We start from the raw sequence: 53,806 nt of genomic DNA, 5'->3' as shown, positions 1-53,806 counted from the left end.
TTACATCAACAGTCAGTATGTGTTCACACAGTGAAAAAGCGTCGTACAAAAACCTCCCTCAGTCAAACTGAACAGATTCTGAACTGACTGCTGCAGCTGGAAGCTACTGCAGAGACTGATACACTTCACTGAAGACACACTCACACTCACACACACACACACACACACACACACACACACACACACACACACACACACTTTCATGAAGAGGATTAGATATTTCACTATTGTTGCTGTAACCATGAAGGAACATTTATCACAAGAAGTTCAATAACAAAAAAATCATCTTGGTGTTTATCAAATTACTCGTTCCACCACAGCTTTTCACCATCCATTCATATCCTGTTATAGTCACATGTTCTTATCTGATTCACCAAAGAATCAAGAAAAGCCAACATGAAAACATTAATATTATCTTCTTATCTGGATGTACATAAAGCATATGCAAAAACACATTTTCCCTTACATGCAACTCAAAAACCCAACAAATACATTGAGATTAAAAGTTAATTCTTCACCTTGAAAACATCAAAACAATCTCTTCTCAATGTTCATCCACTAACTGTTGTTGAGCCTTCAGTCACATCCTCAGCAGATGGAGTCGCCCAGTTGTCATTGAAATGTAGATTTTCAAATTCCCAACAGGAAAACTACTGAATGGACCTTGTGGTGAAATAGTTTTAATTGTAAAGCTTCGACTTTCAACCTCAACTTTTCAGTCAATGTGGACGAGAAGTTGTTAAAGTGCAGCATGAAGATCTTCAGAGAACTCACATCTACATGAACTTGAGTGAAACAAATCTGTCCAACTGAAATAGACGGTGCTGAACGTGTTCTTTGTGTTGGAGATTGATCTCCATTGATAAAGTAAACTATATTCATGTTTGATATTAAATTATTCCATGAAGTCCAATAAAATGTGTTGGAAGATCTGGTTTGATCAAATCATTTTTAATTGTCAGTCTGCTCAGGAAGATCACGGGACAGCTCTAGATGCTGAATCAATCATTTTGTTGTTTTTAACGTTATTAAAATTACCAAAAAATAGACTAAGGCTTTATTAGGACGTAGAATGGGTCATTTAAAAACTTAAAGCAGAGAGGAGCCTTCGGTCCACCGTCTAGAACTGAAGATGACTTCCATGTTTTCTGTTTCTGTCCACACGTCCAAAACTTCTTCTGTAGTTTCTCAAACAAACTATCTGAGGTCATCAACCTCAGCCTTCCTTAAAGCCTCATCACAGCTTTACTTGGTGAAATCTCATCATTACAAACACATAAACATGTCAAACCCACATTAATATTGATATCAGTCATAACTGGATCAGTTCACTACCAGACCATTCAATGTCCTCCACATGTAAATATGTAAATGTGTAGATCAAAGCTGTCAGCAGTGAGGAGGAAACATGATGATGTGTTGAGGACAGCTACACTTCACTGACTCTGAGTGTTTGCATATGTGTCCTGCCTCTCTGCTCCCAGCCGTTAAGAGGCCAGTGTTGATCAGTGGCTGTCCAGGCCTTTCAGAGACACTGACACGCCGGCAGCACAATGATGATGTCACTGACTCTACTGCTGACCACCCTGGGGCTCCTTGTTCAGGGTGAGACTCTCTTCTGAAAACTTTGCTTCACCACAATGATGTTCTGCTGTGATGGAGAAACAGTGAAACAAGCAGCATTTACCTTCTTCCATCTGTTCTCCATGTTGAAGAAATGAGACTCTTCTGTTTGGATGTTGATCATCTTTCTCCAAACTGGATTTGTCTCAATAACCCTTCTGCTCTTTTTCATGTTTTCCAGATTCATCAGGAGAAATCATCCTGACTCAGTCTCCTGGATCTCAGTCTGTTGTTCCAGGACAGACTGTCTCCATCAGATGTAAAACCAGTTCAAGTGTTAGTAGCAGCCTTCACTGGTACCTTCAGAAATCAGGAGAATCTCCTAAACTACTGATATATTCCGCTACAACTCGTCAGTCTGGGATTTCAGATCGTTTCAGTGGAAGTGGATCTGGAACTGACTTCACTTTGACCATCAGTGGAGTTCAGACTGAAGATGCAGGAGATTATTATTGTCAGCAGAGTAACAGCTGGCCGTTCACACAGTGATACACCGTCGTACAAAAACCTCCTCAGCTGAAGAGGAACTGATCTGAATCAACAGCTGCACAGAAATACAGACACTTTAAGTTAGAACAACAATGAATATAATATAACAGAATAATGTCAAGAAATATTATTTATACTATAGTAAGTTTTAATGGTAATCTTGTTGAAATAGGTTATTTATCAAAATAATTAAAGTCTCATCAAAGATAAGTCAAAAAGTACATAAGTTAATACAAGTAACATAAACAATAGATATTTGACAAACATTTAACTTTTCCAACAAAAATAAACACAATGAGTTTGTTTATATGATCTTGTGTTTATAGTAAAACACATCTTATGTTATTTTTGAAACTTCTAAATATGTTTCCACATGAGTTTCTACCAATGACAAACTTAATTTGTGATATACATGAAGTATATCTAATTTTCTTTAAACTATATAAGATTCAGTTTTTATAGAAAAAAAATACAATTCCATTCAGAGTAATGAAGCAGATTCAAGTCATACAATATTTAAGGAATCTGGAATAAATGGTGGATTTAATTATATTATGTCAGGGTCACAATAACCTCATAGTAATGATTATCAAATTAGTTTATTTAAAATATGAAACAAATATTAAACACAACAGTATAGTATTATTACATTATTTTTAAAGAAATGTCCAAACCATTTTAAAACATGAGACTCAGTTGGGTTGAATGTTTCCAAAATTAATGGAACTATAAAAAAAGCAACATCTGTTTCTTTTTCAATAACGTATGTGAAAACAACTAATTTGATAAAAAGTTCTTTATTGTGGTAAATATAAAAGAACATTCAACACGGCATTATATTAAATTGAAGTTGTTTTCTTCAAAAATTGCCAGGATTTCTTTAAATTTTAAGACTGAATCTTTCTCTTTAACTTTTAAAACAGCAACATCTGTTTATTTAATAAAAATATACATGAAAACAATTCTCTTCATGAAAAGTTCTTTATTGTTTTAAATCAACCTGAATTACAACAACAAAATGTTATCAATGCAACATGTACTGAGACAGTGAGTGAGTGAAAGAAAGAGATAAACAGACATAAAGAGTTACAGAGTACAGACTGAGAGTATCAGAGTGAAACCAGTATCAGAGTCCAGTGAGTCAGGTCAGGACTGGGAACACTGGTCTCTCCTCAGTGTCTCTGAGAGAGGAGTCTGGGAGCCCTGGGTGGCCTCACAGGTCACAGAGCCCACCTTCCTCCACTGGTCTGCAGGGAGCCTCAGGGTGCTGCTCCAGCTGTAGCGGCCGTCCTTCTCCAGCACCCCGGGGCTCCTGCTCTCCTCCCAGCTGCTGCTGCTGCTGTCGTCCACCTTCCAGGCCAGACTCCAGTCTGAGGGGAAGCCCTTGTTGGCCAGGCACATGAGCGTGGCCTTCCCCTGCTGCAGCTCCTCACTGGAGGGGGGCAGCACCGTCAGGGTGGGACGGACATCACCTAGGAGACACCAATCAGCTTAGAGGACAGGGACCACACAGCTGTCAATCAAACACCAGACACTTGGACACCTTTACTGTGAGAGAGTTGATTTTCTCCTTTAAGGAGTTTCTGTCAGATGTTCTTTCTGCTCCACCAGTCACTCACTCACACATTGTTTCACTTCCCTTTAAGAAGCCTCTCATGCATATCAGCACAGAGAGAATCATCATACAGAATGAGCTGAAAAATATCAAACTACACTGGAGATAAAACAACAATATGTGGTCAAATATTAAAGCTTTATCATCAAAAACATGAATTAAACATGACTTTAAAATATTTAGTGGAAACATTTACAAGTACAGAAAATGAAGTGACTACAATCAAACGTTCTTCATGTGGATGTCAGTCATCATTAAAAACTGTTCAAAGATTTTAAAATTTTAAAACAATATTTGACACAATGAAGAGGTTTTACACATTTTCAATTACCTATCTTCATCTTCACTCTGTTCATTTCTATTTTACTCATTCTGATTCAGAATTTGTTTTAAAACAGTTTTAATTGAGGTCGAAATGAACCCAAACTTTTAAAAAAAATTTGTAGAAGTTTTATCTTTTTTACATTTCAAGCTGTTTGAGTTTCAGTAGGAGAGGAATGAGTAAATACATGTTTAGTAAAGCTGCTCTGAGTTAGTCTCCATGATAAAGGAGGAGAAATAAAAACATGAATCCTAAAAGTGAACGATTAAAACAAGATATATTCATCTGCCTCAAACATCCAAAAACTACATTTAAAACATTACTTTAGAATAATTAATTTAGTATATTTGTGCAAAAACTTACTTCCAACATCCAGTCTGGTTCCTCCACCAAAAGTCAACCACAGTGATACAAAGTCATTGAGCCGCCGTACAAAAACCTCTCACTGTAGAGAGACACGGCTCTCTGACTTTGACACACTGAACTAAAACTACAAACCCTCAAGATGAAACTTCACCATTTCAACTGGAACTAATGATTATCCTGTAATTTAATGTTTTACTTTCTTAAATATGAGTATTTTAATATAAGTTGCTAAAGTGAACTTTGTCTTTTAGTGCAAAATATTTGTTGAGAAAGTCGTTCATGATGGTGGAAAGAAAACTACTTTTCTGAGTCTGTTGAATATAAAAGAATACAAAGACAAATTACTCCTGAAATAATAAAAAATGGAAATATTTGACTTACTTCCAACATCCAGTCTGGTTCCTCCACCGAACGTGTACCACAGTGATACAAAGTCATTGAGCCGCCGTACAAAAACCTCTCACTGTAGAGAGACACGGCTCTCTGACTTTGACACAAACAAACTCAACAAACACATTCACAGTTTACCCAGTTTATGTAATCACTAGTTAGAATGTTTAAAACTGATTCACAAAGGACACATATATATTTAACAACTTATTTGTGAAATGTTGAACATCTATGGGCAATATTTACTTGTCTCTTTGTAAAACAAATTGATATAAGATATTAGTAAAGAAAAACTCTTCAATAAATACTGCTAAATGTAGATAATTATCATAAATACATTTTATTTTAGATAATGGCAAATGACAAATTATAACTTTGTTTAAGTTTGTACAACAGTGATGATGGTTGATGTGGTAGTGAATTTGGGGAAAATCTAAAAAATAATCTGGATTTCAGTTTTTCCATCAAACTCAAACCAAAGACTCTAATAAATGAGCACTGACACATTCCTGATCAATACTCTGATAAAGTGATGGATCCATTGATAAACAGCATCATCACAGTAATCCAAGTCCCTGTTGGAGTCAGTCAGAGCATTTCCATAGAGAGCCACTTTGCATCAGCAGCACCATGCTCCAGTGCTCTGGGAGAGTTTATAGTCCTGAGAGTTGAACACTGGATGACTGACAGCTGTCCTTCATCACAACAGAAGACACAGAAATCGTCCTCATCAAAAACATGACTTTGATCTCCGTCCTCATCTGGACTCTCCTCTGCTGCTGCTTCACAGGTAAAGTCCAGAGAATCAAACTCCTCTCCTCTGTGAACATCCGTCCCTCTGAAATGAAGCCGACTAAACCGTGACTCTGCTTTATGTTTTTGTCTCTGTGTCCTCAGAGTCCAGAGGACAGGTCACAGTGACTCAGCCTGGAGCAGTGAGCTCTGCTCTGGGAGGCTCCGTCTCCATCACATGTAGGACCAGTCAGGATGTTTATAACTCTAACTATTTAGCCTGGTACCAACAGAGAGATGGAGAAACTCCTAAACTGCTCATTTACTATGCTAGCACTCGACAATCAGGGATTCCAGGTCGTTTTACAGGCAGTGGATCAAACTCTGACTTCACTCTGACCATCAGTGGAGTTCAGACTGAAGATGCAGGAGATTATTATTGTCAGCAGAGTAACAGCTGGCCGTTCACACAGTGATACACCGTCGTACAAAAACCTCCTCAGCTGAAGAGGAACTGATCTGAATCAACAGCTGCACAGAAATACAGACACTTTAAGTTTGACTGACAATGAATATAATATAACAGAATAATGTCAAGAAATATTTTTTATACTATAGTAAGTTTTAATGGTAATCTTGTTGAAATAGGTTACTTATCAAAATAATTAATAAAGTCTCATCAAAGATAAGTCGAAAAGTAGATAAGTTAATACAGGTAACATAAACAATAGATATTTGACTCTGAAATATAATATTTACTTCCATGTGTTCTAAAGATTATTTTTCAAGCAATTCAAAAATATTTTTTAATATATTTGATATACGTTCAAGTCAAACATTTAACTTTTCCAACAAAAATAAACAAGTTGAGTTTGTTTATATGATCTTGTGTTTATAGTAAGTTTATAGTAAATATTTAGAAGTTTTGAAACTTCTAAATATGTTTCCACATGAGAGTTTCTACCAATGACAAATTTAATTTATGATATACATGAAGTATATCTAATTTTCTTTAAACTATATAAGATTCAGTTTTTATAGAAAAAACTACAATTCCATTCAGAGTAATGAAGCAGATTCAAGTCATACAATATTTAAGGAATCTGGAATAAATGATGGATTTAATTATATTATGTCAGGGTCACAATAACCTCAAAGTAATGATTATCAAATTAGTTTCTTTAAAAATATGAAAAAAATATTAAACACAACAGTATAGTATTATTACATTATTTTTAGAGAAATGTCCAAACCATTTTAAAACATTGGACTCAGTTGGGTTGAATGTTTCCAAAATTAATGGAACTATAAAAAAGCACCACCTATTTCTTTTTTAATAACGTATGTGAAAACAACTAATTTGATGAAAAGTTCTTTATTGTAGTAAATATAAAACAACATTCAACATGGCATTATAATAACTTGAAGTTGTTTTTTTCCAAAATTGCCAGAAATGTTTTAATTTTAAGACTGAATGTTTCTCTTTAACTTTTAAAACAGCAACATCTGTTTATTGAATAAAATTATACATGAAAACAATTCTCTTCATGAAAAGTACTTTATTGTTTTAAATCAACCTGAATTACAACAACAAAACGTTATCAATGCAACATGAACTGAGACAGTGAGTGAGTGAAAGAAAGAGATAAACAGACATAAAGAGTTACAGAGTACAGACTGAGAGTATCAGAGTGAAACCAGTATCAGAGTCCAGTGAGTCAGGTCAGGACTGGGAACACTGGTCTCTCCTCAGTGTCTCTGAGAGAGGAGTCTGGGAGCCCTGGGTGGCCTCACAGGTCACAGAGCCCACCTTCCTCCACTGGTCTGCAGGGAGCCTCAGGGTGCTGCTCCAGCTGTAGCGACCGTCCTTCTCCAGCACCCCGGGGCTCCTGCTCTCCTCCCAGCTGCTGCTGCTGTCGTCCACCTTCCAGGCCAGACTCCAGTCTGAGGGGAAGCCCTTGTTGGCCAGGCACATGAGCGTGGCCTTCCCCTGCTGCAGCTCCTCACTGGAGGGGGGCAGCACCGTCAGGGTGGGACGGACATCACCTAGGAGACACCAATCAGCTTAGAGGACAGGGACCACACAGCTGTCAATCAAACACCAGACACTTGGACACCTTTACTGTGAGAGAGTTGATTTTCTCCTTTAAGGAGTTTCTGTCAGATGTTCTTTCTGCTCCACCAGTCACTCACTCACACATTGTTTCACTTCCCTTTAAGAAGCCTCTCATGCATATCAGCACAGAGAGAATCATCATACAGAATGAGCTGAAATATATCAAACTACACTGGAGATAAAACATCAATATGTGGACAAATATTAACTCTTTATCATCAAAAACATTAACTAAACATTACTTTAAAATATTTAGTGGAAACATTTACAAGTACAGAAAATGAAGTGACTACAATCAAACGTTCTTCATGTGGATGTCAGTCATCATTAAAAACTGTTCAAAGATTTAAACATTTTAAAACAATATTTGACACAATGAAGAGGTTTTACACGTTTTCAAATACCTATCTTCATCTTCACTCTGTTCATTTCTATTTTACTCATTCTGATTCAGAATTTATTTTAAAACAGTTTTAATTGAGGTCGATATTAACCCAAACTTTTAAAACATTTGTAGAAGTTTTATCTTTTTTACATTTCAAGCTGTTTAATTTTCAGTTGGAGAGGAATGAGTAAATACATGTTTAGTAAAGCTGCTCTGAGTTAGTCTCCATGATAAAGGAGGAGAAATAAAAACATGAATACTAAAAGTGTACGATTAAAACAAGATATATTCATCTGACTCAAACATCCAAAAACTACATTTAAAACATTACTTTAGAATAATTAATTTAGTATATTTGTCTAAAAACTTACTTCCAACATCCAGTCTGGTTCCTCCACCAAAAGTCAACCACAGTGATACAAAGTCATTGAGCCGCCGTACAAAAACCTCTCACTGTAGAGAGACACGGCTCTCTGACTTTGACACAAACAAACTCAACAAACACATTCACAGTTTACCCAGTTTATGTAATAACTGGTCAAACTGTTTAAAACTGATTCAGAAATGATACATATATATTTAACAACTTATTTGTGAAATGTTGAACATCTATGTGCAATATTTACTTGTCTCTTTGTAAAACAAATTGATATAAGATATTCGTAAAAAAAACCCTCTTCAATAAATATTGCTAAATGTAGATAATTATCATCAATACATATTGTAGATTATGGAAGATTACAAATAATAGCTTTGTTTAAGTTTGTACAACAGTGATGATGGTTGATGTGGTAGTGAATTCGGGGAAAATCCAGAAAATATTTTGGATTTCAGTTTTTCCATCAAACCAAAGACTCTTATAAAGAGCACTGACACATTCCTGATCAATACTCTGATAAAGTGATGGATCCATTGATAAACAGCATCATCACAGTAATCCAAGTCCCTGTTGGAGTCAGTCAGAGCATTTCCATAGAGAGCCACTTTGCATCAGCAGCACCATGCTCCAGTGCTCTGGGAGAGTTTATAGTCCTGAGAGTTGAACACTGGATGACTGGCAGCTGTCCTTCATCACAACAGAAGACACAGAAATCGTCCTCATCAAAAACATGACTTTGATCTCCGTCCTCATCTGGACTCTCCTCTGCTGCTGCTTCACAGGTAAAGTCCAGAGAATCAAACTCCTCTCCTCTGTGAACATCCGTCCCTCTGAAATGAAGCCGACTAAACCGTGACTCTGCTTTATGTTTTTGTCTCTGTGTCCTCAGAGTCCAGAGGACAGGTCACAGTGACTCAGTCTGGAGCAGTGAGCTCTGCTCTGGGAGGCTCCGTCTCCATCACATGTAGGACCAGTCAGGATGTTTATTATAGCAGCTCATATCACTATTTAGCCTGGTACCAACAGAGAGATGGAGAAGCTCCTAAACTGCTCATTTACTTTGCTAGCACTCGACAATCAGGGATTCCAGGTCGTTTTACAGGCAGTGGATCAAACTCTGACTTCACTCTGACCATCAGTGGAGTCCAGACTGAAGATGCAGCAGTTTACTACTGTCAGAGTTATCATGAGATCAACAGTCAGTGGGTGTTCACACAGTGAAAAAGCGTCGTACAAAAACCTCCCTCAGTCAAACTGAACAGAAACTGAACTGACTGCTGCAGCTGGAAGCTACTGCAGAGACTGATACACTTCACTGAAGACACACACACACACACACACACACACACACACACACACACACACACACACACACACACACATACACATCATGTTCATTTTCATCAAGACGATTGAGTATATTACAATTCTTTCTGTAACCACTAATGAACATTTATTACAAGAAGTTCAATGACAAAAAAACACATTTTGTTAATGAAATTATTCTTTCCACCACAGCTTTTCACCATCCATTCACATCCTGTTATAGTCTTATGTTCTAATCTGATTTTCCAAAGAAGTAAAGAAAAGCCAAACTGAAAACATTAGTATTTTCTTTCTATATCGTTATGTATATAAAGCGTAAGCAAAAGCACATTTTCTCTTACATGCGACTCAAAAACCTAATAAATTCATTGAGATTAATAGTTCATTCTTCACCTTGAAATCAATAAAACAATCTCTTCTCAATGTCCATCCACTAACTGTTGTTGAGCCTTCAGTCACATCCTCAGCAGATGGAGTCGCCCATTTGTCATTGAAATGTTGATTTTCAAATTCCCAACAGGAAAACTACTGAATGGACCTTGTGGTGAAATAGTTTTAATATTTAAGCTTCAACTCTCAACCTCAACTTTTCAGTCAACGTGGACGAGAAGTTGTTAAAGTGCAGCATGAAGATCTTCAGAGAACTCACATCTACATGAACTTGAGTGAAACAAATCTGTCCAACTAGAATAGACGGTGCTGAACGTGTTCTTAGTGTTGGAGATTGATCTCCATTGATAGAGTAAACTATATCAATGTTTGATATAAAATTATTCCATGAAGTCCAATAAAATGTGTTGGCAGATCTGGTTTGATCAAATAATTTGTAATTGTCAGTCTGCTCAGGAAGATCACGGGACAGCTCTAGATGCTGAATCAATCATTTGGTTCTTTTTAACGTTATTAAAATTACCAAAAAATAAAGTAAGACTTTAATAGGAAGTAGAATGGGTCATTTATCAAACTTAGTCCACCGTCTAAACCTGATGATGACTTCCATGTTTTCTGCTTTTGTCCACACGTCCAAAACTTCTGGTTGAGATTCTCAAACAAACGATCTGAGATCCTCAACCTCAGCCTTCATTAAAGCCTCATCACAGCTTTACTTGGTGAAATCTCCACATTACAAACATAAACATGTCAAACCCACATTGATATTGATATCATTCATCACTGTCCAAAGAGAACATATTACCAAACTGGAAAGACGGAACAAAACTGTCCTCAAGTCACTGGATCAGTTCACTACCAGACCATTCAATGTCCTCCACATGTAAATATGTAAATGTGTAGATCAAAGCTGTCATCAGTGAGGAGGAAACATGATGATGTGTTGAGGACAGCTACACTTCACTGACTCTGAGTGTTTGCATATGTGTCCTGCCTCTCTGCTCCCAGCCGTTAAGAGGCCAGTGTTGATCAGTGGCTGTCCAGGCCTTTCAGAGACACTGACACGCCGGCAGCACAATGATGATGTCACTGACTCTACTGCTGACCACCCTGGGGCTCCTTGTTCAGGGTGAGACTCTCTTCTGAAAACTTTGCTCCACCACAATGATGTTCTGCTGTGATGGAGAAACAGTGAAACAAGCAGCATTTACCTTCTTCCATCTGTTCTCCATGTTGAAGAAATGAGACTCTTCTGTTTGGATGTTGATCATCTTTCTCCAAACTGGATTTGTCTCAATAACCCTTCTGCTCTTTTTCATGTTTTCCAGATTCATCAGGAGAAATCATCCTGACTCAGTCTCCTGGATCTCAGTCTGTTGTTCCAGGACAGACTGTCTCCATCAGATGTAAAACCAGTTCAAGTGTTAGTAGCTACCTTCACTAGTACCTTCAGAAATCAGGAGAATCTCCCAAACTTTTGATTTATGACGCTACAAATCGTCATACTGGAGTTTCAGATCGTTTCAGTGGAAGTGGATCTGGAACTGACTTCACTTTGACCATCAGTGGAGTTCAGGCTGAAGATGCAGGAGATTATTATTGTCAGCAGCGTCAAAGCTTACCGTTCACACAGTGATACACCATCGTACAAAAACCTCCTCAGCTGAAGAGGAACTGATCTGAATCAACAGCTGCACAGAAATACAGACACTTTAACTTTGACTGACAATGAAGATAATATAACAGAATAATGTCAGGAAACACTTTTGATACTATAGTAAATAATATTGGTAATCTTGTTGAAATAAGGTGTTAATATATTTAAAGTCAAAACTGATCAAACTACATTTATTGCAGGTGAGTGGGAAAAGTACATAAGTTAATACAGGTAACATAAACAATAGATATTTGGCTCTGAAATTCAAGATTTACTTAATTTTCGAGTAATTCAAATGTAGTTTTAAGTTTATTTGATTCATGTTGAAGTCAAACAGTTAATTTTACAACAAACCTAAACACATTGTGTGTGTTTTGATCGTCTTATGTACATAAGAAAACATTTAAGATATGCTATACTTTGATACATAAAACTTTCTGGACACTTTTAAAACCATTTCCACATGAAGGTTTCTACCAGTGACACACTTGATTTATGAGATACACACAGTATATCTGATTTTCTATCATATTTAAACAATCACTTTGCGACAAAAAGGATAATTTACTTAATTAGTGTAATGAAGCAGATTCCGAGGTCACAAAAGCTTTAATAAGGAAGCTGGATTAAAGAAGGATTTCACTTCTATCATGTCTGGTTCATGTTAAACTGAAATTATACATTTTCTGATAATTTTTAGTTTTCAAAATATAAAACAACGAATCTTTCTAGTTTTTATGGAACTAAATCAGCAACATCTGTTTCTTTCACAATAACATACATGAAAAAAATGTATTTGATGAAAAATTCTTTATTGTGTTAAATCAACCTGAATTACAACAAGCAACAACAAAAAACTTTATCAATGAAACATATACTGAGACAGTGAGTGAAAGAAAGAGATAAACAGACATAAAGAGTTACAGAGTACAGGCTGAGAGTATCAGAGTGAAACCAGTATCAGAGTCCAGTGAGTCAGGTCAGGACTGGGAACACTGGTCTCTCCTCAGTGTCTCTGAGAGAGGAGTCTGGGAGCCCTGGGTGGCCTCACAGGTCACAGAGCCCACCTTCCTCCACTGGTCTGCAGGGAGCCTCAGGGTGCTGCTCCAGCTGTAGCGGCCGTCCTTCTCCAGCACCCCGGGGCTCCTGCTCTCCTCCCAGCTGCTGCTGCTGTCGTCCACCTTCCAGGCCAGACTCCAGTCTGAGGGGAAGCCCTTGTTGGCCAGGCACATGAGCGTGGCCTTCCCCTGCTGCAGCTCCTCACTGGAGGGGGGCAGCACCGTCAGGGTGGGACGGACATCACCTAGGAGACACCAATCAGCTTAGAGGACAGGGACCACACAGCTGTCAATCAAACACCAGACACTTGGACACCTTTACTGTGAGAGAGTTGATTTTCTCCTTTAAGGAGTTTCTGTCAGATGTTCTTTCTGCTCCACCAGTCACTCACTCACACATTGTTTCACTTCCCTTTAAGAAGCCTCTCATGCATATCAGCACAGAGAGAATCATCATACAGAATGAGCTGAAATATATCAAACTACACTGGAGATAAAACATCAATATGTGGACAAATATCAGAACATTATCATCCAAAACATTAACTAAACATTACTTTAAAATATTTAGTGGAAACATTTACAAGTACAGAAAATGAAGTGACTACAATCAAACGTTCTTCATGTGGATGTCAGTCATCATTAAAAACTGTTCAAAGATTTAAACATTTTAAAACAATATTTGACACAATGAAGAGGTTTTACACATTTTCAATTACCTATCTTCATCTTCACTCTGTTCATTTCTATTTTACTCATTCTGATTCAGAATTTGTTTTAAAACAGTTTTAATTGAGGTCGAAATGGACCCAAACTGTTAAAACATTTGTAGAAGTTTTATCTTTTTTACATTTCAAGCTGTTTGAGTTTCAGTTGGAGAGGAATGAGAAAATAAATGTTTAGTAAAACTGCTCTGAGTTAGTCTCCATGATAAAGGAGGAGAAATAAAAACATGAATCCTAAAAGTGTACGATTAAAACAAGATATATTCATCTTTTTCAAACATCAAAAACTACATTTAAAACATTACTTTAGAATAATTAATTTAGTATATTTGTGCAAAAACTTACTTCCAACATCCAGTCTGGTTCCTCCACCAAAAGTCAACCACAGTGATACAAAGTCATTGAGCCGCCGTACAAAAACCTCTCACTGTAGAGAGACACGGCTCTCTGACTTTGACACAAACAAACTCAACAAACACATTCACAGTTTACCCAGTTTATGTAATAACTGGTTAAAATGATTAAAACTGATTCACAAAGGATACATATATATATTTAACTATTTATTTGTGAAATGTTGAACATCTATGGGCAATATTTACTTGTCTCTTTATAAAACAAATTGATATAAGATATTCGTAAAGAAAAACTCTTCAATAAATACTGCTAAATGTAAATAATTATCATAAATACATTTTATTTTAGATAATGGCAAATGACAAATTATAACTTTGTTTAAGTTTGTACAACAGTGATGATGGTTGATGTGGTAGTGAATTTGGGGAAAATCAAAAAAATATTCTGGATTTCAGTTTTTCCATCAAACCAAAGACTCTAATAAATGAGCACTGACACATTCCTGATCAATACTCTGATAAAGTGATGGATCCATTGATAAACAGCATCATCACAGTAATCCAAGTCCCTGTTGGAGTCAGTCAGAGCATTTCCATAGAGAGCCACTTTGCATCAGCAGCACCATGCTCCAGTGCTCTGGGAGAGTTTATAGTCCTGAGAGTTGAACACTGGATGACTGACAGCTGTCCTTCATCACAACAGAAGACACAGAAATCGTCCTCATCAAAAACATGACTTTGATCTCCGTCCTCATCTGGACTCTCCTCTGCTGCTGCTTCACAGGTAAAGTCCAGAGAATCAAACTCCTCTCCTCTGTGAACATCCGTCCCTCTGAAATGAAGCCGACTAAACCGTGACGCTGCTTTATGTTTTTGTCTCTGTGTCCTCAGAGTCCAGAGGACAGGTCACAGTGACTCAGCCTGGAGCAGTGAGCTCTGCTCTGGGAGGCTCCGTCTCCATCACATGTAGGACCAGTCCGAAGGTTGATAGCACTAGCTATTTACACTGGTACCAACACAGAAATGGAGAAACTCCCAAACTACTCATTTATCAAACTAGCTCTCGACAATCAGGGATTCCAGATCGTTTTACAGGCAGTGGATCAAACTCTGACTTCACTCTGACCATCAGTGGAGTTCAGACTGAAGATGCAGCAGTTTACTACTGTCAGAGTGTTCATTACATCAACAGTCAGTGGGTGTTCACACAGTGAAAAAGCATCGTACAAAAACCTCCCTCAGTCAGACTGAACAGAAACTGAACTGACTGCTGCAGCTGGAAGCTACTGCAGAGACTGATACACTTCACTGAAGACACACACACACACACACACACACACACACACACACACACACACACACACACACACACACACACACATTCAAGATGTTATGACTTCTCACAACAATACATTGACTTATATTCATTTTCTGGGAAGTACCCAGTGGAGGGCCGTGTATTTTATACCTGGGCCTTCAATGCTGTCCTGCTACAGTTGAACCACTTCCAAATAACCTCATTATGACTCCAGCATGACGGGATGCTTCGTTATTAACGGGCAATGCATAAAGTCAAAATCAATGTAATTAACACAATGACAAGAACCAACTGACAAGAACCAGTCACATATATTTACTTGACAACAAAGCAGGTAGAATAACATGAAACCCAAATAACACGATTCAACAGTTCTCTGCACATTCCAGCAACACTGCGGCGCTAAAACACACATTCCACCACACACTCAAGAACACGGGCCATTCACATATTATTCACATCAGAGGGAACAATATTAACCATATCATAAAAACGACACATTGACAAATGAACACAGTAGTAACGCTACTGCAGATGTAAAAAAAGAAAAGCAGTTCACTTACCAAAGCTGCTGTTCACTATTTAAAGACAAAGTATATCCTCCTTTCTTTGTTTACAAAGAGTTTAATACCACGGTTGTTCAGTACATCCGTGCAGTTTAGTTCCAGCACGAGGTCCTTCCCGATTCATGGACGCCAGTGATGACAGTCGAGTCTCCCCAGTTGTATTTCTTGAATACATTTGAATGCGTTTGAGTCAGTGACGTGCGGTGAGGTTCGTGTCTGGTGAGGCTCTGACTCTACATAAGTCAGATTTACAAATATATGAACCCAATAGAGAAGCTTAAATCACCATTCAATTAGCAGCTTGCACGTTGACTACTGGTTGTTTTTCATATCAGCATTATTTACACACACACACACACACACACACACACACACACACACATAGGTAAAGTACATATTAGATTCCACCGGGAGCGTTTCAGAAGCGGAGCGCTCGCGGGCTCCACCCGCGAACATCGTGAGATTCCGCGATAATCTGCGTAGCAACCACGGATGTATAAAGAGAACAACAAACACATAAACGGTTACTTTACCTGTCCGACGTTGAATTGCTGTTGATTTGTTCATATTTCCTTGTTTCTTGAGACATTTTTAAGCTTGGATATATAATCTTACATTTTTGTGGTCAAAGCAAAATATAAAAAGAAGAAGAGAAGTGTAGAAGAAGAGCAACGACAGAACAAGCATCAACCCGACCCGTGGGCTCTCGCTTGCCCCCTTCTTTGAGACAGAGTAGTGTTTGCCTCTCTGTGCTTTTTCACTGCGGTTTCTGTCAGATCAGCAACACTAAATATGTTCTACACAGACGTGAAACACATTACCTATTCTATGGAAAGAAAATACATATAATAAAAGTGTCTACAAATATTACAGTGGTGACAAACAATGAGAAAGCTAAAAGGCACACGCTCAACCCAGTTAGTGAGGGATTCACAATCTGAGGAGAGGAACAGCTCGTCACTGCCTCACCTCACTGTCTCCTCTGTTTGAACAGGACATGCGCTAATTCAGCGATTTTGATTATAAAAATGCTTGAAATGATTGGAATCATACAGAAATTACATTTATAGCACAGATCAGTATAGAAATATTAATATTTATTTTATTTTAGCATTATTTGTTTTTTACTTGTCATGATGACCTCCCCTGACCTCACGTCCCTGGTTTGAGGGCTGAAAATGTCCGCTCGACAGAGACACTAGAGTTTGGGATTGTCACCGCCAAACATGGCAAAACGTTAAAAATGTAATGTCACGTAAAAACGTCTTGCATATCTTTAAACTTGAACTCTTTTTACGACAAAGTCCTGCTAGCTATTTTCACAACAGTCACGCTACTCCACTGACCAATGAAGTCGCACGTTAATGATGACGTACTTGTAGGCCAGCTAGAAGGCTCTGGCATGTGAAAGAATACGGCCAACATGTCAAACTAAAAATCTGATTGGTTGAAGACTATGACGATAACAATATTGTCCCCATTTACTTGAACTGCAAAGAGATTCACTTGTAATTCTGAAGGCCTCTGGGCAGATTTTTTTTACTTAGAGACAACATAGAGGTGAAATCTGATTGGATAAAAGCTCTACTTAAAACAAGCTGTGCTGAAAGCAGCGCAACTGAGGAAGACAGCTACTGTATGCAATGAGATAATAAGCTAAAGGGAAAAATATGTAGAATACATGTAGTGTATTTATGAAAAATAATTCTGTCAGTGTCTAGGCCAGCAGAGAAAGCCTTGCTGGCCCTGACGGCCCACCATTGGTGTCATGATTTAAATAGCCAGTGAGGAGGAAACATCATGATGTGTTGAAGACAGCTACAGTTCACTGACTCTGTGTTTTTAAAGTAATTGAAAATACCAAACAATAGCGTACGGCTCGAATAGGACGTCTAACGCTGAGGATGAATCATTTGAAAACTTAAAGCAGAGAGGAGGCTCCGGTCCACCGTCTAGAACTGAAGATGACTTCCATGTTTTCTGGTTCTGTCCACATTTCCAAAACCTCTGGTTGATTTTCTCAAACAAACGATCTGAGATCCTCAACCTCAGCCTTCCTTAAAGCTTCGTCACAGCTTTACTTGGTGAAATCTCCATATTACAAACACATAAACATGTCAAACCAACATTGATATTGATATCATTCATCACTGTCCTAAAATAACATATTACCAAACTGGAAAGACGAAAACAAAACTGTCCTCAAGTCACTGGATCAGTTCACTACCAGACCATTCAATGTCCTCCACATGTAAATATGTAAATGCATAGATCAAAGCTGTCATCAGTGAGGAGGAAACATGATGATGTGTTGAGGACAGCTACACTTCACTGACTCTGAGTGTTTGCATATGTGTCCTGCCTCTCTGCTCCCAGCCGTTAAGAGGCCAGTGTTGATCAGTGGCTGTCCAGGCCTTTCAGAGACACTGACACGCCGGCAGCACAATGATGATGTCACTGACTCTACTGCTGACCACCCTGGGGCTCCTTGTTCAGGGTGAGACTCTCTTCTGAAAACGTTGCTTCACCACAATGATGTTCTGCTGTGATGGAGAAACAGTGAAACAAGCAGCATTTACCTTCTTCCATCTGTTCTCCATGTTGAAGAAATGAGACTCTTCTGTTTGGATGTTGATCATCTTTCTCCAAACTGGATTTGTCTCAATAACCCTTCTGCTCTTTTTCATGTTTTCCAGATTCATCAGGAGAAATCATCCTGACTCAGTCTCCTGGATCTCAGTCTGTTGTTCCAGGACAGACTGTCTCCATCAGATGTAAAACCAGTTCAAGTGTTGGTAGCAGCCTTCACTGGTACCTTCAGAAATCTACAGAGTCTCCCAAACTTTTGATTTCTTTTTGGAATATTTTATTTTTCCAAGTTTTTTAACCAAGGAAGAGAACGTGCAGAGCTTACAGAACACAATACATTAAACATTACAAAAAATTACATAACACGCTAAGAAAGAAAAAAACCCACAAATACATGAAATAAAATTAAGTAAATAAATAAAGAAAAAAAAAACACAAATACATGAAATAAAATTAAGTAAATAAATAAATAATTCCCCCCACCCGAACAAACCAAAAAACAAAAAAGGTTGGTGCATAAAGTGACACAGCACAAAGCATATTGTAACTTCAAATAATTACAGTCCTATTGTAATGTTAGTGTTGTACCCATGTACTCCAAATAAGGCTGCCAGATTTTTAAAAATAAATGATATCTTTTTCTGAGACTATATGTAATCTTTTCAAGAGGAATACAACTGTTCATTTCCACAGACCATTTGTCGATGAGAGTGGGGGAATCAGATTTCCATGTCATTGCAATACATTTCCTGGCCACACATAAAGCAATTACTGCAAGTTTAATTTGGGGCTTTGTTAAAGACCTGTTGAGAGTTGTGAAGTTTCCCAGTAAACATAGCTCAGGATCTAATGGAAAGGTAACACCTGTGATCTTAGTTATTGTATTACAAAAGTCATACCAAAAGGACCTCACCTTTGTACAAAGTCAGGTACAGTGTAGGAAGGAGCCAACCTCTATACCACATCTGAAACACATTTATGACAATTCAGGTTTGGATTTATGTAGCTTCTGTGGGGTGAGGTACAGCTGATGAAGAAAATTATAATGAACAAGTCTGTACCGGGCATTAACCGTTGCTGACAAACTGTTCTGGCACAAATCTGACCAGAGTTGTTCATCAATTGTTATATTCAAGTCTGATTCCCATCTCATCCTGGATCTGTGTAATCCTGGTTTTGGGCCCTCATTCAGCAACATGGAGTACATTTTAGAAATAAATTTGTACACATTTCCCTGGTGAAGCAATTTTTCCACATTAGTTAACACAGGTAGAGTCATTCCAGGGCCCAGGTTGGTTCTCAAAAAAGATCTTAACTGGAGGTAACAAAAGAAAGTTCTACTGGACAAGTCCTACTTTCTCTTCAGTTCTTCAAAAGACATGACAAGTCCTTGATCAAAGCAATCTTCGAGATGCTGGATTCCTCTGTCATGCCAAGTCTCCAGAATCTTGTTATTTAGTCATGGGTAGAAGTTCATTTTGTGTTAGAGGTGATTTTGGTGATAGTCTCATATTTAGTCCAAGAGTTTTGTGAACTTCATAACATATTTTAATAAAATGTTTCAAAATAGGATTGTCTGTCCTACTGGATATGGTTTTGGAGTTCCATTTATAAATAAAATCACTGGAGGCTTCTTCTTTCAAAGGATGAAGTGCAATTTGTATTCAAGAGGGGGCAGCACCACCGTCAAAAAATGACAAAATATATCGCATCTGGGCTGCTAAATAATATTTCTTTAAAATGGGTAGTTGAAAACCTCCTAGACTATAATCCCATGTTCATTTTTCCATTGACACCCTTGGCATTTTACAGTTCCATAAAAACTGCCTAATGTGTTTGTTGAGGGTTTTAAAAAGGTTTGAGGTAATGGAATGGGTAAGGACTGGAAAAGATACTGCAACCTCAGGAGAATATTCATTTTCACAGTTTATTCGACCAGTTAGAGTAATGGGTAGATTCATCCATCGACGTAGGTCGTTCTCGATTTTACTCAGCAATGGGAGGTAATCCAATTTGTACAAGTTTTTAAGATCATTATCTGTAATTATTCCTAGATATTTAATATTCGGTAGCCACTTAAATGGGGTTGTTTGTTGGTATTCAGTGTGATCAAAGTTTGTGAGTGGAATAATTTCACTTTTTTCCAAATTGACCTTGTATCCTGAAATAGCACTATAGGTGTTTAGTAGCGTCTGTAGTTTAGTGAGAGAGTTAACCGGGTCTGTTAGATACAGAATTACATCATCTGCCAGGAGATTCATTTTATGATTTATTTGGTCCACTCTGAACCCCTTTATATCTGGATCCCGTCTAATTGCTTCAGCAAGTGGTTCACTAGCCAGGACAAAGAGTCCTGGAGACAGAGGGCAACCCTGTCGACTCGATCTACTCAAGGGAAATGCTGTCGAAGTCTGTCCATTTGTGGTAATTTTGGCTCTGGGTTTATGGTAAAGGGTTTTCACCCAATTGATAAACAAATGGCCAAATCCAAACTTGCCCAAAACTTTGAATAAGTACGGCCACTCTAGCCTATCAAAGGCCTTTTCAGCATCTAATGCTACAGCTACACTAGGTTCAGTTTTAGATTTTGTTAGATGGATAATATTAAAGAGTCTGCACAAGTTATTGGCTGATGAGCGTTTCAAAATAAAGCCGCTCTGGTCTGGGTTTATTCATTTTGGCAAATATTGGCCAAGCCTGTTAGCCAGGGCTTTGGAAATCAATTTGTAATCTGAATTCAACAAGGAAATAGGTCGAAAAGAGGAACACTTTAATGGATCTCTATTTTTTTTTGTGAATCACAGTGATTATGGCAGTGGAGAATGATTCTGGAAGAGTTTGAGTTTTGGATGCTAAATTAATCACATCCATTATAAGGGGGGTAAGTAAGTCCTTAAATTCTCTGTAGAATTCAGGAGGGAAGCCATCCTCTCCTGGTGATTTATTGGATTGTAGTGAGCAGAAGGCCTTTTCAATTTCTTTCTGGGTGAAGGGCAAATCAAGATTCTTTTGGTCTTCGTGGCCGAGTTTCGGTAATTCAATAGTGGACAGAAATTCATCAATCTTAGATAGATCCTCTGGTGATTCTGATGTATATAGATTTGTATAAAACTGTTTGAATGCATCGTTAATTTCTGTTGGGTTGTGTGAGGTTGCACCCGTTTCAGTTTGAATTGCATTAATTGTCCTTGAGCTTTCCTCTGTTCTCAATTGCCAGGACAGAATTTTGTGAGCTTTCTCTCCCAATTCATAATATTTTTGTTTGGTTCGTAAACATTTTTTTTCAACTGTATAGGTATGTAATGTATTGTATTTCAGTTTTTTGTTAACCAGCCGTTTGTAAAGTTCTTTAGACCCAGATTGTTGAAACTCCTTTTCCAATTTCAAAATATCTGCTTCTAGCTCATTTATCTCTGCCATATATTTATTTTTGATACCCTTTGTATAAGATATTATTTGTCCTCTTAGCCCATAATATGAAACTATTAGGGGAGGAGGCGCAGTTTGTCTCACAAAAAAAAGTTATCTGGTCCCTAATAAACTGGCAAAAGTCTGGTCTATGAAGGAGAGTAGGGTTCAGACGCCATCTATATTGGTTTGCTGGTTTTTCTGGCATCAAAATAGATAGGGTCAAAGGTGAATGATCAGACAGCATCCTAGATACATATTCAGATTCTAGTGTTCTATGAATTAGCTGTGTTGACAATAAGAATAGGTCAATCCTGGTGTGAGAGTTGTGTGGGCAGGAGTAAAAGGAGTAGTCTCTAGTTTGAGGGTGCATCTGTCTCCACACATCAGTCAGGTTTAGATCTTTCATAAATGATAAGGTAGTTTTAGCTGCTTTTGTTCTGGATGTTGTTGTGGCTGACTTATCTAACATAGGGTCTAAGCAAAAATTAAAGTCACCTCCTACAAGTATGTTTTGTTGTCCCCCTGATACCTTCATGAAAATATCTTGAATAAAGGATTCATCATCATAGTTAGGTGCGTATACGTTTAACAGTGTCCAGGGTTCAGAGTAAATTTGGCAATTAACTAAGACATAGCGGCCTGATGGATCAATTATAGTTTCTCCAATTGTCACTGGAATGTTTTTATTTACCGTATTTTTCGGACTATAAGGCGCACTTAAAATCCTTACATTTTCTCAAAAATTGACAGTGCGCCTTATAATCCAGCGCGCCTTAAGCATGGTCACTTGTTGTGCTTATTGATCGATTTTATGTGGTACAATGTGCTCAAAAATCTGTCGAAATATGTAAGTACGACTTTGGTAAGCAACGAAGCCGCTCCGCTCAATGGATATTCGGAGCATTACGGTACGCTGTGTCACTACCTGATTGGCCCCGTAACAGGAATGTAATGTCTAAACTAAAAGTCAAAATCGATCAATAAGCACAACAAGTAACCATCGGTCGCAACTGTCGTCCGAGCTTTCACGATAGCTGGAATCATCACTGAACAGCCAAGTACCGATAACAGCAACAAGACTGACTCGGAAAATGACGAGAGGGATTCGGGCATTCTTGATGCCGAAATCGCACAGCTGTTTCACTCAGACACTGAAGATGAAGAATTCGATGGATTTGTGGAAGAGGAATGAATCGATAAGTGAGTGTATTTTTCTGTACCGGTATTTGTTGTTACAACTGAGTTGAATAAAGTTTGATTTACCGGACTGTGTTGTTTTGCTTAATGCGCCTTATAATCCGGTGCGGTTTATGTGTGAACATAGACACGTTAATTCACAGTGCGCCTTATAATCCGGTGCGTCTTATAGTCCGAAAAATACGGTATTAAAATAGCAACCCCCCTTGCTTTTGAGTTAAATGATGATGATAGTACGTGTCCTACCCATTCTCTTCTCAGCTTTTTATGCTACTGTGTGGTAAGATGGGTCTCTTGTAAAAAAGCGATATCTGTTTGCAGTTTTTTAAGGTGTGTCAAAACTCTCTTCCTTTTAACAGGTCCATTTAGCCCATTCACATTAAAGCTAACAAACTTCACTACCCTATTCATTAATGCCAAGTGTGGACATCAGAGTGTCATCGCCTCTTTGTAAATTCACTGTGCAAGAGCCAGTGTATCTCCTGTGATCAAATAAAAAAAGATAAACCAAAGCACCAACATTAACGAAGAAAACAAACCCCTTCACCCCAAGTGCCTAATCCTGAACATTTGACACTATCTTCCCTATCAAACTGGGTTGTGCACTTTGCACTTGTCAATTATGACATGTCTGGCTGGTTCAGAAACATACAAACCAGCCCAAGGCTTTGTCTGAGAAAAATTTTAACAATATGTATAGTATCGAATTTTAAGTGTGACAAGAAATTATAACAAATGCTGAAAACACCCTTTTCTGAAATTATTAGAACGCAAGCAGGGTGGGTTAATATGAAACCAATCTATCAGATAAAACTTAAACTTGAATTGTTGCCATCACTTACTTTATCCCAACATCTTTAACCTAACAAGAGTGACGGCAGTGCTAAAGCTAGACAGCTCCTGAGAGCTGCTGCTGCGTGTCTGGGTTTCATCCACCTGTTGGTTCCGTCCGCCTGGTCCGTTATGTTTGTCCCGGGGAGTCCCGCAGGAATGCTGCCGCTTCTTTTGGTGTTTTGAAGAATTTTCTTTTTCCATCGGGAAGGAGGATGGATCATTTAAAAACTTAAAGCAGATAGGAGGCTTCGGTCCACCTAGACTTCGGTCTAGAACTGAAGATGACTTCCATGTTTTCTGGTTCTGTCCACATTTCCAAAACTTCTGGTTGATTTTCTCAAACAAACGATCTGAGATCCTCAACCTCAGCCTTCATTAAAGCCTCATCACAGCTTTACTTGGTGAAATCTCCACATTACAAACATAAACATGTCAAACCCACATTAATATTGATATCATTCATCACTGTTCAAAGAGAACATAATACCAAACTGGAAAGACGGAACAAAACTGTCCTCAAGTCACTGGATCAGTTCACTACCAGACCATTCAATGTCCTCCACATGTAAATATGTAAATGTGTAGATCAAAGCTGTCATCAGTGAGGAGGAAACATGATGATGTGTTGAGGACAGCTACACTTCACTGACTCTGAGTGTTTGCATATGTGTCCTGCCTCTCTGCTCCCAGCCGTTAAGAGGCCAGTGTTGATCAGTGGCTGTCCAGGCCTTTCAGAGACACTGACACGCCGGCAGCACGATGATGATGTCACTGACTCTACTGCTGACCACCCTGGGGCTCCTTGTTCAGGGTGAAACTCTCTTCTGAAAACTTTGCTTCACCACAATGATGTTCTGCTGTGATGGAGAAACAGTGAAACAAGCAGCATTTACCTTCTTCCATCTGTTCTCCATGTTGAAGAAATGAGACTCTTCTGTTTGGATGTTGATCATCTTTCTCCAAACTGGATTTGTCTCAATAACCCTTCTGCTCTTTTTCATGTTTTCCAGATTCATCAGGAGAAATCATCCTGACTCAGTCTCCTGGATCTCAGTCTGTTGTTCCAGGACAGACTGTCTCCATCAGATGTAAAACCAGTTCAAGTGTTAGTAGCTACCTTCACTGGTACCTTCAGAAATCAGGAGAATCTCCCAAACTTTTGATTTATGACGCTACAACTCGTCAGTCTGGGATTTCAGATCGTTTCAGTGGAAGTGGATCAGGAACTGACTTCACTTTGACCATCAGTGGAGTTCAGACTGAAGATGCAGGAGATTATTATTGTCAGCACTCTAACGGCTTCCCGTTCACACAGTGATACACCGTCGTACAAAAACCTCCTCAGCTGAAGAGGAACTGATCTGAATCAACAGCTGCACAGAAATACAGACACTTTAAGTTAGAACAACTATGAATATAATATAACAGAATAATGTCAAGAAATATTATTTATACTATAGTAAGTTTTAATGGTAATCTTGTTGAAATAGGTTATTTATCAAAATAATTAAAGTCTCATGAAAGATAAGTCAAAAAGTAGATAAGTTAATACAAGTAACATAAACAATATATATTTGACTCTGAAATATAATATTTACTTCCATGTGTTCTAAAGATTATTTTTCAAGTAATTCAAAAATATTATACGTTAAAATAGTAAAACATTTATCTTTTCCAACACAAATAAACACATTGAGTTTGTTTATATGATCTTGTGTTTATAGTAAAACACATCTTATGTCATTTTTGAAACTTCTAAATATGTTTCCACTTGAGAGTTTCTACCAATGACAAACTTAATTTGTGATATACATGAAGTATATCTAATTTTCTTTAAACTATATAAGATTCCATTTTTATAGAAAAAACTACAATTCCATTCAGAGTAATGAAGCAGATTCAAGTCATACAATATTTAAGGAATCTGGAATAAATGGTGGATTTAATTATATTATGTCAGGGTCAAAAGAACCTCAAAGTAATGATTATCAAACTAGTTTCTTTAAAAATCTGAAAAAAATATTAAACACAACAGTATAGTATTATTACATTATTTTTAGAGAAATGTCAAAGCCATTTTAAAACATTGGACTCAGTTGGGTTGAATGTTTCCAAAATTAATGGAACTATAAAAAAGCAACACCTGTTTATTTTTTAATAACGTATGTGAAAACAACTAATTTGATGAAAAGTTCTTTATTATGGTAAATATAAAAGAACATTCAACATGGCATTATATTAACTTAAAGTTGTTTTCTTCCAAAATTGCCAGAAATGTTTTAATTTTAAAGACTGAATCTTTCTCTTTAACTTTTAAAACAGCAACATCTGTTTATTTAATAAAATTATACATGAAAACAATTCTCTTCATGAAAAGTACTTTATTGTTTTAAATCAACCTGAATTACAACAACAAAATGTTATCAAGGCAACATGTACTGAGACAGTGAGTGAGTAAAAGAAAGAGTTAAACAGACATAAAGAGTTACAGAATACAGACTGAGAGTATCAGAGTGAAACCAGTATCAGAGTCCAGTGAGTCAGGTCAGGACTGGGAACACTGGTCTCTCCTCAGTGTCTCTGAGAGAGGAGTCTGGGAGCCCTGGGTGGCCTCACAGGTCACAGAGCCAACCTTCCTCCACTGGTCTGCAGGGAGCCTCAGGGTGCTGCTCCAGCTGTAGCGGCCGTCCTTCTCCAGCACCCCGGGGCTCCTGCTCTCCTCCCAGCTGCTGCTGCTGCTGCTGCTGTCGTCCACCTTCCAGGCCAGACTCCAGTCTGAGGGGAAGCCCTTGTTGGCCAGGCACATGAGCGTGGCCTTCCCCTGCTGCAGCTCCTCACTGGAGGGGGGCAGCACCGTCAGGGTGGGACGGACATCACCTAGGAGACACCAATCAGCTTAGAGGACAGGGACCACACAGCTGTCAATCAAACACCAGACACTTGGACACCTTTACTGTGAGAGAGTTGATTTTCTCCTTTAAGGAGTTTCTGTCAGATGTTCTTTCTGCTCCACCAGTCACTCACTCACACATTGTTTCACTTCCCTTTAAGAAGCCTCTCATGCATATCAGCACAGAGAGAATCATCATACAGAATGAGCTGAAATATATCAAACTACACTGGAGATAAAACATCAATATGTGGACAAATATCAAAACATTATCATCCAAAACATTAACTAAACATTACTTTAAAATATTTAGTGGAAACATTTACAAGTACAGAAAATGAAGTGACTACAATCAAACGTTCTTCATGTGGATGTCAGTCATCATTAAAAACTGTTCAAAGATTTAAAAATTTTAAAACAATATTTGACACAATGAAGAGGTTTTACACATTTTCAATTACCTATCTTCATCTTCACTCTGTTCATTTCTATTTTACTCACTCTGATTCAGAATTTGTTTTAAAACAGTTTTAATTGAGGTCGATATGAACCCAAACTTTTAAAACATTTGTAGAAGTTTTATCTTTTTTACATTTCAAGCTGTTTGAGTTTCAGTAGGAGAGGAGTGAGTAAATACATGTTTAGTAAAGCTGCTCTGAGTTAGTCTCCATGATAAAGGAGGAGAAATAAAAACATGAATCCTAAAAGTGTACGATTAAAACAAGATATATTCATCTTTTTCAAACATCAAAAACTACATTTAAAACATTACTTTAGAATAATTAATTTAGTATATTTGTGCAAAAACTTACTTCCAACATCCAGTCTGGTTCCTCCACCAAAAGTCCACCACAGTGATACAAAGTCATTGAGCCGCCGTACAAAAACCTCTCACTGTAGAGAGACACGGCTCTCTGACTTTGACACACTGAACTAAAACTACAAACCCTCAAGATGAAACTTCACCATTTTAATTAAAAGTAATGATTATCCTGTAATTTAATGTTCTACTTTCTTAACGATGAGTTTTTCAATTTCTGTTGCTGAAGTGAACTTTGTCTTTTAGTGCAAAATATTTGCTGAAAAAGTCATTCATGATGGTGGAAAGAAAACTACTTTTCTGAGTCTGTTGAATATAAAAGAATACAAAGACAAATTACTCCTGAATAATTAAAATGTAAATATTTGACTTACTTCCAACATCCAGTCTGGTTCCTCCACCGAACGTGTACCACAGTGATACAAAGTCATTGAGCCGCCGTACAAAAACCTCTCACTGTAGAGAGACACGGCTCTCTGACTTTGACACAAACAAACTCAACAAACACATTCACAGTTTACCCAGTTTATGTAATAACTGGTTAAAATGTTTAAAACTGATTCACAAAGGACACATATGTATTTAACAACTTATTTGTGAAATGTTGAACATCTATGGGCAATATTTACTTGTCTCTTTGTAAAACAAATTGATATAAGATATTCGTAAAAAAAAACCTCTTCAATAAATATTGCTAAATGTAGATAATTATCATAAATACATATTGTAGATTATGGAAGATTACAAATAATAGCTTTGTTTAAGCTTGTACAACAGTGATGATGGTTGATGTTGTAGTGAATTCGGGGAAAATCCAGAAAATATTTTGGATTTCAGTTTTTCCATCAAACCAAAGACTCTAATAAATGAGCACTGACACATTCCTGATCAATACTCTGATAAAGTGATGGATCCATTGATAAACAGCATCATCACAGTAATCCAAGTCCCTGTTGGAGTCAGTCAGAGCATTTCCATAGAGAGACACTTTGCATCAGCAGCACCATGCTCCAGTGCTCTGGGAGAGTTTATAGTCCTGAGAGTTGAACACTGGATGACTGACAGCTGTCCTTCATCACAACAGAAGACACAGAAATCGTCCTCATCAAAAACATGACTTTGATCTCCGTCCTCATCTGGACTCTCCTCTGCTGCTGCTTCACAGGTAAAGTCCAGAGAATCAAACTCCTCTCCTCTGTGAACATCCGTCCCTCTGAAATGAAGCCGACTAAACCGTGACGCTGCTTTATGTTTTTGTCTCTGTGTCCTCAGAGTCCAGAGGCCAGGTCACAGTGACTCAGCCTGGAGCAGTGAGCTCTGCTCTGGGAGGCTCCGTCTCCATCACATGTAGGACCAGTCACAATGTTTATTATAGTAGCTCATATCACTATTTAGCCTGGTACCAACAGAGAGACGGAGAAGCTCCTAAACTTCTTATCTATAGAGCAACTTCTCGACAATCAGGGATTCCAGATCGTTTTACAGGCAGTGGATCAAACTCTGACTTCACTCTGACCATCAGTGGAGTCCAGACTGAAGATGCAGCAGTTTACTACTGTAAGGGGGAATTCGACGCCAAGAGTCATGATCTGTTCACACAGTGAAAAAGCATCGTACAAAAACCTCCCTCAGTCAGACTGAACAGAAACTGAACTGACTGCTGCAGCTGGAAGCTACTGCAGAGACTGATACACTTCACTGAAGACACAAACACACACACACACACACACACACACACACACACACACACACACACACACACACACACACACACACACACAAACATATATTTTCATCTAGAGGATTGACTTTATTACTATTGTTGCTGTAGCCACTAATGAACATTTATCACAAGAATTTCAATGACAAAAAATGATCCTGGTGATCTTTCCACCAAAGCTATCCATTCATATCCTGTTATAGATTTATGTTCTAATCTGATTTACCAAAGAATCAAGAAAAGCAAACCTGAAAACATTAATTTTATCTTCATATCTGCATGTATATAATTTGTATACAAAAACACATTTTCCCTTACATGCAACTCAAAAACCCAACAAATACATTGAGATTAAAAGTGAATTCTTCACCCTGAAAACATCAAAACAATCTCTTCTCAATGTTCATCCACTAACTGTTGTTGAGCCTTCAGTCACATCCTCAGCAGATGGAGTCGCCCAGTTGTCATTGAAATGTAGATTTTCAAATTCCCAACAGGTAAACTACTGAATGGACCTTGTGGTGAAATAGTTTTAATTGTACAGCTTCGACTTTCAACCTCAACTTTTCAGTCAAGGTGGACGAGAAGTTGTTAAAGTGCAGCATGAAGATCTTCAGAGAACTCACATCTACATGAACTTGAGTGAATTAAATCTGTCCAACTGGAATAGACGGTGGGCTGAACGTGTTCTTTGTGTTGGAGATTGATCTCCATTGATAGAGTAAACTATATCCATGTTTGATATTAAATTATTCCATGAAGTCCAATTAAATGTGTTGGCAGATCTGGTTTGATCAAATAATATTTAATTGTCAGTCTGCTCAGGAAGATCACGGGACAGCTCTAGATGCTGAATCAATCATTTGGTTCTTTTTAACGTTATTAAAATTACCAAATAATAGAGTAAGACTTTAATAGGAAGTAGAATGGGTCATTTATCAAATTTAGTCCACCGTCTAAAACTGATGATGACTTCCATGTTTTCTGGTTCTGTCCACATGTCCAAAACTTCTGGTTGAAATCCTCAACCTCAGCCTTCCTTAAAGCCTCATCACAGCTTTACTTGGTGAAATCTCCATATTACAAACATAAACATGTCAAACCCACATTGATATTGATATCACTCATCACTGTCCAAAAAGACCATAATACCAAACTGGAAAGACGGAAAAAAACTGTCCACAAGTCACTGGATCAGTTTACTACCAGACCATTCAATGTCCTCCACATGTAAATATGTAAATGTGTAGATCAAAGCTGTCATCAGTGAGGAGGAAACATGATGATGTGTTGAGGACAGCTACACTTCACTGACTCTGAGTGTTTGCATATGTGTCCTGCCTCTCTGCTCCCAGCCGTTAAGAGGCCAGTGTTGATCAGTGGCTGTCCAGGCCTTTCAGAGACACTGACACGCCGGCAGCACAATGATGATGTCACTGACTCTACTGCTGACCACCCTGGGGCTCCTTGTTCAGGGTGAGACTCTCTTCTGAAAACTTTGCTTCACCACAATGATGTTCTGCTGTGATGGAGAAACAGTGAAACAAGCAGCATTTACCTTCTTCCATCTGTTCTCCATGTTGAAGAAATGAGACTCTTCTGTTTGGATGTTGATCATCTTTCTCCAAACTGGATTTGTCTCAATAACCCTTCTGCTCTTTTTCATGTTTTCCAGATTCATCAGGAGAAATCGTCCTGACTCAGTCTCCTGGATCTCAGTCTGTTGTTCCAGGACAGACTGTCTCCATCAGATGTAAAGCCAGTTCAGATATGGGAAGCTACCTTCACTGGTACCTTCAAAAACATGCAGAATCTCCCAGACTTATGATTTCATACGCTACAACTCGTCAGTCTGGAGTTTCAGATCGTTTCGTTGGAAGTAGATCTGGAATTGACTTTACTTTGACCATCAGTGGAGTTCAGACTGAAGATGCAGGAGATTATTATTGTTCACAGAGTGGCCACAGTTGGCCGTTCACACAGTGATACACCGTCGTACAAAAACCTTCTCAGCAGGAGAGGAACTGATCTGACTCAACAGCTGCACAGAAATACAGACACTTTACATTTGACTGAAATGAAATCGTTTTAATAGTTACATGTCAGGATATAATATTTATACTACAGTAAATGATAATGGTAATCTTGTTGAAATCGGGAATTAATCTATTAATAATAATAATAATAATAATAATATATTTAAAGTCTCATCAAAGATGAGTTGGAAAATAGAGAAGTTATTAAAAGTAACATGAACACTAAATATTTGCCTCTGAAAAACAATATTTACTTCCATGTGTTTTTGACAGTTATTCTTCAAGTGATTCAAATTTAATTTAAAATTTGGTTGATATTCAAGTTAAACAGTTTCCAACGTACCTCAATACATTGTGTGTATTCAATAATCCTGTGTTCATGGTGAAACGCTTAAGTTATTTTATATTTTGATCACACTGCTGATACTGATACTATAATGACATAATATGTTGAAGATATCCTACTTTATTACTCAGATTTAATTTAAACTTCTCAGACTTTGTAATTCATTCAGATTCTTCATACTTGCTGAACACTTTTAAAACTGTGTTTCTACCAATGACACACTATATATCTGATATAAATACAGTATATCCAATTCTTCTTGAAATATTTTAATGATCAGCTTTGTTATAAAAATATGAATTGGCAGTCAGTGTAATGAAGCAGATTCTGACGTCACAAAAGTTTGAAGGAATCTAGAATAAAGGATGAATTTACTTCTATCATGTCTGGGTGACATTAACTGATAGTCGTGATTATCTCGTCATTTTTCAAAACATGAAAACTATCAAAAAAAACATTTATTAATTTTATGTTATTTCTTTAGACATTCATAAGCAATAATAAAACCCCAAGACTCAGATGAGTTAATTATTTCTAGATGTATTGGAATTATTAAGAAAGAAACATCAGTTTATTTTACAATAACATACATCATGACATTGAATTTGATGAAAAGTTATTTATTTTGTTGGATTAATCAAAATTAGCATCAAAACGGTATGAATGAAACATGTACATGTCTGGGACAGACAGTGAAAGAAAAAGATAAACAGACATAAAGAGTTACAGAGTACAGACTGAGAGTATCAGAGTGAAACCAGTATCAGAGTCCAGTGAGTCAGGTCAGGACTGGGAACACTGGTCTCTCCTCAGTGTCTCTGAGAGAGGAGTCTGGGAGGCCTGGGTGGCCTCACAGGTCACAGAGCCCACCTTCCTCCACTGGTCTGCAGGGAGCCTCAGGGTGCTGCTCCAGCTGTAGCGGCCGTCCTTCTCCAGCACCCCGGGGCTCCTGCTCTCCTCCCAGCTGCTGCTGCTGCTGCTGCTGTCGTCCACCTTCCAGGCCAGACTCCAGTCTGAGGGGAAGCCCTTGTTGGCCAGGCACATGAGCGTGGCCTTCCCCTGCTGCAGCTCCTCACTGGACGGGGGCAGCACCGTCAGGGTGGGACGGACATCACCTAGGAGACACCAATCAGCTTAGAGGACAGGGACCACACAGCTGTCAATCAAACACCAGACACTTGGACACCTTTACTGTGAGAGAGTTGATTTTCTCCTTTAAGGAGTTTCTGTCAGATGTTCTTTCTGCTCCACCAGTCACTCACTCACACATTGTTTCACTTCCCTTTAAGAAGCCTCTCATGCATATCAGCACAGAGAGAATCATCATACAGAATGAGCTGAAATATATCAAACTACACTGGAGATAAAACATCAATATGTGGACAAATATCAGAACATTATCATCCAAAACCTTAATTGAACATTATTTATAAATATTTAGTGGAAACATTTACAAGTACAGAAAATGAAGTGACTACAATCAAACGTTCTTCATGTGGATGTCAGTCATCATTAAAAACTGTTCAAAGATTTAAACATTTTAAAACAATATTTGACACAATGAAGAGGTTTTACACGTTTTCAAATACCTATCTTCATCTTCACTCTGTTAATTTATATTTTACTCATTCTGATTCAGAATTTGTTTTAAAACAGTTTTAATTGAGGTCGAAATGAACCCAAACTTTTAAAACATTTGTAGAAGTTTTATCTTTTTTACATTTCAAGCTGTTTGAGTTTCAGTAGGAGAGGAATGAGTAAATAAATGTTTAGTAAAGCTGCTCTGAGTTAGTCTCCATGATAAAAGTGGAGAAATAAAAACATGAATCCTAAAAGTGTACGATTAAAACAAGATATATTCATCTTTTTCAAACATCAAAAACCTACATTTACAACATTACTTTAGAATAATTCATTCAGTATTATTGTGCAAAAACTTACTTCCAACATCCAGTCTGGTTCCTCCACCAAAAGTCCACCACAGTGATACAAAGTCATTGAGCCGCCGTACAAAAACCTCTCACTGTAGAGAGACACGGCTCTCTGACTTTGACACACTGAACTAAAACTACAAACCCTCAAGATGCAACTTCACCATTTCAACTGGAACTAATGATTATCCTGTAATTTAATGTTTTACTTTCTTAAATATGAGTATTTTAATTTCTGTTGCTAAAGTGAACTTTGTCTCTTAGTGCAAAATATTTGACGAAAAAGTTGTTCATGATGGTGGAAAGAAAACTACTTTTCTGAGTCTGTTGAATATAAAAGAATACAAAGACAAATTACTCCTGAAATAATTAAAATGTAAATATTTGACTTACTTCCAACATCCAGTCTGGTTCCTCCACCAAAAGTCAACCACAGTGATACAAAGTCATTGAGCCGCCGTACAAAAACCTCTCACTGTAGAGAGACACGGCTCTCTGACTTTGACACAAACAAACTCAACAAACACATTCACAGTTTACCCAGTTTATGTAATCACTGGTTAAAATGTTTAAAACTGATTCAGAAATGATACATATGTATTTAACTATTTATTTGTGAAATGTTGAACATCTATGGGCAATATTTACTTGTCTCTTTGTAAAACAAATTGATATAAGATATTCGTAAAGAAAAACTCTTCAATAAATACTGCGAAATGTAAATAATTATCATAAATACATTTTATTTTAGATAATGGCAAATGACAAATTATAACTTTGTTTAAGTTTGTACAACAGTGATGATGGTTGATGTGGTAGTGAATTTGGGGAAAATCAAAACAATATTCTGGATTTCAGTTTTTCCATCAAACCAAAGACTCTGATAAATGAGCACTGACACATTCCTGATCAATACTCTGATAAAGTGATGGATCCATTGATAAACAGCATCATCACAGTAATCCAAGTCCCTGTTGGAGTCAGTCAGAGCATTTCCATAGAGAGACACTTTGCATCAGCAGCACCATGCTCCAGTGCTCTGGGAGAGTTTATAGTCCTGAGAGTTGAACACTGGATGACTGACAGCTGTCCTTCATCACAACAGAAGACACAGAAATCGTCCTCATCAAAAACATGACTTTGATCTCCGTCCTCATCTGGACTCTCCTCTGCTGCTGCTTCACAGGTAAAGTCCAGAGAATCAAACTCCTCTCCTCTGTGAACATCCGTCCCTCTGAAATGAAGCCGACTAAACCGTGACTCTGCTTTATGTTTTTGTCTCTGTGTCCTCAGAGTCCAGAGGCCAGGTCACAGTGACTCAGCCTGGAGCAGTGAGCTCTGCTCTGGGAGGCTCCGTCTCCATCACATGTAGGACCAGTCAGAATGTTTATGTTTATAACAGCTATCACCGTTTAGCCTGGTACCAACAGAGAGATGGAGAAACTCCTAAACTGCTCATTTACTCTGCTAGCACTCGACAATCAGGGATTCCAGGTCGTTTTACAGGCAGTGGATCAAACTCTGACTTCACTCTGACCATCAGTGGAGTTCAGACTGAAGATGCAGCAGTTTACTACTGTCAGAGTTATCATTACATCAACAGTCAGTATGTGTTCACACAGTGAAAAAGCGTCGTACAAAAACCTCCCTCAGTCAAACAGAACAGAAACTGAACTGACTGCTGCAGCTGGAAGCTACTGCAGAAACTGATACACTTCACTGAAGACACACACACACACACACACACACACACACACACACACACACACACACACACACACACACATTCAAGATGTTATGACTTCTCACAACAATACATTGACTTATATTCATTTTCTGGGAAGTACCCAGTGGAGGGCCGTGTATTTTATACCTGGGCCTTCAATGCTGTCCTGCTACAGTTGAACCACTTCCAAATAACCTCATTATGACTCCAGCATGACGGGATGCTTCGTTATTAACGGGCAATGCATAAAGTCAAAATCAATGTAATTAACACAATGACAAGAACCAACTGACAAGAACCAGTCACATATATTTACATGACAACAAAGCAGGTAGAATAACATAAAACCCAAATAACACGATTCAACAGTTCTCTGCACATTCCAGCAACACTGCGGCGCTAAAACACACATTCCACCACACACTCAAGAACACGGGCCATTCACATATTATTCACATCAGAGGGAACAATATTAACCATATCATAAAAACGACACATTGACAAATTAACACAGTAGTAACGCTACAGCAGATGTAAAAAAAGAAAAGCAGTTCACTTACCAAAGCTGCTGTTCACTATTTAAAGACAAAGTATATCCTCCTTTCTTTGTTTACAAAGAGTTTAATACCACGGTTGTTCAGTACATCCGTGCAGTTTAGTTCCAGTAAGAGGTCCTTCCCGATTTATGGATGCCAGTGATGACAGTCAAGTTTCCGCAGTTGTTTTTCGTGAATATGTTTTAATGCGTTTGAGGGCTGAAAATGTTCGCTCGACAGAGACAGTAGATACTGGAATTGTCACCGGCCAAAATATCAAAACGCTAAAAATGTAATGTCACGTAAAAACTTATTGCATATCTTTACACTTTAACTCTTTTTACTAAAAAGTTCTGCTAGCTAATTTCACAACAGTTACGCTACTCCAGTGATCAATCAAGCCGCACATTAATGATGACGAACTCAAATAGGCCAGAAATCTGATTGGATAAAAGCTCTACTTAAAACAAGCTGTGCTGAAAGCAGCGCAACTGAGGAAGACAGTAGCTACTGTATGCAAAGAGATAATAAGCTAAGGGGAAAAATATGTAGAATACATGTAGTGTATTTATGAAAAATAATTCTGTCAGTGTCTAGGCCAGCAGAGAAGGCCTTGCTGGCCCTGACGGCCCACCATTGGTGTCATGATTTAAATAGCCAGTGAGGAGGAAACATCATGATGTGTTGAAGACAGCTACAGTTCACTGACTCTGTGTTTTTAAAGTAATTGAAAATACCAAACAATAGCGTACGGCTTGAATAGGACGTCTATCGCTGAGGATGAATCATTTAAAAACCTAAAGCAGATAGGAGGCTCCGGTCCACTGTCTAGAACTGAAGATGACTTCCATGTTTTCTGGTTCTCTACACATGTCCAAAGCTTCTGATGAGTTTCTCAAACAAACTATCTGAGTTCCTCAACCTCTGCCTTCCTTAAGGCCTCATCACAGCTTTACTTGGTGAAATCTCCACATTACAAACACATAAACATGTCAAACCCACATTAATATTGATATCAGTCATCACTGTCCTAAAAGACCATAATACCAAACTGGAAAGACGGAAACAAAACTGTCCACAAGTCACTGGATCAGTTCACTACCAGACCATTCAATGTCCTCCACATGTAAATATGTAAATGTGTAGATCAAAGCTGTCATCAGTGAGGAGGAAACATGATGATGTGTTGAGGACAGCTACACTTCACTGACTCTGAGTGTTTGCATATGTGTCCTGCCTCTCTGCTCCCAGCCGTTAAGAGGCCAGTGTTGATCAGTGGCTGTCCAGGCCTTTCAGAGACACTGACACGCCGGCAGCACAATGATGATGTCACTGACTCTACTGCTGACCATCCTGGGGCTCCTTGTTCAGGGTGAGACTCTCTTCTGAAAACTTTGCTTCACCACAATGATGTTCTGCTGTGATGGAGAAACAGTGAAACAAGCAGCATTTACCTTCTTCCATCTGTTCTCCATGTTGAAGAAATGAGACTCTTCTGTTTGGATGTTGATCATCTTTCTCCAAACTGGATTTGTCTCAATAACCCTTCTGCTCTTTTTCATGTTTTCCAGATTCATCAGGAGAAATCATCCTGACTCAGTCTCCTGGATCTCAGTCTGTTGTTCCAGGACAGACTGTCTCCATCAGATGTAAAACCAGTTCAAGTGTTAGTAGTAGCTACCTTCACTGGTACCTTCAGAAATCAGGAGAATCTCCTAAACTTTTGATTTATCGTGCTACAACTCGTCAGTCTGGAGTTTCAGATCGTTTCAGTGGAAGTGGATCTGGAACTGACTACACTTTGACCATCAGTGGAGTTCAGACTGAAGATGCAGGAGATTATTATTGTCAGCAGGGTCAAAGCTTTCCGTTCACACAGTGATACACCGTCGTACAAAAACCTCCTCAGCTGAAGAGGAACTGATCTGAATCAACAGCTGCACAGAAGTACAGACACTTTAAGTTTCACTGACAATGAAATCGATTTAGTAGATACATGTCAGGAAAGACTATTTATACTACAATAAATAATAACGGTAATCTTGTTGTAATAGGGAAGTAATCTATTAATAATAATATATTTAAAGTCTCATCAAAGATGAGTGGAAAAGTAGAGAAGTTAATAAAGGTAACATGAACACTAGATATTTTCCTGTGAAAAACAATATTTTTTTTTCATGTGTTTTCAAGGATTATTTTTCAAGTAATTCAAATTTAATTAAAAATTTGGTTAATATTCAAGTCAAACAGTTAAGTTTGCAACAAACCTAAACACATTGTGTGTATTCAATAATCCGGTGTTCATAGTGAAACACTTACATTTTATATTTTGATCACACTGCTGATACTATAATGATACAATATGATGAAGATATCCTACTTCATTATTCAGATTTAATTTAACTTGTAGTTCATTCAGATTCTTCATACTTGCTGAACACTTCAAACACCGTGTTTCTATACTAATGACACACTTTATTTGTGAGATATATACAGTTTAGCTGATTTTCTTTTAAATATAATAAAAATCAGCTTTGTTATGAAAATATAAATGAGCAAATAGTGTAATGAAGCAGATTCAGACGTCACAAAAGCTTGACGGAAACTGAATTAAAAGAGGAATTTACTTCTATCATGTCTGGGTCACATTAACTTAAAGTAATGATTATCTGTTTGTTTTTTATAAATAAAAAAAGTATCAAAAACAACATTATATTAATATTCTAATATTTCTTTAGACATTTCCATGTAATTATAAAATCTCAAGACTCAGTTGAGTTAACTGTTTCTAGATTTATTTATTAAGAAAGAAACATGTGATTGTTTTACAATAACATACATGATAACTAAGAATTTGATGAAAAGCTATTTATTTTGTTAAAGTAATCAAAATAAGCATCAAAACTTTATCAATGAAACATGAACTGAGACAGTGAGTGAGTGAAAGAAAGAGATAAACAGACATAAAGAGTTACAGAATACAGACTGAGAGTATCAGAGTGAAACCAGTATCAGAGTCCAGTGAGTCAGGTCAGGACTGGGAACACTGGTCTCTCCTCAGTGTCTCTGAGAGAGGAGTCTGGGAGCCCTGGGTGGCCTCACAGGTCACAGAGCCCACCTTCCTCCACTGGTCTGCAGGGAGCCTCAGGGTGCTGCTCCAGCTGTAGCGGCCGTCCTTCTCCAGCACCCCGGGGCTCCTGCTCTCCTCCCAGCTGCTGCTGCTGCTGCTGCTGTCGTCCACCTTCCAGGCCAGACTCCAGTCTGAGGGGAAGCCCTTGTTGGCCAGGCACATGAGCGTGGCCTTCCCCTGCTGCAGCTCCTCACTGGAGGGGGGCAGCACCGTCAGGGTGGGACGGACATCACCTAGGAGACACCAATCAGCTTAGAGGACAGGGACCACACAGCTGTCAATCAAACACCAGACACTTGGACACCTTTACTGTGAGAGAGTTGATTTTCTCCTTTAAGGAGTTTCTGTCAGATGTTCTTTCTGCTCCACCAGTCACTCACTCACACATTGTTTCACTTCCTTTAAGAAGCCTCTCATGCATATCAGCACAGAGAGAATCATCATACAGAATGAGCTGAAATATATCAAACTACACTGGAGATAAAACATCAATATGTGGCCAAATATCAAAGCTTTATCATCAAAAACATGAATAAACATTATTTATAAATATTTAGTGGAAACATTTACAAGTACAGAAAATGAAGTGACTACAATCAAATGTTCTTCATGTGGATGTCAGTCATCATTAAAAACTGTTCAAAGATTTTAAAATTTTAAAACAATATTTGACACAATGAAGAGGTTTTACACATTTTCAATTACCTATCTTCATCTTCACTCTGTTCATTTCTATTTTACACATTCTGATTCAGAATTTGTTTTAAAACAGTTTTAATTGAGGTCGAAATGAACCCAAACTTTTAAAACATTTGTAGAAGTTTTTTTTTTTTTTACATTTCAAGCTGTTTGAGTTTCAGTAGGAGAGGAATGAGTAAATACATGTTTAGTAAAGCTGCTCTGAGTTAGTCTCCATGATAAAGGAGGAGAAATAAAAACATGAATCCTAAAAGTGTACGATTAAAACAAGATATATTCATCTGCCTCAAACATCCAAAATCTACATTTAAAACATTACTTTAGAATAATTAATTTAGTATATTTGTGCAAAAACTTACTTCCAACATCCAGTCTGGTTCCAGAGATTTTGTTTAAATTCATCCCACAGTGATGTTGATTTGTGTTGTAGTGAATTATGGAGATTTTACAAAACATTCCAGAAGAAAATGTTTCCATCAAACTCAAACCAAAGACTCTAATAAACGAGCACTGACACATTCCTGATCAATACTCTGATAAAGTGATGGATCCATTGATAAACAGCATCATCACAGTAATCCAAGTCCCTGTTGGAGTCAGTCAGAGCATTTCCATAGAGAGCCACTTTGCATCAGCAGCACCATGCTCCAGTGCTCTGGGAGAGTTTATAGTCCTGAGAGTTGAACACTGGATGACTGACAGCTGTCCTTCATCACAACAGAAGACACAGAAATCGTCCTCATCAAAAACATGACTTTGATCTCCGTCCTCATCTGGACTCTCCTCTGCTGCTGCTTCACAGGTAAAGTCCAGAGAATCAAACTCCTCTCCTCTGTGAACATCCGTCCCTCTGAAATGAAGCCGACTAAACCGTGACGCTGCTTTATGTTTTTGTCTCTGTGTCCTCAGAGTCCAGAGGACAGGTCACAGTGACTCAGCCTGGAGCAGTCAGCTCTGCTCTGGGAGGCTCCGTCTCCATCACATGTAGGACCAGTCAGGATGTTTATTATAGCAGCCCATATCACTATTTAGCCTGGTACCAACAGAGAGATGGAGAAGCTCCTAAACTGCTCATTTACTATGCTAGCACTCGACAATCAGGGATTCCAGGTCGTTTTACAGGCAGTGGATCAAACTCTGACTTCACTCTGACCATCAGTGGAGTTCAGACTGAAGATGCAGCAGTTTACTACTGTCAGAGTGAACATTCCATCAACAGTCAGTGGGTGTTCACACAGTGAAAAAGCGTCGTACAAAAACCTCCCTCAGTCAGACTGAACAGAAACTGAACTGACTGTTGCAGCTGGAAGCTACTGCAGAGACTGATACACTTCACTGAAGACACACACACACACACACACACACACAGACACACACACACACTCACAGACACACACACACACAAACACACATTCAAGATGTTATGACTTCTCACAACAATACATTGACTTACATTAATTTTCTGGGAAGTACCCAGTGGAGGTCCGTGTATTTTATACCTGGGCCTTCAATGCTGTCCTGCTACAGTTGAACCACTTCCAAATAACCTCATTATGACTCCAGCATGACGGGATGCTTCGTTATTAACAGGCAATGCATAAAGTCAAAATCAATGTAATTAACACAATGACAAGAACCAACTGACAAGAACCAGTCACATATATTTACATGACAACAAAGCAGGTAGAATAACATAAAACCCAAATAACACGATTCAACAGTTCTCTGCACATTCCAGCAACACTGCGGCGCTAAAACACACATTCCACCACACACTCAAGAACACGGGCCATTCACATATTATTCACATCAGAGGGAACAATATTAACCATATCATAAAAACGACACATTGACAAATTAACACAGTAGTAACGCTACTGCAGATGTAAAAAAACAAAAGCAGTTCACTTACCAAAGCTGCTGTTCACTATTTAAAGACAAAGTATATCCTCCTTTCTTTGTTTACAAAGAGTTTAATACCACGGTTGTTCAGTACATCCGTGCAGTTTAGTTCCAGCACGAGGTCCTTCCCGATTCATGGACGCCAGTGATGACAGTCGAGTCTCCCCAGTTGTATTTCTTGAATACATTTGAATGCGTTTGAGTCAGTGACGTGCGGTGAGGTTCGTGTCTGGTGAGGCTCTGACTCTACATAAGTCAGATTTACAAATATATGAACCCAATAGAGAAGCTTAAATCACCATTCAATTAGCAGCTTGCACGTTGACTACTGGTTGTTTTTCATATCAGCATTATTTACACACACACACACACACACACACACACACACACACACACACACACACACACACACACACACACACACACACACACACATAGGTAAAGTACATATTAGATTCCACCGGGAGCGTTTCAGAAGCGGAGCGCTCGCGGGCTCCACCCGCGAACATCGTGAGATTCCGCGATAATCTGCGTAGCAACCACGGATGTATAAAGAGAACAACAAACACATAAACGGTTACTTTACCTGTCCGACGTTGAATTGCTGTTGATTTGTTCATATTTCCTTGTTTTTTGAGACATTTTAAAGCTTGGATATATAATCTTACATTTTTGTGGTCAAAGCAAAATATAAGAAGAAGAGAAGTGTAGAAGAAGAGCAACGACAGAACAAGCATCAACCCGACCCGTGGGCTCTCGCTCGCCCCCTTCTTTGAGACAGAGTAGTGTTTGCCTCTCTGTGCTTTTTCACTGCGGTTTCTGTCAGATCAGCAACACTAAATATGTTCTACACAGACGTGAAACACATTACCTATTCTGTGGAAAGAAAATACATAAAATAAAAGTGTCTACAAATATTACAGTGGTGACAAACAATGAGAAAGCTAAGAGGCACACGCTCAACCCAGTTAGTGAGGGATTCACAGTCTGAGGAGAGGAACAGCTCGTCACTGCCTCACCTCACTGTCTCCTCTGTTTGAACAGGACATGCACTAATTCAGCGATTTTGATTATAAAAATACTTGAAATGATTGGAATCATACAGAAATTACATTTATAGCACAGATCAGTATAGAAATATTAATATTTATTTTATTTTAGCATTATTTGTTTTTTACTTGTCATGATGACCTCCCCTGACCTCACGTCCCTGGTTTGAGGGCTGAAAATGTCCGCTCGACAGAGACAGTAGAGTTTGGGATTGTCACCGCCAAACATGGCAAAACGTTAAAAATGTAATGTCACGTAAAAACGTCTTGCATATCTTTAAACTTGAACTCTTTTTACGACAAAGTCCTGCTAGCTATTTTCACAACAGTCACGCTACTCCACTGACCAATGAAGTCGCACGTTAATGATGACGTACTTGTAGGCCAGCTAGAAGGCTCTGGCATGTGAAAGAATACGGCCAACATGTCAAACTAAAAATCTGATTGGTTGAAGACTATGACGATAACAATATTGTCCCCATTTACTTGAACTGCAAAGAGATTCACTTGTAATTCTGAAGGCCTCTGGGCAGATTTTTTTTACTTAGAGACAACATAGAGGTGAAATCTGATTGGATAAAAGCTCTACTTAAAACAAGCTGTGCTGAAAGCAGCGCAACTGAGGAAGACAGCTACTGTATGCAATGAGATAATAAGCTAAAAGGAAAAATATGTAGAATACATGTATTTATGAAAAATAATTCTGTCAGTGTCTAGGCCAGCAGAGAAGGCCTTGCTGGCCCTGACGGCCCACCATTGGTGTCATGATTTAAATAGCCAGTGAGGAGGAAACATCATGATGTGTTGAAGACAGCTACAGTTCACTGACTCTGTGTTTTTAAAGTAATTGAAAATACCAAACAATAGCGTACGGCTCGAATAGGACGTCTAACGCTGAGGATGAATCATTTGAAAACTTAAAGCAGAGAGGAGGCTCCGGTCCACCGTCTAGAACTGAAGATGACTTCCATGTTTTCTGGTTCTGTCCACATTTCCAAAACCTCTGGTTGATTTTCTCAAACAAACGATCTGAGATCCTCAACCTCAGCCTTCCTTAAAGCTTCGTCACAGCTTTACTTGGTGAAATCTCCATATTACAAACACATAAACATGTCAAACCAACATTGATATTGATATCATTCATCACTGTCCTAAAATAACATATTACCAAACTGGAAAGACGAAAACAAAACTGTCCTCAAGTCACTGGATCAGTTCACTACCAGACCATTCAATGTCCTCCACATGTAAATATGTAAATGCATAGATCAAAGCTGTCATCAGTGAGGAGGAAACATGATGATGTGTTGAGGACAGCTACACTTCACTGACTCTGAGTGTTTGCATATGTGTCCTGCCTCTCTGCTCCCAGCCGTTAAGAGGCCAGTGTTGATCAGTGGCTGTCCAGGCCTTTCAGAGACACTGACACGCCGGCAGCACAATGATGATGTCACTGACTCTACTGCTGACCACCCTGGGGCTCCTTGTTCAGGGTGAGACTCTCTTCTGAAAACTTTGCTTCACCACAATGATGTTCTGCTGTGATGGAGAAACAGTGAAACAAGCAGCATTTACCTTCTTCCATCTGTTCTCCATGTTGAAGAAATGAGACTCTTCTGTTTGGATGTTGATCATCTTTCTCCAAACTGGATTTGTCTCAATAACCCTTCTGCTCTTTTTCATGTTTTCCAGATTCATCAGGAGAAATCATCCTGACTCAGTCTCCTGGATCTCAGTCTGTTGTTCCAGGACAGACTGTCTCCATCAGATGTAAAACCAGTTCAAGTGTTGGTAGCAGCCTTCACTGGTACCTTCAGAAATCTACAGAGTCTCCCAAACTTTTGATTTCTTTTTGGAATATTTTATTTTTCCAAGTTTTTTAACCAAGGAAGAGAACGTGCAGAGCTTACAGAACACAATACATTAAACATTACAAAAAATTACATAACACGCTAAGAAAGAAAAAAACCCACAAATACATGAAATAAAATTAAGTAAATAAATAAAGAAAAAAAAAACACAAATACATGAAATAAAATTAAGTAAATAAATAAATAATTCCCCCCACCCGAACAAACCAAAAAACAAAAAAGGTTGGTGCATAAAGTGACACAGCACAAAGCATATTGTAACTTCAAATAATTACAGTCCTATTGTAATGTTAGTGTTGTACCCATGTACTCCAAATAAGGCTGCCAGATTTTTAAAAATAAATGATATCTTTTTCTGAGACTATATGTAATCTTTTCAAGAGGAATACAACTGTTCATTTCCACAGACCATTTGTCGATGAGAGTGGGGGAATCAGATTTCCATGTCATTGCAATACATTTCCTGGCCACACATAAAGCAATTACTGCAAGTTTAATTTGGGGCTTTGTTAAAGACCTGTTGAGAGTTGTGAAGTTTCCCAGTAAACATAGCTCAGGATCTAATGGAAAGGTAACACCTGTGATCTTAGTTATTGTATTACAAAAGTCATACCAAAAGGACCTCACCTTTGTACAAAGTCAGGTACAGTGTAGTAAGGAGCCAACCTCTATACCACATCTGAAACACATTTATGACAATTCAGGTTTGGATTTATGTAGCTTCTGTGGGGTGAGGTACAGCTGATGAAGAAAATTATAATGAACAAGTCTGTACCCGGCATTAACCGTTGCTGACAAACTGTTCTGGCACAAATCTGACCAGAGTTGTTCATCAATTGTTATATTCAAGTCTGATTCCCATCTCATCCTGGATCTGTGTAATCCTGGTTTTGGGCCCTCATTCAGCAACATGGAGTACATTTTAGAAATAAATTTGTACACATTTCCCTGGTGAAGCAATTTTTCCACATTAGTTAACACAGGTAGAGTCATTCCAGGGCCCAGGTTGGTTCTCAAAAAAGATCTTAACTGGAGGTAACAAAAGAAAGTTCTACTGGACAAGTCCTACTTTCTCTTCAGTTCTTCAAAAGACATGACAAGTCCTTGATCAAAGCAATCTTCGAGATGCTGGATTCCTCTGTCATGCCAAGTCTCCAGAATCTTGTTATTTAGTCATGGGTAGAAGTTCATTTTGTGTTAGAGGTGATTTTGGTGATAGTCTCATATTTAGTCCAAGAGTTTTGTGAACTTCATAACATATTTTAATAAAATGTTTCAAAATAGGATTGTCTGTCCTACTGGATATGGTTTTGGAGTTCCATTTATAAATAAAATCACTGGAGGCTTCTTCTTTCAAAGGATGAAGTGCAATTTGTATTCAAGAGGGGGCAGCACCACCGTCAAAAAATGACAAAATATATCGCATCTGGGCTGCTAAATAATATTTCTTTAAAATGGGTAGTTGAAAACCTCCTAGACTATAATCCCATGTTCATTTTTCCATTGACACCCTTGGCATTTTACAGTTCCATAAAAACTGCCTAATGTGTTTGTTGAGGGTTTTAAAAAGGTTTGAGGTAATGGAATGGGTAAGGACTGGAAAAGATACTGCAACCTCAGGAGAATATTCATTTTCACAGTTTATTCGACCAGTTAGAGTAATGGGTAGATTCATCCATTGACGTAGGTCGTTCTCGATTTTACTCAGCAATGGGAGGTAATCCAATTTGTACAAGTTTTTAAGATCATTATCTGTAATTATTCCTAGATATTTAATATTCGGTAGCCACTTAAATGGGGTTGTTTGTTGGTATTCAGTGTGATCAAAGTTTGTGAGTGGAATAATTTCACTTTTTTCCAAATTGACCTTGTATCCTGAAATAGCACTATAGGTGTTTAGTAGCGTCTGTAGTTTAGTGAGAGAGTTAACCGGGTCTGTTAGATACAGAATTACATCATCTGCCAGGAGATTCATTTTATGATTTATTTGGTCCACTCTGAACCCCTTTATATCTGGATCCCGTCTAATTGCTTCAGCAAGTGGTTCACTAGCCAGGACAAAGAGTCCTGGAGACAGAGGGCAACCCTGTCGACTCGATCTACTCAAGGGAAATGCTGTCGAAGTCTGTCCATTTGTGGTAATTTTGGCTCTGGGTTTATGGTAAAGGGTTTTCACCCAATTGATAAACAAATGGCCAAATCCAAACTTGCCCAAAACTTTGAATAAGTACGGCCACTCTAGCCTATCAAAGGCCTTTTCAGCATCTAATGCTACAGCTACACTAGGTTCAGTTTTAGATTTTGTTAGATGGATAATATTAAAGAGTCTGCACAAGTTATTGGCTGATGAGCGTTTCAAAATAAAGCCGCTCTGGTCTGGGTTTATTCATTTTGGCAAATATTGGCCAAGCCTGTTAGCCAGGGCTTTGGAAATCAATTTGTAATCTGAATTCAACAAGGAAATAGGTCGAAAAGAGGAACACTTTAATGGATCTCTATTTTTTTTTGTGAATCACAGTGATTATGGCAGTGGAGAATGATTCTGGAAGAGTTTGAGTTTTGGATGCTAAATTAATCACATCCATTATAAGGGGGGTAAGTAAGTCCTTAAATTCTCTGTAGAATTCAGGAGGGAAGCCATCCTCTCCTGGTGATTTATTGGATTGTAGTGAGCAGAAGGCCTTTTCAATTTCTTTCTGGGTGAAGGGCAAATCAAGATTCTTTTGGTCTTCGTGGCCGAGTTTCGGTAATTCAATAGTGGACAGAAATTCATCAATCTTAGATAGATCCTCTGGTGATTCTGATGTATATAGATTTGTATAAAACTGTTTGAATGCATCGTTAATTTCTGTTGGGTTGTGTGAGGTTGCACCCGTTTCAGTTTGAATTGCATTAATTGTCCTTGAGCTTTCCTCTGTTCTCAATTGCCAGGACAGAATTTTGTGAGCTTTCTCTCCCAATTCATAATATTTTTGTTTGGTTCGTAAACATTTTTTTTCAACTGTATAGGTATGTAATGTATTGTATTTCAGTTTTTTGTTAACCAGCCGTTTGTAAAGTTCTTTAGACCCAGATTGTTGAAACTCCTTTTCCAATTTCAAAATATCTGCTTCTAGCTCATTTATCTCTGCCATATATTTATTTTTGATACCCTTTGTATAAGATATTATTTGTCCTCTTAGCCCATAATATGAAACTATTAGGGGAGGAGGCGCAGTTTGTCTCACAAAAAAAAGTTATCTGGTCCCTAATAAACTGGCAAAAGTCTGGTCTATGAAGGAGAGTAGGGTTCAGACGCCATCTATATTGGTTTGCTGGTTTTTCTGGCATCAAAATAGATAGGGTCAAAGGTGAATGATCAGACAGCATCCTAGATACATATTCAGATTCTAGTGTTCTATGAATTAGCTGTGTTGACAATAAGAATAGGTCAATCCTGGTGTGAGAGTTGTGTGGGCAGGAGTAAAAGGAGTAGTCTCTAGTTTGAGGGTGCATCTGTCTCCACACATCAGTCAGGTTTAGATCTTTCATAAATGATAAGGTAGTTTTAGCTGCTTTTGTTCTGGATGTTGTTGTGGCTGACTTATCTAACATAGGGTCTAAGCAAAAATTAAAGTCACCTCCTACAAGTATGTTTTGTTGTCCCCCTGATACCTTCATGAAAATATCTTGAATAAAGGATTCATCATCATAGTTAGGTGCGTATACGTTTAACAGTGTCCAGGGTTCAGAGTAAATTTGGCAATTAACTAAGACATAGCGGCCTGATGGATCAATTATAGTTTCTCCAATTGTCACTGGAATGTTTTTATTTACCGTATTTTTCGGACTATAAGGCGCACTTAAAATCCTTACATTTTCTCAAAAATTGACAGTGCGCCTTATAATCCAGCGCGCCTTAAGCATGGTCACTTGTTGTGCTTATTGATCGATTTTATGTGGTACAATGTGCTCAAAAATCTGTCGAAATATGTAAGTACGACTTTGGTAAGCAACGAAGCCGCTCCGCTCAATGGATATTCGGAGCATTACGGTACGCTGTGTCACTACCTGATTGGCCCCGTAACAGGAATGTAATGTCTAAACTAAAAGTCAAAATCGATCAATAAGCACAACAAGTAACCATCGGTCGCAACTGTCGTCCGAGCTTTCACGATAGCTGGAATCATCACTGAACAGCCAAGTACCGATAACAGCAACAAGACTGACTCGGAAAATGACGAGAGGGATTCGGGCATTCTTGATGCCGAAATCGCACAGCTGTTTCCCTCAGACACTGAAGATGAAGAATTCGATGGATTTGTGGAAGAGGAATGAATCGATAAGTGAGTGTATTTTTCTGTACCGGTATTTGTTGTTACAACTGAGTTGAATAAAGTTTGATTTACCGGACTGTGTTGTTTTGCTTAATGCGCCTTATAATCCGGTGCGGTTTATGTGTGAACATAGACACGTTAATTCACAGTGCGCCTTATAATCCGGTGCGTCTTATAGTCCGAAAAATACGGTATTAAAATAGCAACCCCCCTTGCTTTTGAGTTAAATGATGATGATAGTACGTGTCCTACCCATTCTCTTCTCAGCTTTTTATGCTACTGTGTGGTAAGATGGGTCTCTTGTAAAAAAGCGATATCTGTTTGCAGTTTTTTAAGGTGTGTCAAAACTCTCTTCCTTTTAACAGGTCCATTTAGCCCATTCACATTAAAGCTAACAAACTTCACTACCCTATTCATTAATGCCAAGTGTGGACATCAGAGTGTCATCGCCTCTTTGTAAATTCACTGTGCAAGAGCCAGTGTATCTCCTGTGATCAAATAAAAAAAGATAAACCAAAGCACCAACATTAACGAAGAAAACAAACCCCTTCACCCCAAGTGCCTAATCCTGAACATTTGACACTATCTTCCCTATCAAACTGGGTTGTGCACTTTGCACTTGTCAATTATGACATGTCTGGCTGGTTCAGAAACATACAAACCAGCCCAAGGCTTTGTCTGAGAAAAATTTTAACAATATGTATAGTATCGAATTTTAAGTGTGACAAGAAATTATAACAAATGCTGAAAACACCCTTTTCTGAAATTATTAGAACGCAAGCAGGGTGGGTTAATATGAAACCAATCTATCAGATAAAACTTAAACTTGAATTGCTGCCATCACTTACTTTATCCCAACATCTTTAACCTAACAAGAGTGACGGCAGTGCTAAAGCTAGACAGCTCCTGAGAGCTGCTGCTGCGTGTCTGGGTTTCATCCACCTGTTGGTTCCGTCCGCCTGGTCCGTTATGTTTGTCCCGGGGAGTCCCGCAGGAATGCTGCCGCTTCTTTTGGTGTTTTGAAGAATTTTCTTTTTCCATCGGGAAGGAGGATGGATCATTTAAAAACTTAAAGCAGATAGGAGGCTTCGGTCCACCTAGACTTCGGTCTAGAACTGAAGATGACTTCCATGTTTTCTGGTTCTGTCCACATTTCCAAAACTTCTGGTTGATTTTCTCAAACAAACGATCTGAGATCCTCAACCTCAGCCTTCATTAAAGCCTCATCACAGCTTTACTTGGTGAAATCTCCACATTACAAACATAAACATGTCAAACCCACATTAATATTGATATCAGTCATCACTGTCCTAAAAGACCATAATACCAAACTGGAAAGACGGAACAAAACTGTCCTCAAGTCACTGGATCAGTTCACTACCAGACCATTCAATGTCCTCCACATGTAAATATGTAAATGTGTAGATCAAAGCTGTCATCAGTGAGGAGGAAACATGATGATGTGTTGAGGACAGCTACACTTCACTGACTCTGAGTGTTTGCATATGTGTCCTGCCTCTCTGCTCCCAGCCGTTAAGAGGCCAGTGTTGATCAGTGGCTGTCCAGGCCTTTCAGAGACACTGACACGCCGGCAGCACGATGATGATGTCACTGACTCTACTGCTGACCACCCTGGGGCTCCTTGTTCAGGGTGAAACTCTCTTCTGAAAACTTTGCTTCACCACAATGATGTTCTGCTGTGATGGAGAAACAGTGAAACAAGCAGCATTTACCTTCTTCCATCTGTTCTCCATGTTGAAGAAATGAGACTCTTCTGTTTGGATGTTGATCATCTTTCTCCAAACTGGATTTGTCTCAATAACCCTTCTGCTCTTTTTCATGTTTTCCAGATTCATCAGGAGAAATCATCCTGACTCAGTCTCCTGGATCTCAGTCTGTTGTTCCAGGACAGACTGTCTCCATCAGATGTAAAGCCAGTTCAAGTGCTAGTAGCTGGCTTCACTGGTACCTTCAGAAATCAGGAGAATCTCCCAAACTTTTGATTTATGACGCTACAACTCGTCAGTCTGGGATTTCAGATCGTTTCAGTGGAAGTGGATCAGGAACTGACTTCACTTTGACCATCAGTGGAGTTCAGACTGAAGATGCAGGAGATTATTATTGTCAGCACTCTAACGGCTTCCCGTTCACACAGTGATACACCGTCGTACAAAAACCTCCTCAGCTGAAGAGGAACTGATCTGAATCAACAGCTGCACAGAAATACAGACACTTTAAGTTAGAACAACTATGAATATAATATAACAGAATAATGTCAAGAAATATTATTTATACTATAGTAAGTTTTAATGGTAATCTTGTTGAAATAGGTTATTTATCAAAATAATTAAAGTCTCATGAAAGATAAGTCAAAAAGTAGATAAGTTAATACAAGTAACATAAACAATATATATTTGACTCTGAAATATAATATTTACTTCCATGTGTTCTAAAGATTATTTTTCAAGTAATTCAAAAATATTATACGTTAAAATAGTAAAACATTTATCTTTTCCAACACAAATAAACACATTGAGTTTGTTTATATGATCTTGTGTTTATAGTAAAACACATCTTATGTCATTTTTGAAACTTCTAAATATGTTTCCACTTGAGAGTTTCTACCAATGACAAACTTAATTTGTGATATACATGAAGTATATCTAATTTTCTTTAAACTATATAAGATTCCATTTTTATAGAAAAAACTACAATTCCATTCAGAGTAATGAAGCAGATTCAAGTCATACAATATTTAAGGAATCTGGAATAAATGGTGGATTTAATTATATTATGTCAGGGTCACAAGAACCTCAAAGTAATGATTATCAAACTAGTTTCTTTAAAAATATGAAAAAAATATTAAACACAACAGTATAGTATTATTACATTATTTTTAGAGAAATGTCAAAGCCATTTTAAAACATTGGACTCAGTTGGGTTGAATGTTTCCAAAATTAATGGAACTATAAAAAAGCAACACCTGTTTATTTTTTAATAACGTATGTGAAAACAACTAATTTGATGAAAAGTTCTTTATTATGGTAAATATAAAAGAACATTCAACATGGCATTATATTAACTTAAAGTTGTTTTCTTCCAAAATTGCCAGAAATGTTTTAATTTTAAAGACTGAATCTTTCTCTTTAACTTTTAAAACAGCAACATCTGTTTATTTAATAAAATTATACATGAAAACAATTCTCTTCATGAAAAGTACTTTATTGTTTTAAATCAACCTGAATTACAACAACAAAATGTTATCAAGGCAACATGAACTGAGACAGTGAGTGAGTGAAAGAAAGAGATAAACAGACATAAAGAGTTACAGAGTACAGACTGAGAGTATCAGAGTGAAACCAGTATCAGAGTCCAGTGAGTCAGGTCAGGACTGGGAACACTGGTCTCTCCTCAGTGTCTCTGAGAGAGGAGGCTGGGAGCCCTGGGTGGCCTCACAGGTCACAGAGCCCACCTTCCTCCACTGGTCTGCAGGGAGCCTCAGGGTGCTGCTCCAGCTGTAGCGGCCGTCCTTCTCCAGCACCCCGGGGCTCCTGCTCTCCTCCCAGCTGCTGCTGCTGCTGCTGCTGTCGTCCACCTTCCAGGCCAGACTCCAGTCTGAGGGGAAGCCCTTGTTGGCCAGGCACATGAGCGTGGCCTTCCCCTGCTGCAGCTCCTCACTGGAGGGGGGCAGCACCGTCAGGGTGGGACGGACATCACCTAGGAGACACCAATCAGCTTAGAGGACAGGGACCACACAGCTGTCAATCAAACACCAGACACTTGGACACCTTTACTGTGAGAGAGTTGATTTTCTCCTTTAAGGAGTTTCTGTCAGATGTTCTTTCTGCTCCACCAGTCACTCACTCACACATTGTTTCACTTCCCTTTAAGAAGCCTCTCATGCATATCAGCACAGAGAGAATCATCATACAGAATGAGCTGAAATATATCAAACTACACTGGAGATAAAACATCAATATGTGGACAAATATCAAAACATTATCATCCAAAACATTAACTAAACATTACTTTAAAATATTTAGTGGAAACATTTACAAGTACAGAAAATGAAGTGACTACAATCAAACGTTCTTCATGTGGATGTCAGTCATCATTAAAAACTGTTCAAAGATTTAAAAATTTTAAAACAATATTTGACACAATGAAGAGGTTTTACACATTTTCAATTACCTATCTTCATCTTCACTCTGTTCATTTCTATTTTACTCACTCTGATTCAGAATTTGTTTTAAAACAGTTTTAATTGAGGTCGAAATGAACCCAAACTTTTAAAACATTTGTAGAAGTTTTATCTTTTTTACATTTCAAGCTGTTTGAGTTTCAGTAGGAGAGGAGTGAGTAAATACATGTTTAGTAAAGCTGCTCTGAGTTAGTCTCCATGATAAAGGAGGAGAAATAAAAACATGAATACTAAAAGTGTACGATTAAAACAAGATATATTCATCTTTTTCAAACATCAAAAACTACATTTAAAACATTACTTTAGAATAATTAATTTAGTATATTTGTGCAAAAACTTACTTCCAACATCCAGTCTGGTTCCTCCACCGAACGTGTACCAGAGATACAAAGTCATTGAGCCGCCGTACAAAAACCTCTCACTGTAGAGAGACACGGCTCTCTGACTTTGACACAAACAAACTCAACAAACACATTCACAGTTTACCCAGTTTATGTAATAACTGGTTAAAATGTTTAAAACTGATTCACAAAGGACACATATGTATTTAACAACTTATTTGTGAAATGTTGAACATCTATGGGCAATATTTACTTGTCTCTTTGTAAAACAAATTGATATAAGATATTCGTAAAAAAAAACCTCTTCAATAAATATTGCTAAATGTAGATAATTATCATAAATACATATTGTAGATTATGGACGATTACAAATAATAGCTTTGTTTAAGCTTGTACAACAGTGATGATGGTTGATGTTGTAGTGAATTCGGGGAAAATCCAGAAAATA

General features: G+C 38.2%; 1 protein-coding gene and 10 gene segments (V, D, J or C); 4 read left to right on the top strand and 7 right to left on the bottom strand.

Moving 5' to 3' along the window:
- Positions 1–3,074: 3,074 nt before the first annotated feature.
- Positions 3,075–4,098, bottom strand: LOC137887974 (Ig kappa-b4 chain C region-like). The segment is given in 2 exon segments: positions 3,075–3,602; positions 4,059–4,098. Coding segments are annotated over 2 exon segments (384 nt in total).
- A 2,978-nt stretch (positions 4,099–7,076) lies between these two features.
- On the bottom strand, positions 7,077–8,097 carry LOC137887973 (Ig kappa-b4 chain C region-like). The segment is given in 2 exon segments: positions 7,077–7,601; positions 8,058–8,097. Coding segments are annotated over 2 exon segments (381 nt in total).
- An 816-nt stretch (positions 8,098–8,913) lies between these two features.
- On the top strand, positions 8,914–9,638 carry LOC137887972 (immunoglobulin kappa variable 4-1-like). The segment is given in 2 exon segments: positions 8,914–9,199; positions 9,307–9,638. Coding segments are annotated over 2 exon segments (384 nt in total).
- A 2,945-nt stretch (positions 9,639–12,583) lies between these two features.
- Positions 12,584–13,607, bottom strand: LOC137887971 (Ig kappa-b4 chain C region-like). The segment is given in 2 exon segments: positions 12,584–13,111; positions 13,568–13,607. Coding segments are annotated over 2 exon segments (381 nt in total).
- Positions 13,608–18,258: 4,651 nt separating this feature from the next.
- On the top strand, positions 18,259–25,162 carry LOC137887970 (immunoglobulin kappa variable 3-11-like). The segment is given in 3 exon segments: positions 18,259–18,310; positions 18,510–18,587; positions 24,855–25,162. Coding segments are annotated over 3 exon segments (438 nt in total).
- A 1,043-nt stretch (positions 25,163–26,205) lies between these two features.
- Positions 26,206–27,220, bottom strand: LOC137887969 (Ig kappa-b4 chain C region-like). The segment is given in 2 exon segments: positions 26,206–26,739; positions 27,196–27,220. Coding segments are annotated over 2 exon segments (375 nt in total).
- Positions 27,221–30,570: 3,350 nt separating this feature from the next.
- Positions 30,571–35,212, top strand: LOC137887968 (uncharacterized). Its single transcript, XM_068731238.1, has 5 exons — positions 30,571–30,750; positions 30,950–31,256; positions 32,725–32,755; positions 34,692–34,773; positions 34,881–35,212. Exons 1-5 carry the CDS (start codon positions 30,699–30,701, stop codon positions 35,210–35,212), a joined length of 804 nt encoding a protein of 267 aa, XP_068587339.1. The 5' UTR covers positions 30,571–30,698.
- Positions 32,261–33,047, bottom strand: LOC137888002 (Ig kappa-b4 chain C region-like). The segment is given in 1 exon segment: positions 32,261–33,047. A coding segment is annotated over 1 exon segment (261 nt).
- Positions 35,213–38,731: 3,519 nt separating the features above from the next.
- LOC137888029 (Ig kappa-b4 chain C region-like) lies at positions 38,732–40,583 on the bottom strand. The segment is given in 2 exon segments: positions 38,732–39,212; positions 40,038–40,583. Coding segments are annotated over 2 exon segments (492 nt in total).
- A 3,487-nt stretch (positions 40,584–44,070) lies between these two features.
- Positions 44,071–50,974, top strand: LOC137888037 (immunoglobulin kappa variable 3-11-like). The segment is given in 3 exon segments: positions 44,071–44,122; positions 44,322–44,399; positions 50,667–50,974. Coding segments are annotated over 3 exon segments (438 nt in total).
- Positions 50,975–52,017: 1,043 nt separating this feature from the next.
- On the bottom strand, positions 52,018–52,924 carry LOC137888000 (Ig kappa-b4 chain C region-like). The segment is given in 1 exon segment: positions 52,018–52,924. A coding segment is annotated over 1 exon segment (261 nt).
- Between the last annotated feature and the right edge of the window lie 882 nt (positions 52,925–53,806).

This window comes from Cebidichthys violaceus, unplaced genomic scaffold (assembly GCF_023349555.1).
Source record: "Cebidichthys violaceus isolate CVI_PGR_0920_01 unplaced genomic scaffold, fCebVio1.0.p SCAF_50, whole genome shotgun sequence".
In the NCBI taxonomy this organism is placed as follows: Eukaryota; Metazoa; Chordata; class Actinopteri; order Perciformes; family Stichaeidae; genus Cebidichthys; species Cebidichthys violaceus.
The sequence above is the reverse complement of the archived record's forward strand: the minus strand, read 5'-3'. Positions and strand labels throughout refer to the sequence as shown.

Excerpts from the sequence above, each read along its gene's own strand:
- LOC137887968 (XM_068731238.1), top strand. The coding sequence starts at position 30,699 with ATGATGATGTCACTGACTCTACTGCTGACCACCCTGGGGCTCCTTGTT. Across the intron at positions 30,751-30,949 it reads CCTGGGGCTCCTTGTTCAGG|ATTCATCAGGAGAAATCGTC; the intron begins GTGAGACTCTCT and ends CATGTTTTCCAG. Across the intron at positions 31,257-32,724 it reads CACAGTTGGCCGTTCACACA|CTCCTCACTGGACGGGGGCA; the intron begins GTGATACACCGT and ends CCCCTGCTGCAG.